Consider the following 72,089-nt stretch of genomic DNA (forward strand, 5'->3'; position numbering starts at 1 on the left):
GGGAGTATGCAGGGGGTGTACGCACCGTATACGTATGACCTTGGGGTACGGAGAGAGAGATACAAGACCTCCTTCATTCTATAACCAAGGTACGGAGCTGATTAGACCCTTAGAGAATTCTTGGATAGATTCTTGGCAGAAACTATTTAACTCAAGCTACGCCTCACTTACTTCTTCCCTTGGTAAACGTATTTTAGATGCACCAGTTGAGTACTTTTAGTCATTATTTATCATTGTATGTATTTTATCTGTTTTAAGTATCTTATGGCTTAGAAACCATATCAATGCTTTTACAGTATTATTTCATAATACTCTTTTTACTGTACGCACTTTACTTCATAGCAAGTATTACGATTGTAGCAATTCACTTCTCCTGCATGAGAAAGAAGACTGCTCAATAAACCTTTTTATTAAAAACACCCGTCTCTCTATTTCTCTGCATAAACCCTGGTGAAATGAGGCATGCACGATTGACTGCGTGAAATAGCCATCTATTGTTTCCGCGACTCTGGAAATATTCCTTATTTCAGGGGGAACAAAGTTGTCATGTTATATGATTGTCAGAGACTAATCCCTTCTTGTGTACTCGAGAAAGTTTCTAGTGACCTCTGAGCTAGCTGGCACACACAATTAAGTCTAACATATTCAATAGAGACCTAGTCAGCCTAAGTCCTACGTCTAAACTATTGTTTATGTTATTCCAATGCGCAGAGCCTATTGGGAATATAGGAACTACACTACAGCGCCACTAGCTATGCTGGGGATGGTAGTCCTGGGGTCCGGCGACATCGGCAATGGAGGCCCCAGCAGGGAAAAACACAATGTTCAGCCCGGTAGGTGCTATGAAAGTATATTGGGGATCCATGTTTTTAGAAATGGGTAGTGGGATTTATAGGGGAATAGGGTGGGAACTAATTTATTTATAATTAATTAATTATTGGTTAATTAATGCTAATTAATTTACTTCAATTTAAATATGGCAATTGTGTAATTAATTTGATGTGTGAGTTGTGGGGGTTTATATTGGTAAATGATGGTAACTATTTGTTATGCAATTTAATTATTGAATTGTGGTTGATTGTTGTTAATTTATTAATCTCAATTTAGTAATGGAAATTGTGTAATTATTTTTAGGTGTGTGTTGTGGTATTTATTGTGGTGGAGGGTTAAAAGTAATTTAGTGATCAATAATTACTTGATCATTAAACTGCATTTCTTTCTTGATAAATAGTTTTGGTAATTGTGTATTTTTAACTTGTTTGTGAATTTTGGTACTATAGGATAACGTTTGGTCAGTACATAAACTTGTATCTGCTTTAATGTGTTTTATAATTAATATTTGCTTAATGATAATCAATTGTGTTGATTAGGGAGGTACACTTTTTTTAATTTAGATGTGTGCTATAAATTGTGTGGTGTCATAGGGTAGGAAAAATATTAAATGTATGTAATAATTAATGTTTTTGATTATAAATAATTTATATTATGTAATATGTATTTATTTGTAAATGTTTTTAAAAAATGTTTTAATTAACCTTTGTATGTAATTTTTAGATTTTTTAACATTATAATATGTGTCTATGTTTTGTAATTTTATAAATATTTATATATGTTTGGTTTTGTTTTTTTAATTATCTTTTGTATTGTAGTTGATATTTTGTTTGTTAAATTTGAATTGTCTTCAGTCGGAATAGTAATTGCTACCCCTCCACTATCCAACACTTTCCCTACTGTTGCATTCGCAGGAGTGGGAAAAGTAATTGATACACCTCCGCTATCCAACACTTTCCCTACTGTTGCACTGGCTGGAGTGGGAATCGTAATTTATACCCCTCTGCTATCCAGCACTTTCCTTACTGTTGCACTCACTGGAGTGGGAATAGTAATGTTCTCACCTCTGCCATCCAACACTTTCCCTACTGCTGCACCCGCTGGAGTGGGAATAGTAATTTTATCCCCTTTGTTATCCAACACTTTCGCTGCTGTTGCACTAGCTGGAGTGGGAATAGTAATTTATACCCCTCCGCTAAACAACACTTTCCCTACTGTTTCACTCGCTGGAGTGGGAATAATAATTTTCACCTATCCGTTATCCAACACTTTTCCTACTGTTGCACTTGCTGGAGTGGGAATAGTCATTTGTACTCCTTCGCTCTAAAATACTTTCTCTACTGTTGCACTCAATGCAGTGCAAAATGTAGGTTAGAAAAATATTAAATATGTTAATATTTTAATTCATAATATACATTTTTTTACATTAATTTTTATTTTACAAGTGTATATATCTATATTTATTTATAAATAAATATTTATCTTTTTATATATTTATAAAATTTTAATTTCAAGTATAATTAATATTTATGCATTTTTTTCAAGTAAATATATATCTATTACATTTTATATATGTATGTTGATTTTTTTTAAATAAAATTTATTTCTTATGATTGTTAAAATTTACAAATAAGTCTAAATAATTGTTTTGAAGTTACATTTATTATTCAATAAATCTGACATTATTTTTTATACATATAAAAAACCTATATTTTGTGCATTGATATTTTTTCCTGTATTTTTTTCCCAATATCTTTGTACTTATAATGTTAAATATAGGAGGCCGATATTTTTGACAATGATATTTATGTCCCGATATTTGTGTATTTCGATATTGTGGTGGTCAATATTTTGTCAATGATCTGTGGCCAGTGTCAGCTGTGGGTCGGGTAATGAGTGGGACCTGCCACTGACCCAATGGTAGATCAGTAGCAACAACTGCAGAGCTTTAGCTGTCTCCTCTGAAATTTGGATACAATCTGAAACATTTCCTGATTTTGTGCCTATTGGAATATTAGGTCTCATTGCATAGCCCACATGAGCCATATGGCATGCAACATTGCCAGGACGCAAGAGGCCAACAATCCCAGCAGCCTCAGTGTCATCTTCACCGGTATCATGGAAAGAGGCTGAAGTATCGAGATCATAGTCTGAATGTCCTGGACCCTCCTATCTGGGGGAAGGGCACATCCCAGAATGACACAAATGAAAGGGAGCATCTGTAAAGGAGTCAGATGTGACTTAGCTAATTTATAGTGAACCTCATTGAAGTGAGGAGGCTCTCCACCACCAGGAGGTGGTTGCAATTGCTGGAGGCTAACCCTCCTTTAGCAGCCAGTCATCAAAATAGGGGAAGACTGATACTTTCGACCTCCGTTCAAGTCCTGTGACCACAGCCATAACTTTTGTGAGCACCTGAGGGGCACTGGTGAGCCCAAAGGGGAGCACTGCAAACTGAAAATGCTCTTTCTCACTATGACCTGCAGGTTGTACCTTTGGGCCTCCTGGACAAGGATGTGGAAAATAAGTGCATGCAGGCCCAATGCTACCATTCAGTATCCAGGGTCCAGGGCAGACAGGACCTGGGCTAGCATGAGCATCTGGAATATGTACTTCCACAGGAAGGCATTGAGAGGGCAAATATCTAAAGTAAGACAAAGGACACCACCCTTCTTCGGCTCAAGGAAGTAGCAGGAGTAACATCCATGTCCTACTTCTAAGGCTGAACTCCTCTCTGTGACTTCTTTGGCCAAAAGGGCCTGCAAATCATGCTTTAAGGTGGTCAGATGGCCCTTTGTCAGCTGCCCTAAGGGTGGTGGAAGTTGCAGGGAGGAAGGAATAAAAATTGAAGGAAATTTGTAGAACCCATTTTTCAATAGTGATGGCCTTCACCACTGTAGGGAATATCAGATCCTTTCTCCAATAGGTTGTCTCTGTGCCAGATAGAGTTGTGGGGGTTGAACTGTATGCTGTCCCCAATGTCCTTGTGGTCCCAGGGAACTGCAGCCTTGGCCACAAAAGGGCTGAATAGCCAGGCATACTGGAGGACCAGCTTCCCGCTGACAAACAGAGAAACCTATATAGTAGAAATGACAAGGTCAAATGTTGGTGGAATTGCCTTGACAGGCACAAGGAATGTGCCATGGATTTACTGTCTTTAAAGCTCTGCAAGGCTGAGTTTGCTTTATCTCCAAAAAGGCAAAATCCATCAAAAGGCATTTTCATTAAAAATGCATGGACATACCCGGAGAAACCTGTGGACGTCACCAAGGTGTGGGGGTGGAGAGCAACAATGGTGTCATGGCATATCCTAAAGAATTATCAGTCATGTCCAGTCCTAAACTAATTACAAATTTCACTGCATTTCAGCCATACTGAATATCTTCTGTGACAGAAGCCTGAAGGTCGTCTGGAACAACCAGTAAAATCTGAGGCACTGTACCGCAAAGCGCATGGGAGTAATGGTCAAGGATACAGCTGGCACTGACTGATCAAAAAGCAAGGCATGTGGCGAAGAAAATTCTTTTACCAAAAGTATTTATTAATTTGAACTCATGGTCATGAAGGTTCATAGGGAAAGCATCATACTGACTCTGCTGGTGGACGCTTAGCCACCCAGGCTCTCCAGAGGATGATGTATGCTAGGAAGGAGAGGCAAGAGACCCAGTTCAATCATGATTGGAAACCTATTTATTGACTGGCATCCCTGAACAGGGCTTGACCAAGATGCCCAAAGGGGTTTCATTGAGAGTCTCGTTAAATGGTATAAAGGGCTCAGTGGGAGCTTGGTTAAGTTGCACGACTTTGGTCAAACCACTAGTATTCACCTCCATAGTTGGCAACTGTAAGTCCAATACTTCAGCAGCCCTTCACATCACTAGAACAAAAGAGGTGCTTTCCTCTGTAGCAAGAGCAGGGAATCAAACAAGACCAGTATCAGGTGAAGTGTCAGGCCCACTGACATCCTGGATCTCTACACACCAGCTGTTCACATCATATTGGGGAACATAATCTTCTCTATCATCATGGTTATTGTTCTCAGAAAATGTGCCAAATAAATGATGTATTTCAGATCCTACGAGGTATCGGAGTCCGAGGGATTGCCAAAAGGGTGCATGCCAGTCAGCACCAGGTGCAACTTCAGTAGAGGCCGTGGTGGATTCTCTTAGGAGTCAGATCGCATTATAGGATGTTTATCCTTATCCGACGTCGATGGTGTCAGCATCAATGTTGATGTGAGTGGGACCAGTACACTTGGAGTACTCCCAAAAGGAGTACAAGAATACTCTGGGGTTATAGAACTGGTGTCTGTCCAAGGACACACAGCGTGTACAGCTCTAAAAATCCACAGCATTACCTCCATGAGGTCTTCTTTTTGCTGCTATGTCGCTGAAAACCCTGGAAAGTCAGGGTGTGACTAGAGGCGGAATCGGCACTGATGGAGATCAGGTATGAGACCAGGAGCACATTGACACCCTGGTGTCTTCTTTGGAGTGCCAGTGTCGGGAAGGGAATGTTTCCCGCTTGTATTTCTTATGTTTCTTTTTCGACTTAACAGAAGACTATGACAGCAAGAATGGGGTGTGGAACTTTTCTTTGAACTTTGACAGTTCACACTGCTGGACTTTCTGTACTTGGTAACATACTCTTTGGTTTTGCATTTACATATAGATTTCAGGTTCAACAAGGCTACAGGCCTTGGAGTCATAGTCTGGCCCCAGGCACCACAAACAAACTTTTTGCGGATCTGTCACAGACATTTGTTTGCAACAATCCCTGCATGGTTTAAACCCTGTGGTTTTAGGGGGCAACATCATGATTGCACACTAGATACATGTTTGGCTAACAATCTGTTCAAAGACTAGAAAGAAGCTCTTGATCCACTTCTGAAGATGCTGAAAGAAATAAACTGACATCAGTGAACATGGGTGGAGTTTAATTGAAGTTCCAGTTGTTGTTTCTGGAGTGGAGCAACTAGACACAGAGCCGCATGACACCTCCTACCAGCACTCAAAGGTACTGCTGATAAGTTTCCCGATCCAGTCTGACACCTAGAGAATATTCACAAGGTGAGGAATCTGCATTTAGAAGTATCCATCAGAGTGTTCTTCAAAGCCCTTGCATGCAACATAGGCTAAACAGTTACAAGGTCACTTGGCATACCACTAACTGGCCAACACAATCTCCTTGAGCACACCACTAGCAATCATTACATCTTGCTTGACCAATCACCCATCCCTTGAGGTTTCTAGACATCCCTTCATCGAATACAGCTGTTATGGTGATGAAAGTCGAGCTGTTAATAGTCGCTAGGATGGCCACATCTGTTTTGTCCTCACTCTGCTCTCCCCTCCAGTGTAGTAATATCAAGGGTGAGTGATGAGATTGCACTATCACTGAGTCCATCTGGCTCCACATAATAAAGCCACATCTCTTTAATCCTCACTCCCTTTATGCAGGAATGTTAGTAATGAGTGTGGCAGCAGCACTATCTTTAGGCTCACTCATAAAAGCACCTATCTTTTCAGCAGTCCACCCACTGCATTCAACCCTTGCCAACAAGCTCAATACTTAGCTCTATTGCCTCGTGCAGCTATTACTCATTCCCCAGTAGCGATCTTCACTTCCACATACCAACATCTCAGTAGCTAATACTTATCTGTCTTTTCTGCTCTCAGCATCTGGCACCCTACCATTGACTGCTCTCCTCTAAGCAATGAACATATTTTTTTTAATCATTCAACACCAAGCTGGTGGCAACTTCTCAACCGCGCACCACTCATCTACTTATACCTTCTCCTAAATCACTCACCTCTCAGTAACTCATATCTCCTCAAAGCACTCACCTGACCTGTTGTCCCCTCTGAACCCCTCAATTCATCTTCTTTGCCCACTACAATATGATTATTCTATATGAATTTTAAATCTGTCCCATCATAAGAGGAAACTATTGACGAGGTTGTACCCCCTCTGGAATGGAAATTATTTATACAATTTCGATATAAGTCATTACCCACCAAACTGTTTTGTAATGAGTGGCGCATAAATGCTTCCTCTGATGACATCTGTCCAACTTGTAATGAAAGTCCTGAATCCCTGGTCCATTTGTTATTGTTTTGTCCCCATTACAAGACCCTGAGGGGCAAGTGGATAATACCCCTGTGTAAGCTAATTAGTCCTTGACACTACCTCCATGTTTTGAGAATTTTATCCACCGATACTCAAAGGGTAATAGTCTTTGGCTTGGCCAAATGCTGGCATGCATTATGGATCAAATGCTCTAAATATATTGTATGAATTATTTAAATGCAATTTTTAACCTGTATATATAAGAATTACCTCCTTTAAACCTTTGTTTTTATCTTTATATCCATCGTAATCTATGCTTTTTTTATGTACGTTTTAAGCTCTCTTTGATCGAAATAAAGATATATGATGAGGATTGTTCTGTACCAGCTATCCATCAGAACCACCCCAACGCAGCTCTAATTTAGAAAAGATTTGAAGACGCACCTCTTTAACCCCTTCCGTGCTTCGAACGTCCAACGGTCGTCGCGTGCACTACCTCGCTGGTGCTGCGCACGACCGTTGGACGTCCGAATCCCGTTAGCGCGATCGAACGTCCGCACTGGGGCGGAATGTTCGACGCGCTAAATGGGTTAAAGAAAACTACATCACAGTCCAGTAAGGGTACTACTCTTCTGCTCACAGGACTCAGCTACCTCTGCTATCACTCGTTGACTTGCCTTTGACTCTGCAGTGCTCTGCTGCCTTTGGCTAGATTTGCACTATACAAATACCGCCTGCAGACATACATACATACATACCAAGCAAAACCCACTTACATTTGTAAGATGCTTGTTATTTGTGTTAATCCGGCCTTGTGTTTCTTGAAATGTCATTTTTTTTTTCAAAGTTCACAGAAGATTTTCAAAACACAACAATCGCGTAAAAATACTATTTTTTATTTTTCTGATTTCGGTTTCAATATAATGATAACACATCAATGTTTTTTTTTAATCATGTTTAACAAAAGGCACTTATAGACAGTAGTGAACTTAACTCATGTTCTTAATTAACACAGTGAACTTGAACAGAACACATTAGCTGAAAATGGAGTCAGATGTTATCTTTAAATAGCCACAGTCAATCAAATCTTAGACCCGGTAAACTTTCACTTTGGATTTCCTAGCTGAGATTCCCGATGGATATGTTTCAGACGTGACATTAATTTAAATATCAGCAGATAATAATGTATTTCACATTTTCATTTTTTCAAGCCATGGAGCTAAAGCATTAAAACATAATCTTTCGGTTCTGCCATGTCCTCACATTGCTTGGGAGATTAAGTGCACTGCATAGCGAAGTATAGAAAATGCCCCAGGATTCATGGAGTGTTTGCAATACTGGGGCATATTGTGAGTGACTCAGCTTCAAGTGTAGCTTCTGCATAGGGTAATATGTAGTAGTTGTATCCTTTAAGAACTCACAGTTAAATATGACTAAACCTAAATTAATGTCATTCTTTTCTAATAAATTAATAGGTTGATAATAATTTGAATGTTTTTCCAGACAAAAGAGAAAAAACACATTACCTACTGTAAAATGTATGCATTATATATGTGCTTCTTTGCAAAATAAATAAATCTACCTACATACGATAATGCTAAACTATATTAGCCCACATGCAGATTGCTGAACCAAACATACAGAAAATGCAAGATATGACGAATTACAGCACAATAGACATAAGTAGAGAAACACGTATAGGCTCTGATGCAGGCTGGATACGAATGATACAGAATGGTACCGTTGTATTTTGCTTAAATACATTTTCTTTGGAGTCTTGACGTAGAAATAAGACATTTTGTGGACCTGGTGGCTACATTACAGAAAATAGCGGCACAGTCCACAGTCTTTGTCAATTGCAGACCAAATGAACCTGCGTTCAACCATTGGCTACATTAAAATATTCGGACATCTTCTTGTTGCGTCTTAGAGGGCAGCAGGGCTTTATGTTGGATGAAAAACTGTGTGTGTGCTGTGTGGGGTCTCTGAAAGGGGCGTGGCCAATGTAATTAAGGGCGTGGCTTAAAATATGTAAGCTAAAAAGCTGTACTTAGCATAGTCTGCCGCCCGACTTGTATTTTGCTGTTTCTGTCATTGCATCCAGATATACAATGCCAGGCGCGCAACACCCATTGGACTCATCGGGCTTCAGCCCCCCCTTCCTACCCCCCCCCCCCCCCCCCCACGTCGTGTGTGGCAGCGCGGGGTGAGACAGATCCCGGGCACACACAGAGCTGCACCCAAACAGATCCTGGGCACACACAGAGCCGCACCCGAACGTTTCACAGGTCTTTAAAAGACAATTTGAATGTTATGTTAATTAGGCCTTGCTGTTGTTTCACCCCTTCTAAGACCCCTGCAGCTCCACTCTGCCTACTAATTAAAGGTTCAGCCCCTTCCCCCGAAATATGGCTCTAGTTGTGCATCTGTATGCAGCAACTATGACTTGTATATAAGAAAAAGCTCCAATTAAAGCCCTGGTGACACCACAACAATGTTACTGCTACTGAGTTTCAAAAATAGAAGGGAAATCCAGCGAGAAAATTACTCTTTAAAGGATTTCCCTTCCCCTGCAACGCTCACGTGGCATGACATCATGATGTAACTTCTCAACTAGTGAGAAGTGTGACTATGCGCACATGATGGGCCTCCTGTCACTGCAGTCCGGAAGAAAACGGACCGCCTGTGCCAGGGCACAAAACAGAGCCCGATAGGGACCCGTTTCGAGGCTCCCTTTAAAAATCTGCCGGTGCTCAGTACCGGTGAGACCCGACCAACTTAAACCCTGGCGGTCTGTCTCTGATTCCTAAGGGGAGCGGGACATTGCATCCCTCAAGAGTGAGTGTAAGTATGTAATATCTATGCAGCATTAAAATAACTGAAAGTCAGTGGACTGTGGTTAATGGCTGTGCGAAAAAAATGGAGGCTCCCAGAACCCCTCCATAGAAAGGTATTGTTATCATCTTTCAGTTTGATCCAGACATCTAGGGACTATTCACAGCTGCTAATATGTGCACTGGTGTCCCAAATACTATGTTAGGCAATGCTCTGGCGCCTCATAATTGGGTACAGCTGAGACTGCATCCCTCTTCTGAGGGAGCATGGGTCCCGTGGAACCCTCTTTGTTCCATTAGGTGTACGTCCATTCTCTGGGGGGCACTAAAAGCTGGCCAGCTCTGGAAGTTTGCAAGACATGTGATTGGCTTGCTCAGGCACATTGCCTGTGATAGGACATGTACTTCGGATATAGGTCATGTGGCGTAGGGAGCACAGATTCCCACATACACATGAGAAACATCTTCATGCAAAAGGGGAACTTCCATCTGTTGATATCCCAAAGGGGGGGTACTTTAGAACTTTTAGGGCTACTAGAGGTGCTTTAGCTCCCTCCTTTCTCAGAAACGTTCTTCTGCAACTCGTACTGCTTCATGGGCCAGGTGCACCTTATATAATATGGCCATGGAGATTATTCACTTGGGCAATGCACTCCATTCAGACGAAATTATATGTTTTTCTAAATCGTGAAGCTGATGAGCAGAATTGAAGGACATTGGAGGTGCTAATGGAACAACCACTAAGGAAACAGGTTGCGGGCAAACCTTCTGCCCCCAATTTGATCAATTCCCACAAGACTGTGTGAACAGTCAAAAATGCCTACAGGAGTCTCGATAACGCAGGGAAATATAGGCTACCTATAGATAAGAAAATATCGAGAATGTGTAAGACATCAAACTCATCCTCAGTTGATATGTTTTAAGGGGTCTCGGTCATTAAGGCGAATATCATGTTTTTACAAACTCAACATGCAAGCAATCAGAATATTTCTAAGTACTTTTGTGCACAAGGAAATTGAGACAAGATAAAACAATGCACAAGGGATTATGCAATGTTATAAAGTTCACACTACAGAATTAAAACGAATGCTGTTATGGCCTTCGGGCAGTTCGGCCATAATACCTTGTGATAATATACTCTCATTATTTGCTGAGTCCATAGAAAGTCTATCAAAATGCATGAGAAAGCACATGATGTGAAGTTAAACTTCCTCTGCCTGAAAGGTGGAAGAGCAAAGGGGACAGGACGAAGGATGATTGACAATAGACATGAAGTAAGAGATACATTGATACATACACAGTTTGGGGACAGCAATAATGATGTGAAAATTAGAAAGACACATTTGGTATGACTAGTATGCATAATAAATTTTCCACTTGCAACCAGAAACACAGAAAAGTGTAAGTGACTGGTGCAGGTGTGATATAAAATCTCAAGATAACTAACTCTGCTACCTAAAAAAAACGTGCAACAGTAAATATTAATACAAATCTGTGTTATATCTGCACAAGGAACCAGATTGACCCTATATTTCTACCATTAGTATATATTTTGTAAATTTGAAAGTTTAGACTCCCTATTGGTTGGTCTGGTGCTATGTTCTGCAGGTGTGTGCATTCAAAGTGCAAACGTGTGCAAGCAGCTGTTTGCTAACTTGGTTCTGGTTGGAAATATAGTTTCACTGGGAGCTATAGGATGAATCCTATTCTGCGATGAAAGTCTAATAGGGCATTTCTTCAGCTGCATGGAAGGCAGATATCTAATAGATGGCTTTTAGGTCAAATGTTTACAAAAAGGCTCCAAATGTTGAATATTTTCGGACAAATGTATATATTTGGCTCGCGGTAGGTTTCCAAATGTTGGCAATAATGTTTACTTCTTTGATAATAAATAATCACAATGAATTTAGAGAGGAAGACAGTTATCTTTAATTGTGTAAGGTACTTAAAAGTAAAGTTTGGACATAATCATATGATCCAAATATCTGTAATTTCTTTTTTTTTAAATATACCGAAAAGGACAATGAAAATATTGGAATAAATAAATGTTCTCGTGTCCTTATTAACCAATTTCTAAACAATTTTGTTTTGATGTTGGTTTTGTAAGGCTATTCATATTTATTGCTTTTTCTTGACATAATTAAAATTTTGAATTGAAGGGCAATACTGAAACTTAAAAAATGTCTTATTGTCTGTGAATAGCCAATTTCCTCACCCCCATCGGAAGGGACATTTACCACCCATAAAGTTTGAGCAAAGCCTTCAATGTATTTAAAAATTATATTTAGCATTATTTTTCTTTATATTACAACACAATCAAAACCATGCCGAACTTTCAAGAGTTACCTTGTTCCAGTAATCGATAAATTGAAGACAGTCCAAAAAGGCAAACTGATTTAAGGATGAAGGATACAAATTGGGAACAGAGGAAAATGTACCTTGAAGTAAGATCATATTTACTATGAGGTACATTTACTTTGTACTGTGCAAAAAATGAACAATTGCATAATCAGCATCGTTCTTAAAAAGAGCATATAGTCCAATTATCCGCAATGAACAAATCCTGCTGGAGAATTTAGCATGATTTTAAGTTGCAATGCTTCCAACTCAATTCTTTCAATTGTCCGGTATCTTAAATCTTGATTCACTCAAAACTTGACTCGGTCAGGAATGTTGAACACCCAGGGAGCCTCTTCAAATTCCTGCTTTGTGAGCATGTCATTACCTTGGTAAAAAAAGTTCAAATATCATTATTTACCCAGCACCAAGACTGTTTCAAAGATTTTGTCAGTGAGCAACAGACAATGTGTAATAAATAGAAAACAGTATTCTATGCTACAAGCAAGTATTACAACTGTGGTCTGGAAAAGCTAATTTGTGAATCAGAGGACAAGAGGAGCATGGGCTATTGACCCCTAATTCATTAGTAGTCAAACTGATTTGAAATATTATACGTTTCCCCTCTGTAGTGTTGCTGACCGCAAACAGCCAATCAGAGCGCTACTGCCATAGTTTAGATGATAACTGATGGAAAAAAAAACATTGTGTGGACAGAAAATCGTGAAAAATGTGGAGGGCTAAAATATTGAGAAGGTAAGTGCAAATAGGTACATCTACATAACTTGAAGATATGTATATTATATACCTTCACGGTATTTTGTCCTCGATATTCTTGACACAATATTTTGTCCCACAGTACTTTTGTTTCCGATATTCTGTCTAAACACCGATCTGTCAATGGAACAATGGCATTACTAGCCCCACTAGTGACTGAACTCTAGGTATAAAACACCAGGATAACCCTAGATCACCTACAAACGGAAACAAAAGTAGAATTGTTTTTCCTGCTTTTGCCTTTGGGGTTACATAACAAAAGGATGATATATGCATGCAATTCTATATTATGCGTCATAACATAATCGGAGATGACTTTGAGAGCCAGAAGCTGCAACTGGGAAGTAGAAAAAAATTATTTATGCCATATCACTCCACTTCTAAAGTTCCCATGAACAACACTGCTGCAGATGGAAAGGGCAGATTTAGCTGGTTCATACGTCCACATCAGACATTAAATATAGTTCCAAAGCATTTAGGCTGAGACCTGGCTTGATTCTCTCATCGACAAAACCGCTTGACCCAGATTTGAGTTTTATGAAACAGGTAACCAGTCATTGACCCGTTGTGTGGCGCGTCGGCCAATGGCCGTCGCGAGCACTACCTCGGTAGTGCTGCGCACGTCTGTTGGCCGACGCAGCCCCGCCCACTTATGAGAACTCCTGCACTGCAGCGAAATTTGCGTCGCAGTTAAGGAGTTAATGTGAGGAACGTGTAGGCCTATACCAAGCATTGAAGACTTTATGACTATCTTTGAGAAATAAGGGCCATATTTATTGCAAAGTCAAGCCACACAGCGTAGCAAGGTTATAACAGGAATAGAATACGGCGCAGTCATGCCTTTGTCCCTATGCTGATGCTGTTTTGGATGCCTAGCGCAATGCAGGCACCCTTTCACTATGGTGTAAAGGGTGCCTGTGTTGTAAAGAGGATTGTTTTCGTGCAGGGACACCTTCCTTCAAAAAAACAACCCCTAAGGCATTTCCCTCTATGTGTGCTGCAGATGTAGCACAAATAGGAAGAGGAAGTAATTATGAGAAATAAAATATTTCTCTTCATTACAGTTCACCGTGGAAGGCGTAGCTTTTTTTCGTCATTCCCAGGTCTACCACTTTTGATAAATCTGGGAATGCGTCAAAATCCATGAATGATGCATGGGAACTCCCATGCAACACCGATGGAACGCCTCCCTGGCGCAGGGTAATGCAACACAGCAATTAAGGCTGCATTGCATTGCTCTGGATTTACGAAACCGTTCAGGGCCACTCAATGTGGGATTGCATGGATACATGAATCGCATTTTGGGCTTGCGTCATGCATGCAACACATTGTATGTAGAGAAGTGGACCTAGATCGCAAAGCCATTTGTACCTAAATTCAACTTAGGTCTGCAAATGCTATTAAGATAGTAGATAAAACATTGGAATTCAAAAAATGGGAATTTACTTTAATAAATTGATTATTCACACATAAAAAGAGCATGAATTTGATTGGTTGAAACGAACATGCTCGCCCTGTTCAGAAAACTAGAATGTGCTTTAGAAGTGAAACATTCCTATTTAAAGCCCTTCCACTTGCACTCAGACATTCGAAGAACAGCAGGACAAGACTTTGTGGACGTTTTTTTCTTGGCAGCATTTTAACACATCTCTGCCAGGGATTAGAGTACATGACAACACCTCGTGTGCTATGTTCTCCTGTTCGAACCAATTTCACATTCTCCTCGAATGTTGTTATCAGTCATGACACCAAGAAGCGGAGGTCAGAGCTACAGCAGTGAGATGTGATAACATTTTGTTAGAGCAGAAATCAGGTTCATTCTTAAATGTAAAAGTGCAGAATTATAACCCTTCTGACTGACGGCTGGTTTGGATCTTTTAACTTCCTTTAGTGTGGGTTATGCTAGGGTATGCGGTTTCTCATTACTCAAAATATTAATTTGTCACTACAGCTCGCTTTCAAGCAAAAGGCATTATCTGAAATATCTGTTGATCATGCAGGCTCTTCAGGTGATAAGATGAATGGCAGAAAGGCACCATTTTGATGTTTTATATAAAGATCAATATTTGGGCAAGTAGATTGCTCCGATGCGCATTACTGATGCTTCATTTCTTAACCCCCCCCCCTTTTCACTTATATGGGCAAATAACTTACCATCTTTGTCAGCATTGTGGAAAGGCAGAGTGGCATCATCACTTTCAGTTTCTGTTATATCTGACAGCTCATTCAATGTAATTGACCCATCTTTGTTCATATCGTAGGTGTTAAATTCTGATGGAAGCTCTAAAAGACACACAGAAAATGACAAATCAATTGCAGAATTTTGCGTGACTGCTTAAAATTATGACTTTTTATAATGTGTACCTTTCATTTAAAGATATGCTGTGGGTGTACCTACTTTACAATCTTTGCTCGCCTATTGCTTTACCTCAACAAAGGGTAGGGGGAGAGTTGGGGTCAAGAAGATATGTCACATCACCTATCAGATCTGACAGTCCTCCTCTGTCTCATACAGTTCATTAGAATCTCCAGTGTTGCTGAGATGTGTGCTGTGGGAACACCTGTGGCATTTACAAGCCCACCTGAAATTATATTTGGTGTAGGGGTTCAACTGCTCCTTGACCCCAATCTGCACCTGGCTGTCTGAGTATAATGTGTCAGCTCTAGTAATGAATTATAATAATTAGGCCCGAACCCCCCAACCCCCAGGGGCAGACAGACCTGTGATAGCTCTCATCTGATGTGGGACTGCCTCTGCAGCTGATGGAGGCAACAGGCCTTGCTTGGCCCCAGTGAACAAGACTAGCAAGACCAAGGCTCCGAAGATGTCATGGTAACCCCCCTCTGGCCTTGGGGAAGGTGGGCAATCTGCCTTCTTTATCTAGTTGTTTGAGTGCCATTTGGGTGACATTAGTGGGACAAGGGGCATCTGTAGGAATTAGAGGCAGGCTGCTGCTCCAAGAAGAGTTAATCAGAGTACATTGGGCAACCAGACTTTTACACCCAGTGGGGGAGGGAGAGGAATGTAGTGATCACAGGGAGCAGTAGAAGCCAGTAGGGGAATTAGAAAGCTATAGCCTTCTCCTCCTTCAGGCTTATCTTGTAGACTTTTGGTTTATTTAGCATTTTTTGTTTATCTTTCTGGCCTTTCCAATAATCCAGAACACATGATGCCAATTGGAGAGACAGACATGCACAGTACTGGGGTAATCATGGGTTGACACCAAGTACTTCACTGGATCACAACCTCTCTTTTGCCGGCTGGGGATGGACCCTGACGGCGGTCACACTGAACGTTTAGGGCCTAAACTTAACAGTGAAGAGGAAATTGTTGCTCTACTAGCTACACAGGAAGACGTAGACTTCCTGCAAGAGACACATCTCTTGGGGGAAATGTAAGGAGGTGCCAATCCAGGTATTTTCCCCAACAGTTTAATTCTAATGCATGCACTAAAACCAAGGGAGTGTCGATCATAGTGGGAATCCCAACCCCCTTGTGGGTAGACACGATCAAAAGAGACTCAGAAGGAAGGGTAATACTTGTCGATGGAACGATAATGAACAGAAACATTACAATAGTGTTTGTGTATGGTCCAAACGAACACAGACAAATTCTACTCTTGGTTAGTCATCTTCCTGTCTACCCATGCAAGCACTAATTCAATAATAGGGGGCGACTTTAATGTAGCCCTATAAGAAATGGTGTTTCTCGTTGGCTAAGGTATGAAACCCAGCCAAGCAGTAGCCACCACTCTAGTCAGGGTAAGCTAGATACACAAAGAAGATAATCTGTGCTCAACCTCTGGTAGCATGACACAGAGCAGGCAGACTTATCAACAGAGACAATGTGTAAAGTAATCCAATGAATACACCACAAAAAGACTCCACACCTGTTTATAAAAATATTTCTTTGTATTGTCAAGGAAACAAGAGCAAAATGATATAAATGCGATCAATATTTTTCAGGATATAAGCATTGAAAATATGCATATTTAATCCTCGCTCATTCCTCCATACCCAGGAAAACTCATCAGAATGCAGTGTCCTGTGTTGTGGCTGTCTAGAGGGAATGCACAAATGTAGCTGTCACTCAGCCCAACCAAAACGTGTATTGGAGACAGGCTGTAAGGCACATAGAGCAGTAAGTGCAGAGAAAAGTCCACTTTCCAAAAGTTCGTAAAAAAAGGGGGAGTTAGGCACATGGGAAAGAGAATAGGCAGAGCCGGTAATGAGTACACAACTGGGGATAAGCCTCTATCTCTAATTGTTGAAAAGCTTAAATAATTTGAGCTTTTTTAGACAAACACTTTCAGCTTATGTTCATCCTGGTTTATTTATTCAAACTTCTTCACTTAATTTTTTTGTATTAATTTTCACATTAATCACATGAAAGAATTAAAACAATGTCCTTCAGTTTTCATATCACAAAAAACATAGCATAAAACATTTACACAAATGAAAACAGTAAATCATTTTTTACAAACAACCTCACATGACATTTTAATTAGACAATTTCTATGACAAACAGTTTCTGAAAAACAAATATACTACAATAAAACAACTACTTCCTGTCTTATTACCCTACTCTTAAATGTCCACAGAGCGTTTCCTTAATTTATCAACTACAATGGAGAATATATTATGGGCATAAAGGGTATTTTATCCCTTAGTTTAGAATGGATTTAAACCATATGCCACAGAACTAGAAGACAATCCCTGATGAGAGTTCTGTGGCATATGGTTTAAATCCATTCTAAACTAAGGGATAAAATACCCTTTATGGCCATAATATATTCACCATTGCAGTTGATAAATTAAGGAAACGCTCTGTGGACATTTAAGAGTAGGTTAATAAGACAGGAAGTAGTTGTTTTATTGTAGTATATTTGTTTTTCAGAAACTGTCGTAGAAATGTCTATTTAAAATGTCATGTGAGGTTGTTTGTAAAAAATAATTTATTGTTTTTATTTGTGTAAATGTTTTTCGCTATGTTTTTTGTGATATGATAACTGAAGGACATTGTTTTCATTCTTTCATGTGATTAATGTGAAAATTCATACTAAAAAATTGAGTGAAGAGGTTTGAATAAATGAACCAGGATAAACATAAGCTGAAAGTGTTTGTCTAAAAAAGCTTGAATATTTTAAGCTTTTCAACAATTAGAGATATAGGCTTATCCCCAGTTGTGTACTCACTTTCTGAAAGTGGCATTTCTAAATTAGTGAATTTAAATTCAACCTCACCAGTACATAGGATTTATCACAACCATTCAAAACATATGAAACAACAAAAAGCTATTCCTCTTTAATCAGAAATGACTACTTAAAAGGGTATAATGGAATTCCCAATGCTAACCTATGAGAGAGGTAGGCCTCTCTGTAGTGAAACACAAAATAGGCTGTTTGTTACTGCCAGCACATGCAAAACATAACTGTACATGCCCTACCTTTTACTTACATAGCAACCTGTTGTTAAGGCTACCTAGGGTAGGGCCCACCTTAGGAGTGACTTATATGTAATAAAATGGGAGTTTATGACTTGGCAAGTAGTTTTAAATGGCAAGTTAAGTGGTTGTAAACTACACACATACATGCACTGCAGTGGCAGGCCTGAGACTGGTTTGAAAAGCTACTTCGGTGGGTGGCACAATCAGTGCTCTAGACCACTAATAGGCCCTGGGCATAGGGTGTACCACTTTACAAGGGACTTACAAGTAAATTAAATATGTCAGCAGGTATGCACCTATTACACACATGTTTAGGGAAGAAGCACATCCACTTTAGCACTGATTAGCACTGCTAAAGTGCTCAGAGTCCTAAGGCCAGCAAAAAGCTACTGCAAAACGTTGAAGGTAGAAGCAAAAAGATTAGGCGAAGACCACCCTGAGGATACCTAATATGACACCTGACCTGTCAAATCTACCACTGATCGATGTCTAGAGGTCCGATCATGAGACATACAAGACTTCATATTTTATTCTCATGTTCATATGTCTCATTACTGGATTGACTACATCTTTGTTACCCCACCAATATGATCCTGAGTGGAATCCTTTGATATAGGGACAGGAGAACTGTCTGATTGTGCCCCAGTTCATGCCACACTTTCATTGACCCCACCAGCCATGCCCCACTTGAAAATTGAAAATAAATTAAATAGTCTCTGGGACCTAGTCATTTGGGATAACATTAAGTAAGGCTTGGAAAATTATTTCAAGGAGAACAAGACGGCTGATGTCGCACAGGCGACTCTGTGGGATGCCGCAAAATCAGTGATCAGAGGAGCAGTCATCATCCACACAACCACATTTCTCAGACTGGCGAGGGCAAAACGCCTATAACTAGAGCCGACAATCCAACAAATGGAACTGGAGTTCAAATGTAAAGGTAGCAGGAAAACTCAATGGGCATTGCCCACAGCCCAGGGAGGTCTGGAAGCCAGTCTGGCCAGAGATGCAGCTAGCAAACTTTTGACCACGAGCAGATGTATTATGAATGGAGAACAAAGCAAATAGGCTACTCGTGAGTAAATTACGTGATAGAACAAATGGAGACCACAGTGACTTTGATTCTCCGTCTCTTACTAGAAGCAAATAAGGAGAGGATTAGGTTGACTAGACTTTTTAATCTAAAACTTTGGACAGAAAAATGTTAGGCCCCAGTTGAAGGCCTATGTCCTAGCTAATTACGCGAGGCCTCCACAAAGGTACATTCTATTCTTTCGCAGTCAATACAGCTGACCCGGGGGACGCGTCAGGGTTGCCATCTCTAGCCTAATATCTTTTCCCTAACTTTGGAAGCTTTGTTCCAACATATAAAAGCCAATACAGCTACCACGGGCCTGGACACAAAAACAGGCCATGTGCAGAAGACATTATTTGTGGATAATATTCTATGCCTTTTGACCAATCCGGCCACCTCCCTTTCCACACAGGTCGAGGAATTATGTTTCCCATTGGATGTCTGGCATTATGCTCAATCTCCACAAATCAAAGTGATGGGAGTGGTGCTGAACCGAAAAGACTGTACAGCAAAAGCCTTGAGATACCATTTGCAGGTTACACCTACTGGAATAGAGTGTTTGGGAGTGATCATCCCTCCCAGCATTGAAGACCTTTATTGAATGCCCCCCGACACTCTGTTCAAAGACCTCTATCGGTGGGGCATTTGGAGATTTCTTGGACAGGCAGAATCAACTGTGTCAACATGAATTTCCTGCCACAACTGTTGAATCTCAGCAGGTGTCTTCCGGTAGAGATTTCCCTGGATGTCTTGAAATCTATACAGTCAAAAACCTGGGCATTTACATGGAATAATAAAATACCCCAAATTGCTAAAACCCTAATAATTAGGAGCCCACTGGGTGAGGGGATGGGTGCTCTGGACTTTGAGAGATACACATCAGCGGCACAGCTCATGCCAGCCCTCACTTGGTGTTCCCCTGTAGCTGAGAAACCCTGTCTGCTGTCTAGAACAGAACCGATCTGGGTTCCCTTTACACCGTCTGCTGTGGTTGCCCTTGCAGGCATGCCATTCCATGAGGCCACTAGCCTGGGTGACAGACATGATGCTGTGACACTGGAACAAAGTGGTCCGGACACAACGAGTTACCACATACCCTTCCCCTCTAATCCCAGTGCTGGGTAACCCAGGCTTTCCCCAGGGATGGCCGATAAGGGCTAGTGAACATGGGAAAGGAGTAACGCCCTGTGTCTTGCCAATTATACTATAATGACATCACCAAGACAAGCGACCAGTGTACAAATGATTTGAAGCTCAGACCAAAGAGACCTTTATCATGTCACCCACCTGCTACACTGGGCGTGAAGCCCCAATGTCAGGGATGGGGAAGCAGGGGAGATGACCTGGGTGAAATATATAATGACAGATGGAGACACAAATAAAGCTCTCCCGTCTATATCACACCCTTGACAGACCTACCCCCCCTGACTAACATGCATAGGACACTGGTCCCAGGGCCGCAACCTTGCATTGACAGAGGCCGGCTGGTTTTTGATCTGGGGAAGGGCTGTCATTTCCTCCCTCTGTCTTCAATATAAGGCTAACGCTTTAAAGTTCATGTTGAGGTGGTACTTGACCCTGGTCCATTTAAAAGCGATATGTAATGAACCTGATGACTGTTGAAGAGGATGTGCCACAAGGAGATCCTAAATACATACGTGGTGGGAATTCCCAAAGGTTCAACTGTTCTGGGTCCACATGTTTGACTCTATGAAGGGAATCACAAACATCACACTACCCATATCGCTCCTGGTCGAGGACCGAGTGTCACTGTACGCAGATGATATTCTTTTGTACCTCACTTCCCCCTGCAAATCCCTTATTGTGGCCTGTGACGTATTGCGACATTTCGGTCGGTACTCCGGCCTAGTTATTAACTGGTCCAAGTCATACTTGTACGTCCTGAAAGGGGGAACGCCTCGCCTTCCGAGGGGTTGTGGCATACAGGTGGCGAACCAGGACTTCAAGTATTTGGGGATCTACATCTCCACTAACTCCAAAGCGCGCTATGAGCACAACTTGCTTCCCCCTCTTCTCCGCCTTCGGCGTGATGTAGAGGGGTGGCGTAAACTCCCGCTCTCCCTGCTTGGGCGCGCGGCGTTGTTTAAAATGATGTACTTGCCCAGGTTTCTCTACGCCCTACAAAATATTCAAGACCCGGTCCCAGCTTGATACTTCGGTGAGATCGAGAGCCTACAACGCGCCCTACTTTGGGATGGCCGCCCTCGCATCGCTATCACGAAGCTCACGCTACCGTGGTACGATGGGGGGATAGCATTGCCTGATGTGCGGCGGTATTACTGGGCCTCCCAGTTAGCGGCTATTAACCATGGTTTATACGGTCCGGCGGACAACCCGGGGTATGCCATGGATCGATGGCTGCTGGGCGGGGGGAAGTATCACAGGGCACTCTACTCGAGGTCTCTCGACAGGCGGATGTCTGGTCCAACAAAAACCGCGGTCCATATTTGGAGGGCGATTACTAAGGCGCAGGGATGGAAGGATAGGCTAACGAGGGCGACCCCACTGTACGATTCGGACATCCTGGGCAAATTATGGCATACCAAGGGCTTTCATAAATGGGACCTAATTGGCATCTCCAGGGTGGAGGACATGTTGCTGCGTGGCGAGGTTAAAACTTTCGCACAGTTACAAGCAGAGTTTCAGCTGGGTGAAACGGAATTCTTCCGGTATGCTCAGCTGAGACATACATTGCTGTCCGCCAAGCCGGAGGGGGAGGTGATTCCCGACAGTTCTCCTTTGGAAGATAGGGTGCTGGACGGCCATATGCCAGACAGTGCCATTTCATTGACGTACAAGAAACTCATCAACATCCGTACAGATCTCCTCCTGGGTGTGAGGGACCAGTGGGTGCGAGATGGGATAGAGATTGATGATGAAGATTGGCAGGGTGCAGTGTCCTCCCCTAAGGAGGTTGCTATCTCCTCCCGTCTTCGGCTGGTGCAGCTCAAAATCTTGCACAGAGTTTATGTCACTGGTCCCAGACTTGTGCACATGGGCTACTCTGTCGATGGCCTTTGTAGGCGCGGCTGTGGCGCCCTTGCCACCTTCATGCACATTCTATGGGAATGTCCTGCAATAACTTCCTACTGGCGGCGTGTGCACTCGATTATGAGCGAGGTGACTGGGGTGGCAGTGCATGCGGAAGCCAGGAGATGCCTTCTAAACATCTGGGGTCCGACAGATCATAACGTGGCCCAGACCCAATGGGTGACCCTTGGTAATATGGTAGCTAAACGGGACATCGCACAGAAGTGGGGAGCTACAACGGCTCCGAAGGTTGTACAGTGGAAGGCCAATATGGATTGGTGCATGTTCCGGGAAAAGACCGTGTATGTTGCCAGGGGTAAACCTAAAAAGTGGCAGAAAATGTGGGGGGCTTGGAATGAATACAGAGGGGACATTTGCGTACCTCCGGAACCCGCACCACAGGAGGAACATTTATCACCGTAGCCTGTGACTCCAACTGTAGAATTTTTATGTTGCCATCCTGTGTTTCCCTCCCTCCCCGTTTCTGGTATTATATTCCGCTGGACATATCTGTGTTCACTGTGCCCTCTTGACCCCCTCACTACGCCTCACTGTACTCTACACTCCATTGCCTCTCTCTTTGCGCCAGTTTCGGCGCTTTCTTTCTCTTTTCTCCCTTTCTTCTACATTACTTATACAAAACTTGAAAATTAACCTTCATTCATCCTGATGTACTGATTCTTGCACTTTGGTTCTTTGGTTCCATTCTGCTGCCTTGCCTCCGGGATGTAAGGCTGAATAGCTGTGTGCATTGTTTTCAAATAAAGGTTTTAAGAAATTAAAAATATATATATATATATCGCTCCTGGCATACATTGATGTGGAAGACTTGCCCTCCTCCTCTCAGGCAGAGGAAACATTGATAATGCCCCTCCTCTTAGTGGCCTGCCTGGTGATAACCCTGAGATGGAGGAATGAAGCACTACTGGCAATAGAACAGTGGTGGGTGAAGATATGCTCATTATTCACAATGGAATGCCCCAGAGACATTCTGAGAGACAAAGTGTATACATTTGAAAACATATGGACAACATTTTAAATCTATGTTAAAAGAAACAGAGACCATGCGCTGCATCCACTATTGATAAGCCTGGCTGAGATTTTAGTGCTGAACATTACCACCGATCAGAAAGCGGATATACACACTGAATAATCTCACTCAAAATAAATACTGTTGTCATACCGTGTTGTTCCACGTTTCCTTAAGTGCATGCTCATGTATGGTTAACCACAATCTCTATACATGTTATACAGGCGATTTAACTGTTTAAACTGTCTAAATAAAGGTGTTAGAAAGGGATGATCTGCTGAACATGTAATAACATATGAGTCTGTGGGGTCCATATATGTTTGAGTATGTATTAAGGTAGCTTAGAGTATAGCAATGCACAGAGAAGAGGTTATGTGAGTGGAAGCACAATGGACATTATTCACAAGAACACCAGTAAAAGTACAGGTGATTTTTATCTCCACCTGAAGGGTTGTTTTTTCCATGTTTGTTCATAATAATGACATTCCCTTAAAGTGTACAGGGAAAGCTGTCATAGACACAGGCTTCCTGACATACTTGAATGTTTTGTGACATACTGTGTGAGATCCCTGGTAAAGGGCATCACAATCCACATTTCCCTCTATGCCCTAGAAGTTCTTCTGGTTAGTATACCTGGGAAACCATCATATCAAAGATGTGGCACCTAACCAAAATAGATCTGCCAACATTCAAGGGGTCTAAGGAAGGAAGGAAAGAAAGACAACTCTCATTAACTTTCATGTACTGCTATCAAATCATGTCTCTCCACACCTCTCACGGTATCACTGTTGTTTGTTTCTTTAACCCTGTCAGTGGTATTTTTCAACTCTAGTCTTATGTAGCATTAGGGATAGGTCCTTTGATGTGGTATGGAAGAGTTTCATCCCATAGCTCTTGATAAAACACTGCGTTCAAGCCTGCTGGAGCCGGACAAGCATAGACACACTAGAAGAACTATTTTCTACAGCACAAAACATAGTCTTATTGAGCCTGAATATGTGTGAGGGGTGGTTTTGCTGCATCAGTGGGATGAGGGGGATGTTCTGAAGGGACAGGGATATTATTTTTAGTACTGCCCTTCTCTCACGGGGTAAAAATTTATTTTGAGAAAACATTGATTTAGGGATTCTTAAATGTTTGTAGTGTTAAGTGGTTCTCTTTAAATACACAGGGGCCAGATGTATCTTGCAGATATTTACAAGTCTCTCCAAATCTAAGAGGGTAAGCAGCAAATGTTCGGCGTTAAATTATTTAAAATTTCACCTGCACCTACAAGTAACTCAGCGACACGGAAAAGCATGAATTACAACTTCTTTGCACAAGGGCTCTGCCATTACCTCTGATGGAACCTGTTACATCTGTACAAAATGAGGGACTTGGTGGTTAGCAATGTTAGCATGTGGTAGCTGTTAACACATGGCTTATGCTGAGAGCATAAAAGATGCATTGATGTGTCTGAAAAAAGTCAACATGATGCTATATCTTTCCACTATAGCTCATTTAATGTTGCCCTGGATATTTCTGTTTCTACCATGGTGTGCTTTGCGAGGCCTACTCAACCCCAGAACTTATGGGCCACATCTTCTCTCAAGTCCACAAATAGTCCTCTGGGCATGTAAAATGGTCCATACTCAGGACTTATTGTGTAAAGGCATGGATGACCTATAAGCAGCAACTTAGACACTATGGATACTACTTTTGTCAGGCCAGACCTGAGGATAGTTGACAACACATTTATAAAGTTGTTCAATTCCTAGAAAGGACTATTTGTAGTTGTTAAGAATGATGTCACTCCACCAAGTGCATCCCCTTCTAGAGGTCTTCGTTGGAAGCTCTATGATGAGCTGATGATGTTCATGTATGCCAGACCTAATGTTACCTATGGAAATATTAAACATGCCGGCCATTAAGAACCTCCTTCTGAGAGTTCCTTCTCCTGCTTCCGTGCCATCTCATAATATTGACTTCCTTGTTTCTGTTGCAGATATGGATGTTTGGGTATCAAGTCTGGGTTTTAGGTCTGGCTCTATATATAACCCCTTCACTGTTCTAGTGCTTGAGACGACACCACCTCTCTTGTAGTACCTGTCATCAAGAATGTACATAAATTGACTGTTCTCTAAAAACCCTGTCATTAAAACAAATATGAGCAATCCTGTGCTAAAACACCCCATTTAGACCATTGTGGCTCTTTTCCCACCTCCTTGATATCTCCAAAACAAGAAAGAAATGCTGGGCTAAATTGCTCTCCTACCATCAAGAGGCATTTGACGGTTTGGAATTTACTTAGGCTGGATTAGGCCCAGGAAGTGGGAGGAGTTGCCCTAGGAGTTTGTAATGAACTCAGACTTATCAGGACCTTGAAGAGTATACTGGTCTGTTTCTTTTTGGCCTTTCTGCGGCCTTTGATTTTTGGGATCAATACATTTTGAGCCACCCTATGCTGAACCAGACATTAGAGGAACTGCCTTGTCAGCGTTCTCCTTCTTCTTATAGATCAAGCAGAATTCTAATTGCTTCTGCTTTATCGATGAAAGGAGTATCCTACGCCTTGCAGACTCTCACAGGGCTCCTCACTTTTGCATATTTTTCTCAATATCTGTTTGCAGCCTCTTCCATCTTCTATCAGAGGTTTTTGCCCCTATGCTATTATACCAATGACATGCTGCTGATTCTGTGTTTTGACTCTTCCATTCCCAACTCTGATTCAGTCTCTTCACTCTTGTTTGACTTCTGTTCGCTTGATGGGAAATATCTTTCTTGGAATTTTACTTGGCGCCTATCATTCCAGAAGGCTCTTTAGACATTTTTGTCAACTTTCTTCTGTCAATTTTCTGTTGTTTTGGTTTTCTTACCTCACATATTGAGTGCCTTTCCCATGACGTTTTGTGACTGTGTGCCTTACAAATTCCTCTTTTGATTTAATGTAATTTCTCATTGCCTTTCACTTAGCCAACAACTGTGGAGAGTTGGCTGACAAATTGTACTCCTAGAGAAATCCTGATAAATAACTTGAAGCATTCTGTTACATGATATATCAAGTCAGTACTGGCATTACTATTTTCCTGGTGGTTGTCTTCATATGCTGTAAGAATATAACAAATATTAGATACTTTTGTATTTATGTGACTAGAGGCATATGATTTTGTGTGAATTATGTATTCTTGTGTGGGCTGGCAGGCCAATGCAAATAAAGCTACATTGTTTGACTCAGTCCATAGGATGTTACATTACAATTGCATATATGTATGAAATATTGACATATTGCAGGTAACTGCAGTACTGAACGAAAAGAGTTTCAGGGATCCTAAGCAGTCTTCAATGAAAGCATACATGTTGTGTAATATTTCATTTCTATGTGTACAAACAATTTAAAGATGCTCTTAGGAGGTACTGATGTTTCCTTTAACAAAATATCCTTTTATGCATGTCTGTCTGTTCCAAACATCTGAACTGTAATTGGCACTCACCGACAATCTGGAACTGTAAAGAATCCTCTGGGTTAACAGTAGATTCTTGAAGCGCATAACCTATTTCTTGATCTTCTAGAATTGGCACAGGGGAGGCATCAGACATCTGGGCTAGTGACAAGATGACAAACAGCATGGTACCCTTCATAGTGAACCTGAATACAGGAAATAAGATGAGCATTTATTAGATTGCTTGTGTGGTGTTTAAACAGTGGATTAATTGTGTAAATCTCAGAAACACTTATTGGATATTTGTTCGATTTTCCTACCATGCAGCTAAGGTCTGGGGTCAGAATAGATTGTCCAGACGTCCATGAGTGTAAGGATTCAGGTGACAACTTTTTCCCCCTATTGTGTTTACGCATATGTTCAAATTGTCTGATGAAGTCTCTGAAGTGGATGCTGGAAAGTGTTGTGTGATATGAAACAGAGGGCCATATGTACGACGAAGTGGCAGAGCGTGGCATTAGCCTCCTGGGCTTAACGACATGCTCAGCCACTTTGGAAACGCAAGGCTGCACCGTATTTACAAGAATGTGGTGCAGCCTTGCGTTTCCCCCTGCGATGGCACTAAGTTTCACAACTTAGCGCCAATGCAGGCAACCTTGCGCAAGGGTGTCTGTGTGCAGGGGAGATTTGTTTATGTACAGGAAGGTGCCCCTTCCTGCACATAAATAATCCTAAAATGCCATTTTGTAACTTTCATGTGTGCTGCTTCGTGCAGCACACATGAAAGTTACAACATGGGATTTTTTAAAATGTTTGTTCATGTACAGGAAGGGACACCTTCCTGTACATAAACCATCAAGGCATTTTGCTTTTTCCATGTGTGCTGTACAAGATAGCACACATGGAAAAAGCAAAAAAGAGGAGAAATAATGCATTTCTCCTCTTTTAGCCATCTTAAGACCAGGATTTTCCTGGTCTTAATTTTGGTGCTGCCTCCTAAGTACGCCATCCTTGTAAATAGGGGCAGCGTCAAATACAATGGGTGTTGCGGTGGAATGCCCACCACAACACCCAAAGCTCGCCCCTTTCACGCTGAGCATAGCGTAAAAGGGGCCTTATCTACAAGGCAGCGTTAAGCCACGTTAAGTGGCTTAACGCTGCCTTGTACATAAGGCGCAGCCCCTATCGCCACGGGAATGTCACAAAAAGTGACGTTTCCTTGGCGATAGGGGCTTGTACATATGCCCCTGAGTCTGTCAGTGTGGGTGTGCAATACTAAAGTAAAGTTACATTTCCACATTCCTCTCTTTCTCCGACAAGAAAAGTAATGTTACTTCGCCAATGTGATTGAAAGGTTATTTTTCTAGGACATTACAAGTTGGTATTTTTTTAGTTTTTGCTGAATATCCTTTTTTTACACGCATTAGAAAAGTGCACTCGAATATGAAATCATCCCTGTGTCATTCTGGACATATATGATACACACATTTGCCATACATAATTATAATAATACACATAAATGGCGGCACTAGTTTGTGATATCTGCACAATAGACTGCCCTACTAGCGCCACAATATACTTGACAACCTTGCCAGAGAATACCTCTCAACAGGGATAAAGAATCACTTTAAGTCCACCTCCTTTGCCTCTCTGAACCAACAATTGCATCATTCAGTTATGTCTAAGATGTTCATTAGGAATCGTCCAGCAAATTGTTAACTGATGGAGCGGTAAAACATCTATCAGAAATTACTTGTAGTCACTATTATTAACTTGGGGAACAGAATACTAAAAAACATCTAAGAAGTGAAAATACATCACAGTTTTGGTTCTTATCCAAACTGTCTCAATGCATGGGTTCCATGTTAGCCAAGAGGGAGTTTGCCATGGAAAACGAGGCATGCACTTTTACCAGACATCTTATGGGGATTTCTTTCACTCATCCCTTTGTGGCACGCTAGTGGATGTACTTAATGAGTATTTGAATAAAGATCTCTTAGACTCTAAAATGGTTGCAGAGGAAAGAGGACACCACTATTGTATTGGATGACGGGTGATTTGTTTAGGACACTGTGGGCTTGGTTTCTAGGCCCATGTTCCAACAGTTGCAAAAGTCACTATTTTTAAATGTGATTATGCCACAACTATGTAAATTGTATTGTTCTAAGAAGCTGTGATGTTTGACGGTAGAAACTGAATTCCAGCCCCTTAGTTTCAGGCTAAAATAACAAATTTCCAGTACCAATAACCAATGTCCTTCACTGGATGGGAGATATGGGTAAGGTGTCATCCACTCTTATGCATATCCCCTGCATCTTGGAAATATGGTGGGTGGAGTTGTGAGAGCCTGGTACACAGCAGTACACAGAAGAATTTCTCAGAGCAAATTTGTTGTCAAAATGTCTGCTGCTACCCACTGCTCGGATAACAAGGAAGCATGGAAAAGAGGTAATGGTTGGAAGGGGAGGCTGAGGTACAAATCAAATGGGAGGTGGCTTTTGATTTTTGGAAGAAGTTTGGGAGTAGCAAAAAAAATGTATGCCCAATATTAACATATTAGTTTCTGAGCTGCACTAGCTCACAATTACAGGGCTCGTTTTCTTGTCTGAAGTACGACATGCATGTATATTTCTTGCAGGGGTAGTAAGGGGACATGCCACAGCAAACAGAGAATATACAATTCTTAGTAGCTAAGAATTCACAACCAAAAGCCATGTCTACGACCTTGGGACCTCCAGAGAGTTCAGGCACCAATCTTCCCTCTTATTTTCTAAGACTTTACTGGGAATGGGCTACAATTTTGTGCAAATCTGACATGAAGTTTCTAATACATCTTTCCCACAAATCTATCTTTCTTCAAGTGATTATCAAAAGGTAAAAACAGTAGGATGAAACAAACTCTCAAGAGTGTGCTGCCATTATTAATGTGCAACTTCGTCCAATGGTCATAAATGTGTTTATTAAATCCCCTCTTGTTTTTTTAAGTCATGCTAAATGGGATTTTCTGTAATGGCATTCCTCGGTGACCTACTGAATGCATAAAATGTACTTTGTTCTTTTCTTAGTTGATATGGTTTGAAAATATAAGGGCTCATTTGTGAGCCCTTGCGTCACTTTTACGCTGCCGGTGCCTCACTTTTTGTGACGCACCAGAGGAGTAAAAATGTGTCTTATTACACCATATTTGCAAAGTGACGCATCTAGGTAGATGCGTCACTTTGTAAACCCCTGCGCCACATTATACCTACCCCAGGTATAATGTATGCAAGGGGGGCGTTTTGACGCAAGAAAGAGTCACAGAAGTGACGCAGTGAAATCTATAAGATTTCACTGCGCCATTTCTTGGACGCTAATGCGTCAAAATCTTACGCCTGCCTCATGGCAGGCGTAAGACTGACGCAGGCACAAACAACATGGGACTTGCCCATGTGAAAGTACACATTGCTGGAGTTGCGTCACTTTTGTGACACACTCCAGCAATGCGTCACTTTGCGCCTACATATATGTCAGAAATACTGATGTATCTGTAGCTCCTTGCGACATGTGATGCGTCATACTGTAAATATGACGCATCGTTAATGTCGCAGGGAGAGCGCAGTGAAAAGTGACGCATCGCTGTTTACACGCAGCGATGCATCACTTTTCATAAATGAGGCCTATAGTTTTTAAGTTATGCGCATGGCTGGGAGGTCACAGTATTGTGGTACAAATATTGATGTCCACCATAATGCATCTACATTATCGACTACAGCTACATCATCAAGGTAAGAAGATGTGGAGTTAAGTAGAGTACATCTGAACTTTCCTACCTTGATGATACAGTAGGACTCAATAATGAAATTGTATGTATGTATGTATGAATATGGTATTTCTACAAGGTGAACTCAGCCAAAATGCAGCAGAGTGAAGTACATGGTCAAAGACACCTAGAGTCGACACGTAGGAGGAAACTTGGTTGTGGACGGTTGTGAAGATCCAAGATTTTGCAGGTCGACAAATCCACTTCCATACTGTTAACTGCATTCTTATGTTTTGATAATTAACGATGTTCCTACACAATTTCTGTAATAACAAATATGACAATTCTTGAACTTGGCTAGTGATACACATGTGACGATGAAAGAATGGTACCTGCTTTGTGGATATCGGCTAAATAATGCAAACAATAACACTCTCTTTCAATCTCTCTCTCTCCTCATCACTTCGACTCAATTTATGGCCAAAGACTCACCAATGTCCATGCAATGCAATGCTGTGCAGAAACTGTAGTGTTATTTGTGTGAAAGACAAAAAATAGTGTTTTGCTGTATTTACATCTTATCATAGACAGATGGTGTACACAGTTGATGTCATCAGCCACATTTGCACAATAAATGCAGCTTTTGCATGCGTCTAAGCACAAACCTGAGCAAGAGGTGTATTGCGTGAGATACCCTTTTGCCCACTGTTCTGCCTATTTTCCTTTGGCGCAGGTACGCTAGTATTCCACAAAAAGTCAGGCACAGCCAATTAGAGTGACTTTAGTTAATCTCGTTTTCAATGGATCCCTGTGTGTTTTACGCTGCTCCTGCCTTTACCACCTCCTTTGCATTAAGGATTGGGAATGTGGAGCTATGTGATGCAACGCCATTTTGCATTGTGACTATGTCAACTTTCTATACAGAAACCATGTTTTGCGGACGAAAGTTGGTCAACGCTGTAGTTTAAACGGCTTCACGTTGCGTACCACTGCTTTACATCATAGAGCGCCCTCGCTAAACATTAATACATCTAGGTCTATCTTTCTATGTCTGTCTCACTGCCTAATCGTTTCTTTCCACATCTCAGTAGCTGAACATATGGCCATTTGCTGTACTTTAAATGGGAAAATATAAATGCAGGTACTCATTAGAATGAGCTAGAGGTGTAGTGAGGGGGTGGGGCTAGGGGCGGGCAAAGGGCAAGACATGATGATACTTAACAACTTCTATATTACTTGCAGCACATACCAAAACACATGAGTAATGTGTTTATGTAAACAAAGCAGGTTAACTCATTACACAAAATGAAAGAGAAATGGGATAATATGGTAACATTTCCTTTTTTTGCAATAGTTGCACCTTCTGAATGTCATACTGTTAATTGCTGTTTGGCACAATACTATATATTTTTGAGCACGCCAGTAGGAAGAAACTAAAAATACCCCCATGTCAAACCAAAGCTCCTATGGCACCAAGCAAATGAAGCAACTCATGACCCTCCCAAGAAGATATCTCTCCCATCGATCTATCCATTCATCCTTTCATCCGACCATTTACTGCTGATGTCCACCATTTAACCTTTAAATTCTAGTGTCTATTCAGTCTTTCATTAATCATTCAGTTTCTCACTGTTCCGTCTATCCACCCTTCATATCCAAACCTATTAATCCATCCATCCATCTCCAAACCTATCCATTCATCTTTTTACTCATCCATCTCTTTATCCACCCTTTCCCTCATCCATCAATCCTTTCACTCATCCATCCATCAACCCTTTCACTCCTTTATTCCATTCACCCTTTCACTCAATCTCTCCTTTCACTCATCCTTCATCCACCCTTTCATCCACCCTCCGTACCTTTCATTCATCCATCCAATCTTTCACTTATCCACCCATCATCCGCCCTTTTATCCAATCATCCACCCTCTTTCACCCATGCATGCTTTCACTACTTCACCCATCTATTCATCCATCCATCCATCCATCTATACATCCACCCTTGCTCACTCATCCATCCACTCACTCACCCACCCTCCCTTTTACGGTATTTATGAATATTGGTGCAGAGAAGACATGTACAGACAAAGTGCCACCCAATTTCTTTAAAATACCTACTGAGCGTGTCTGGATTCTCGCTCTCCCACTATTTTACTTGCAAAAACATGCATACACACAAGCATAGCAGACACACAAAAGACTAAGGTAGATGAAAGCCATCTTTTCTCTTCACCTACCATGGCTTTTTTAATTGCCACCCGGGCCGGACTGGCCGTAGCCTGATTGCCACTGCCAGGGCACTGATATGATTCCTGTGCTTGCAGGAATGCACAGGATAGTGTGAATGTGATTGACAGCAGGGGGGCCTGAATGGACCCTTCTCTGTCAAGCACAGCGTGATGCTTAGCACCCCGACATTATTCAAATGAGTCCTGCTGAAGAGCTCAGCTGGGGCTCAGGAGGGGGGGGGGGGGGGGGGCTGCAAAAGCGGCCTCTTGGCTTCCAGAGACAAGCCTCACTCGTGCTAACCAGCACAGGCAATGAGCCTACTACCTCTCATGAGTACCTCCTATCTCCACGGCAGTAGAGAAGTGCCGGTACTCAGAGTTATAAATCTATGAATTGCCAGTAAAATCTATGAAGTGCCAGTACTCAGTACCGGCCAATTTAAAGCACTGGCCATTTCTCATTTTACCTTTGCTTACATGTATCCTGTAATTTCGCTTGTTCCGTTAGTTTGTCAGCCTTACAGTCTGTATTTGTGTGCCTCTCTTTTCTCATCTACCAAGCGCCTAAAATCCTGCACTGCGTTCCTCCCTTCTGACTCCGGGCCCTTACCACAGCCAGGCCTCAGGTATACTGCACGTCATTTACATTTGTCCAGGGGAAGACGTGCGTTTGCACACACTTGAGCACTATGCTCCTGAAAGAGCATTACTGTGCTGCCGATCAAAAGACCCTTTAATAGCGCTTCTCGTTCAATCTCCGATACCGAGAGCGCTGCCTCACCACGCTGATGTATGCCTCCATTGTCCTGAGCAAACCTGCCCCACACAGCATCTCTTTTACTGCCAGTCCTCAGTCCCAAAAAAAGTCATCTGGCCGAACACATTTCACGAGGTAATTGAGGCATGACGAGAATAACTCTCTGAGAGGGGGACAAGCGTGCTGTTATCCTGAGGGTGGGTGAAGCCGAGCTCTGTGGGCGCGAGGGCCGCTGCAGCGCGTGGCGTCATTTCCCCCCGGTGAGCAATGGGCGCCTCTGTTGAGGGTCACCCACACAGGTCACTGGCAGCGCGCGGGCAGCAACACACCGGATGCTGCTGGTTCCACAACGCCTAAGTGCCCACCCAAATTATCATAAACGCGATATGGAACTCAGAAGTTTGGTAAGATTAAAAAAGTGAACCATGTTTATTTTTACTAGTTTAGATGTATCTTGTAAAATATAACAAAATGATAGTGACTGAAACAAAACAAAAAAACCACCTTTCACGTTTAAAAAGTTGGTGAAATGTATTTTGTCGTTTGCATTTTATGTAAAACAGTATAAAATTAAGTTTCTTCATGATTTGACTTAATGAAAACTGAGAGCTAGTTCTATTTCCTCAAATCCCTATTACACAAGCAATAAAATGGGACATAAGTACTTGGAACCAAATTACAAACAGGTCAAGCTTCAAAGTAAGAGAGTCTATGATAAAAAAAAAATAAAGAAATAAAGAAAGGATAAAAAAATAAAGAAATAAAGAAAGAAGAGGTATGCAGAACCCACTGATGATTTTAGAAATCATTCATTTTTCAGAGATAAACGTGTCTACTCTTATACCTTTTATTTAAATTGTGGTCTGCACATTAACTCGCTGAATTCCTTTGCTTCGAGTAGCGAGTTACACGTACACTGGAAACCCCACTGTTGTCTCTTCGTTGTCACGAACCTCAAACAAACCAAACCTCGCTGCTCTGAAACGAAGCTGTCTTTCGATTTTCTTCCTTCCCAGGCTTGTCTCTTTCTCTCTCTCTCCATCCCGCTTTCTGTCGGACTGCCCTCTTCTTTCACTCTCTCCCCCTCTACACGACTTACTGTTGGTGTTGAACTTGGATCCGAGCTGCTTCTCCTGTTTTCTGCTTCTCTCTCCTGGATGAACAGTTCCAAAGAGTTGTGCCGACTCCGGAGCAGGTCTTTGTGAGCGGTGGGAGGGGCTTCCTCCTGACCCTGTGTGGTAGCGAGCTGGACTCTCTCCCCGCTGCCCTGTCCCCTGGGAGGAGAAGGCGGGGTGGGGGGCCGTCTTTGGCTTTGAGCCACGAAATTCTTTCCTGCACAGACCAACGGAACTCTCAGCCGACCCTCATTAGGTTCAACTGAACTTCCAGCCTTGACTACAGATTATCTCCCAATTAATGACGTGTCAGGCAGGGCCCATAATGTTCCTTAATGAGCATTTATTTGTTACATAGACACCGCTGTATTGTTTCCATCCTTATCTGTGTGCACCGTGGTTGTCCCACCCCCCCTCCAGTGCTTAGTCAAGGTAAACATGAAGGAAGGTTATATTGATAAATAAGTGGCTTTGCTACCAGGGCTGGACTGGGAACCCAAAGCAGCCCTGGCACATTTAGTCAGACCAGTCCACCCGAAAAACCCACCCCCGCCCACCATGTGGTGCATAGAGATGGAGCGCACTGAGCAAGCCTGCCCACTACAAGGGGGCTTGGGGTGTTTTTTTTTTTAGAAAAAATGGCAAAAAGGTGCATTCTACAACACATTTTTCATTATATTTTTAATTGTATTTGTTTTGAAAGCATAGTAAACAATGAACTTACAGTTCACCAGTATAGGACAATCTTTATTGGGGCTCATCACTGATTCCCTTGCTATCACCCTCCAATAGCGCCTCTCATTTCTTCATAGCCCCTCTCACTCATTGTTTTATAGCGCTGCTAACACAAGAGTAGGATGTTAGAATATCTTACATCATAAACACACACACAGACAATGAATCACACACGTGTAAATCAGTGTATAGACAATTTTACATTAAACAAAGAGGACTACAAGGTGTAGCAATCACATGGCATCAATTCTGGTAGGCATTTTTTTATGAGTGCTTGGTCTGGGGAAGCACACATTCTGTATTCAGAACATAACACAGTAGTTAGGGTTGACTTTACTAATAAGAATGTATTTGTATGTATGTATGTATTGGCATTTATATAGCGCACTACTTACCCGTAGGGTCCCAAGGCGCTTCGACCGCTGCGAAACCCTTCCTGGCTTCCCTGAGAGATGGTCCCTATTGGGTATCTCCAGGGTGAGACCAGGCATCCCCGGCGGTCTGGTGGGGCTGTTAGTGAGGATGAGGCAAGCTAATGCCCAGAGTTGCCGAGTGTGATCGCTGATCAGAGTGGGCACCGAGGCGAGAGAATTATCGAGTTCGTTGACCCTAGTCCAGAAACCTGCCGCGCCGGGAATCGAACCCTGGTTCTGGGCCGTCCTCTGCTCTCGGGTCTGCCGCCTCTAACCAGTGAGCCACACTACTTCACTATTTCTACCCAAACAACCATTTTTTAAATCAAAAATAGGATAATGAATGACTGGGCCTCCAAAAATAACTTTCTGACCTAGATTATGATTGAAATTAAGGAACTGCACAGCAACAAAAGATTCTGTGCCAAAAACAGTTACCTCATGCACATACAAATATGTTCTGTGATCTGCATAGTACACACTGTTCGCAGCAGGCATATTAACCCTCTGGCTACCTTAGATGAGTCAACACGGACACAATTATTTTTCCAGCAGGTACATTAATCACCAGAGTTATCTTAGCACTTTTGATGTTCCATGAAAACTATTGGATATACTAGGAATACGGCCAGTCCGGCCGTGTTTGCCACAAATCAATGGAGCATGTAATATAAAATCACTTATTGTTATTCCGTGTTGAAAACTGAGCTAAAATTCGAACATAAATGAAGGGAAATGCAATACAGTTTACAACTGGCAATGTTAAAAACTGAAACAACTCCTCACCCCCTCCTGCTGTGTAATGTAGAGTCTTGTGGGCCCGAGGCCCTCATGCTAATAAAGACTGCGACATGGACACACTGGAGGTATGGTGCAACTGGCCCAGAGCACGTGGGCTCGGCCTCTTTTATTAATGCTGTGTCACATGACCGGTGACATCAGTGGTGGGTGGGTGTTAAGTGTGAATACATGATCAGCACTAGAATGCTGACTTGTGCTGGGGCACTACATCCCTCCCCAAATTGGTTTAAAATTAACCTAAACAGAAAAAAAGTCCAAAAACCTGTGGGGGAAAGAAAACATAGAAAATAACATTGGACTTGCGCTTTCAAAACCAGTCTCTTTGGCTGCTTGCAAGCCGCAGGCAGTATAGTTCTTACGTTCAGGATTAATAGTTCTTGGTGGCACGGTTCGCAGTTGTTCTGCTGGTTCATTCTTTGTCGGTGCTGTCTGTCCGCTGTTCTCAGCCCTGCCTTTGCTTCGCTCCGTTGGTGATGAGAGATAGATGGATGACACAGGTGTCAACAGTCTTCTGGTTTTGTTCTCTCTTCCAATATCGCTGTTACCTTTCTTTGGCAAAGTGTTGGAGCTTCTTATCAACAACCGACTGACGGCCTATATAGAGGCGTGTGGTGCTTTTGACCCTTCTCAGTCCTGTTTTCGGACCGCCCATAGTACTGAGACGGCTGTCGTTGAGATAGTGGACAACATCAGACTTGCGGTGGATGGGGGCGATTCGGCCATCCTCATCCTCCTGGATCTCTCCACGGCCTTTGACACCATTTCCCACGGCATTTTGAAACAACGGCTGTGGGAGATAGGTGTCAGAGGGGGGGCCATGGGGTGGATTGAGGACTACCTTACCGCTCGCCTCACCACCGTTCGAGTCGATTCCCTGGTCTCCGGCAGTCGCCCTGTGACTGTGGGGGTGCCCCAAGGGTCGATTTTGAGCCCGCTGCTCTTCAACCTATACCTGACTCCTCTGGCTAAAATCATTAAATCATTTGGCTTTAAAACCGTGTCATATGCTGATGACACCCAGCTGCTGATCACGTGCGGTGCAGATTCAAAAGACACCTGCACTCGCTTTAAAAACTGCATGTGTGAGATCAGCAGCTGGATGCGAGATAACAAACTTCAACTAAACGTTGATAAGACAGAAATCATCCTGTTTGGCAAGGCTGAGAAGTGCTGGACCCAGGAATGGTGGCCCGCCGAATTGGGGATATGTCCCACCCCCAAGACGGCTGTCCGCAACCTGGGAATAATTATTGACAGCACTCTGATGGGCACCTGCTATGGAATAATGTGTCGCCTCAGGAAAATCTTTAGGTGGCTCCCATCGAGGCAAGAAAACCTTTGGTGCAGGGCCTTATCATTAGTCGTCTTGACTATGGTAATGCCCTGTACCATGGCCTGAATGGGGATTTACTGGCAAAGCTGCAAATTCTGCAGAATACTGCCGCCAGACTAGTGTTGGACATGCCACCTAGGACGGTGTCTTCAACGTGTCTGGAAAAATTGCACTGGCTCCCTGTCAAGCAAAGAAGCCAATTTAAGATCTTGAGCTTGGCCCACAACGCACTATACAGTAAAGGGCCTCGCTACCTTAAAAAAAGACTTACTTGGTATGTTCCGAATAGACCTTTAAGGTCTAGCGATAAGTTCCTGCTGACACTACCCCGTGTGCGTTCTTCCAGGTACGGCCAACGCTCGTTCTCCTACCTTGCCCCCACACTCTGGAACAAACTGCCTACTCACCTACTTTCCATCGTGGAGCACCAGAAATTTCGCAAAGCACTGAAAACCTGGCTTTTCCCAAGTAGGACCTCCTGTGCTGTCTAATCCCTTTTTTTTTTCTTTTCTTCTGTCTGTCATCTTCTTTCCGGTTCCTTATACTGCAAGCGCCTTGAGACCTCACGATGATAAGCTGTGCTATATAAGAAACTCTGACATTTAAGAAACTCTGACATTCTGGCTTCGTGATGTTTCCGGGCAGGCTTTAGTGTTGACTCTTGGCAGGTGAATAGAGTAGGTGCAAACATCCCTCTCACTAGGATGCCCCTCTCGCCGGTTTTCTTCTGCCACAAGATGTCCAGGAGGACCTTTTAGCCAGGTTTCCACTGGACTGGTGTTTTCGGTTGTGTTTCTCTACCATAGCCTTCGGGCCGTGAGCAGGGCGCTCCACGAGCCTCACCGTCGTGTCCTAGTTCCACCTGAAGGTTGAGTTGTCGACTCTCTTCATTGCTCGCGAGGCTTTCATCCCCTTGGGTCCTGCAGACGTGCTTCTGTAGATCTGTCTCCCGTGCGGGACTTGCTGCCACCAGAGTCCCTTGAGGCCTCTGCTTCTTGGGTTGCCACGGGTCGGTGTGGAGTGGTCAGTTCATCAGCTGGATGTGTGAGCACTCTCGCCATCCAATCTTCCGCTCAACCCCAGAGGTAGATGTCGCCAACAGTCTAGCTTGCTCTCTTCTGTGATCGCCATATGGATGGATGGCTCGTAGGTGGTTGTCTTTGGTCTGCACTGCCGGTGCTCTTACCAGGCTTGTCTTCCATTGCACTCAGGTGTTGCAGTTCCTATCACCTTCCTTCTTTCGGCAGGGGCGGCTTCTTCTTGCAGTGGCAGCGTGCCATTCCGACTTCTCCTTTCTTCCTTTCTTAGTGGCGTTGGCCACTCTGTTCTTTCTTCCATCTCCTTCTTCTCACGACGTACCCTGGCCCAATCTTCTTCATCTTCTCTGACCAGGCTTCCCCATGCAGCGCGCGCACTCTGCACATGTCTTCCTGGTCTTGTCCTAGTCCTAGGACACTGTCTTCTTGTCACTCACTTCCAGGGTTAGCGTCGCGACCTTCACATCTTCTTTCTGTCGCTTCCGTTAATTTGTGTGGTTGAAGGTCGTGGGTCCAGGTCCTCGGACCGCGCCTTGTCTGAACTTCATGGACCTCGTGCTGGTCCCTTCTGCTGATGTCCGGCAGGTAGGCTTCATGGTGCGACCATCTGGCTGGTCGGGTTCGTGCTTTGTAACCAGGCTGAGTGGTCAGGTTGCTTCTGTGTTGAATCTTCAATGCTGCGGGTTGACTGCAAAGCCATTTTCTTTGCATCGCAGTTCAGCTTGCATTGCTGCGCATCTGGGTGCGCTCTCCGGGTGTTCCTTGTGACTTGCTGCTTTGGACTAGTGCTGCCTGCACTGCGGTGCATTCGTGCCATGCGGCTTTGCATTTCCTGATGCTGGGATCCAGAACCATCGTCGGTTCGTGAGGGGGTTGCTCCTACTTTCGCCATACTGCTGCAGCGATGACCACTAGGAATCGCTGCGTTCTCTTCCAGCGCGGCGTAGGTGCTTCTGGAATGTTGCTTCTGGAGGGTTACATCACCACCCCCTTGGCCTTCTTTTGGTCTTGCTTCTTTGCGTTGGTGATTGCGGTCCTTTGTAGTGTCCTGCGTGGAGTTGCTGCACTCCTGACGCGCTTCTGGGGCTTCATGCGCGTTTCTTCGGTTCTGGCGCGTTCTTGTGCTTCTGGCGCGCTCCTGTGCCGTCGCATTTTTCTTTTCAGGCTGTGTGATGAGCTTGGTGGCGTTCCGGTGTGACAGTGTTCTTGCGCACTCTTCACGCGCTCACCGTTGTCTTTCTTTCCTTTTCCCTGGCGGTAATCGTCCTTTCTATCACGATGCTGTGGTAGTGTTGCCTTTCTTTTGTTCTCTTTTCCTTGGGAGTAGCCACCTGCCAGCAGGTGGTTCTCTCTCAGTCTCTGGGCATCACTTGTGGGGGCTCTTGTGCTGGCTTGGCTATGAGCTTTCTTTACTTGTCATAGGCTTGTTGTTTTCTTATTCCCCGCAGGACTGGAGAACAGCCGCTAGATGGCGCTACTGCCTTGCTCCAGATCGTTTCACTGTCCTCGGCTGTTGTCCTCCATGGTGCTCGTTTTCCTGGCTTCAGTGGCTCTTTATATGCTGCAGTGTTAGTTTTTCCAGGCTCGGCTCTCGCTGGGGTCGTTAGAGTAAGGGACCCGGAGTGCGGCCTGAAGCAGTCACCGTTGGATGGCTCACCGGAAGGCTCCCCTTCAGTAAGGTGAGTTGCTCTGCTTGTTTCCAGGCGCTTTCTGCTCTTCACTGCGGGTATTGCGCTCTACTGACTGCGGAGGGGGTGGGGGGGGCTGCATGGACGGAGTCCGCTCTTTGCTTCTCTTGGCTTTCACTGAGGCCCTCTCGCTGTGCAGCCGCACCGCTTCTGTCTCTGGTCTGCTGGGGGGGTGTCCGCGCTGATCTCTGGGCTGTGTTCCTCACCTTCAGCGCTCCGATTGGCCTCGTCCGACTTGCCGACGCTGTGGGTCTTCCTGCTCCTATGTCCTCTTTCTCCTATTGCAGCAGAGTCTAGTCTCGCCATAGTTTGACAATAGGGGCGCTTCAGTGCCTGTTGGTCGCCCTGTAATCATACAGCGCTGCAGGGCTTTTCATACTCTCTTCTCCGCCCTCCGCCGCTGCGACAGCCACACACTGTTCATTGAGCTGCCCGCGGGGGAAGGGGGTCGCTGGTGGCAAACCGCGGATGGGCTCCGCTTGCTTCTCTCAGGGTCCGGCAGCTTTCCTTACGCTGCGGGGGTTCTACGGGAGAGTTTTTCACCCCGCCTCCGCACTTCACACACGCGGCGGGGGACGCCGCTGGTGGGCTCCACGAGCCTTGCTTCATTAACGGGCCAATAGCAGCCGACGCCGCGTCGCTGCAGGCAGGCCGTGGGTCTCGCTTGATTAAGTGCACATAGCTGGCGCCGCTCTGACTTAAGGGGGCACAGTCAGTGTTTATGTATTATAGCGGGTGGGCTCCGCTTTTTGGTGCTTTACAGTCCGGGCTCACCTTCGGCCGACGGGCCTGTTCTCATGCGGGTGGGCACCGCGATGGCTCCTGCACAGGTGGGCACAGTCACGGCCGACGCGGGTGGGCTCCGGTCGGTCCGCTGTTTCTCGGTAGTGCCCTTTTGTTGCGGACGAGGCGGGTGGGCACCGCTCGTCTTGCTCTTCACCCCGCAGGAGGCACTTCACGCATCAGGCAGGCCCGGGGCTTAGCTCACGCCTCATGGGCCTCTCGGCGGCTGGCACGCTTCAAAGGGGGTGTGCTGTCGATGCAGGCAGCTCTCCTCTTCCCTTTTCCTCCATGTTGTTTTTTCTTGGTTGGCACGCGCAGGCATAGCGTTATATCCTCGTCGCCATTGTAGAGTCTTGTGGGCCCGAGGCCCTCATGCTAATAAAGACTGCGACACGGACACACTGGAGGTATGGTGCAACTGGCCCAGAGCACGTGCGCTCAGCCTCTTTTATTAATGCTGTGTCGCCTGACCGGTGACATCAGTGGTGGGTGGGTGTTAAGTGTGAATACATGATCAGCACTAGAATGCTGACTTGTGCTGGGGCACTACATGTAACAAGGGTACAGTGGGCTCCAATGCAAGCAAAGAGATGTGCCCTAAAACCCTAATTGGGTTGCAATTTGCATGCATATAGCTTTTACTACCCCCGATGAGGAGTTGAACAGCCATCTTTGATTTCACATCTCACCCTTAGACCCCAATGCCTTTGCACCTATGCTCTATTAGTAGCTACGCTCATGTACAACACAATTCCAAAACGGCATACATCTCCAAACAGAGGAGATTTAAAAGTCAGTCTAAATTATGGTAACAAACTCCGAAAGATAAAGTGTGCAATATTAATGAGAATGGAGACTAATGGATGAATTATGGGTGATGAGGCTCTCAGTGCATACTTTCAGGCAGTTCCCGTGCTGATAATTACTTATGTCTATTTGCATACAAGCCCAATACTCCTCACAGTGTTCTGTAAATCAGGGTCGAAAGAGTCTAGGTGAAGAGTTACATCCAACCCTAATGTGAGAAATATATTTTTCTTTGCTTAGTCCTCCACCATTTTTTCCTTAATTTTATTGCTTGTTTTTCGATTTGGACACTCCCACACACACCCCCAGTCCTCATAGGCCATGATTAGTGTGGCAAAGACATGTGCCCTGACACATTGCATTTAGGTCTGTTTGCAGTAAAGTAAACATGAGCCACTGCAAAAGTGGTTAAGTCAGGACCTGCGAACCTTTACTCTCCTAGGCAGAGAGGAACGAGGAGAGTTTTTGGGTGTCCTCCACCCATAGGCAGTAGAAAAAAAAACAAAGCTGGACCCTCACACAGCCTTTCTCAGAACACTGCTGGACTTGCTAAAGGATACAAGGTGGACTAAATCTGCTCTCTTGGCTTCTGTGACCTGTGAAAAGGACCTGATGAGGTTGGTCCCCTTTCACTTGAAATCCAAGGGTAGAAAGATGTTCTAGTATCATAAGGTTGATCCCCTGGGAGGCTCTAGCAACTTACAAAAAAGTTGTGGAGGGCTTTCCTGTGAAGAATCACAGTTGACCACTGGCAACCAGACCTGGAGTGGATTTTGCTATTGCTCTCTATCTAACACCCAGAACATATCTAAATGTCCCCTAAGGTCATGGGGACCATAGAAGTGTACTTCTGTGGGTGTCTGGTCACCAAAAGAAGTTTGGGAACTTTTTCCAAACTATTACTCCAGAGCTTCAAGGAGACCCACTCTGTAAAGTATTCGATCAGCAGTTCCACGACATCAGACTGAATCTTCAGGTTTATCCCACACAGAGAAGAGTTTTCCTCAGAAAACAGTGCAGCGCGCATGCACTGCTTAGGAAAAGAACTTTAGCTATCACTTCAGCTTTGCTGCCAAAAACCTTGCATTGAATGCTACGCCTGCACGTTTGGCGATTCCTTTGAGGGAGCGAGCTTTCAAACCATGTGTTAATTACAAGCATATGGTTCCTGCTCGCTCCCACAAGGGAAACAGGCACAGGCCCCCTCCTCTCTCCCTCCCCTGCTACCTCCTCATCTCCTCGTCTTTTTTTCCCCGTAAGCGCAAGGCACGGGCTTGTTCTTTTTTGGATCCATTTCACAGGGAAGCAACTAAATGAAAGAAGGAAAGAGAGGTTGTGAATCATTTCTTCAAGTCATGGTTTTCAGAATGTGAGGAGCAAGACAGAAAGAGAGGGAATAATAGGAAGAGGATGGGGGGGCAGCTGCCAGCACAAAAAAGAAGAGGACATTGTCCGTGTTTTCACTGGGTAGTAAGGAAGAGACAGAGTCCTTTATCGCACTTATCCTCCTAACTCGTCATCCTCATGTGTTATCTCACTTAATTGCTGCTCTTTCATCACTGTTAATGAATGTCCCTCTTCACTTAGTAGGGTGTTAAAATATCGATTACAAAAATATAGCTGACATAAATATAGTTGTAAAAATATTGTTTACAAAAATATCGACACCCTATACTTAAACAGGTAAGTACATAAATATCTACTCAAAAATATCGTTGTAATTAATATAGATGTAAAAAATATCGACTTTTTAAATTAATTAAAATTACATAAAATAATAAATAAATATAAGTACTATTAACCAAATACATTACATTACTTTTATTTTTTAACTATTTAAAACAAATTAACTACACTTTTTCATTATAAACTTAATAAATGTGTACATATACATATATTTTACACATTACTTTATATAACAACAATAATACATACATATAATTAAAATATACAATATATTATTAGTTAAAACATTTGATAGCTTAGGTGTAAAAATTACTATTCCCACTCCAGAGGGTGCAACAGTAGGGAAAGCGTTGGATAGCGTAGGGGTAAAAATTACTATTCCCACTCCAGAGGGTGCAACAGTAGGGAAAGCGTTGGATAGCGTAGAGGTAAAAATTACTATTCCCACTCCAGGGGGTGCAATAGTAGGGAAAGCGTTGGATAGCGTAGGAGTAAAAATTACTATTCCCACTCCAGAGGGTGCAACAGTAGGGAAAGCGTTGGATAGCGTAGGGGTAAAAATTACTATTCCCACTCAAGAGGGTGCAACAGTAGGGAAAGCGTTGGATAGCGTAGAGGTAAAAATTACTATTCCCACTCCAGGGGGTGCAATAGTAGGGAAAGCATTGGATAGCGTAGGAGTAAAAATTACTATTCCCACTCCAGAGGGTGCAACAGTAGGGAAAGCGTTGAATAGCGTAGGGGTAAAAATTACTATTCCCACTCCAAGGGGTGCAACAGTAGGGAAAGCGTTGGATAGCGTAGGAGTAAAAATTACTATTCCCACTCCAGAGGGTGCAACAGTAGGGAAAACGTTGGATAGCGTAGGGGTAAAAATTACTATTCCCACTCCAGAGGGTGCAACAGTAGGGAAAGCGTTGGATAGCGTAGGGGTAAAAATTACTATTCCCACTCCAGGGGATGCAACAGTAGGGAAAGCGTTGGATAGCGTAGGAGTAAAAATTACTATTCCCACTCCAGGGGATGCAACAGTAGGGAAAGCGTTGGATAACGTAGGGGTAAAAATTACTAAATGTATTTAGTCATTTATAAAATAACAAATATTTATTTTTATTTATTTAATCATTAATTAAATAATTAATCAATTAAAATGTAATTAATTTACTACATTTTCACTAAAACATTCCAGTACACACACCTAAAATTAATTAAAAAACTTAACATAATGAATTACATTATTATTAATCAATTAACTAATTGAAATTAATTAACTATTATTTATTACACTATTTATATTCATTTAAAACATTAATTAATCTATTATTTTATTATATTTAAATTACTTCCCACCCTACTCCCCTATAAACCCACAACCCGCTACGGAACTATTAATACTAAATTCAACATAAAATACATTATTAACTAATAAAATACTACAAAATATACTACTTTGACTACAAATACTCATTAAAAACACTACATTACTTATAATTATTTAAAAAACAATATTTTTGTAAACTATGTTTTTGTAAACGATATTTATTACAACTATATTAATGTAATCAATATTACTTACCTGTCTGTCGATATTCTGGTCAGACTATATTTTTGTCATCGATATTTCTTCCTGTAGATATTTTTGCTGCGATATTTAGGTAAGTCGATATTTTTGCAACAATATTCCCGTTCTGTACCCTTCACTTCACCTCTTCACTTTACCTACCTCCCTACCATTGCAGTTCACTTTTCCCCCTGAACATACCTCTCCTCCTCAGCTCTTCAAAAACAAGCTAACACGAAAGAACAATTGTTAGACCTGGCTTCTTTGGCGTGGTTTCCCCCTATCTTTTTACCTCTACCTCCTGTATTTTTGTTGCTGTGCTGGATTTCGTTTTTGCTGGTTTAGATGCTTTGGACACTCTGCCACTGCTGATCAGTGCCAGAGTGTAAGTGCTCCCTATGTAAATTGTTATCATTATTGGATATACATGATTGGCATATTTGTATCACCCCGAAGTCCCTAGTAAAGTGCACTGGGTGTGTCAGGGCTGGTGATGACAAATGCTACTAGCGGGCTTGCAGCACTGATTGTGCCACCCACACGAGTAGCCCTAAAATGGTGTCTCGGGCCTGCCACTGCAGTGCCTGTGTGCAGTCTAGGAACTGCCGTGTCCTCCTGGTCAGTGTCCCCACTGACCAGGCCTAACCCTTCCCTTTTTGTGCACATTAGTCACCCATATGGAAGGCCCAATGTACCCCCCTGGGCAGGGTGCAGTGTATGTGAAAGGTAGAGCATGTGCTGGTGCAGGTGACATGCTCTGGTAGTGAAAGGCAGCCATTTTCGTTTTTCACTTTTGTAAGGCTATCTTGCTCCATAGCTTTGTTGTATTTCTATCTAGAACCCTAATTAGATATTCCCGATTCATGCCCTTATGTGGTTATAACAAATAATATCCTTATAAAGGCATAAGAATCATATCCATATTTAGTAATAGCCCTTGCTGTCCAAAACACGGCAAGGCTACTCCCATAGACTCCTAGAAAGCACAACGCGTTCTTTAAACAAACCAAGCCTCCAGCAGCCCGGGAATTCCCCCTGCTTTTGTTTTGATTTGCACAAGAACTCCTGGAGTCCAGAAAGAACTGTCAGTTCTTAGTGACGTCTTATGTCCAACCTTACGTCAAACCCCAGGTTTAATATACCAACGTTGCCTTAAGCAAACACACAGTGGTGGGGAGCAGAGCGACGTTCTACTTGCCCGGGAGCTCAGCTGTTGCTAGAGCCGAAGGAAAACGCCCCTCCCTTTGACTCACTGAGAGAGACGCTGTCTTTTTCTCCATCCGAGGAAATCCAGCTCCGGTGCTCCCAAGTCACCCTCGCGGGTTGCTGGGAGATCGAGTCCTGAGAAACAAGATACAAGACCTCCTTCATTCTATAACCAAGGTACGGAGCTGATTAAAACCTTAGAGAGAATTCTTGATTCCGATACTTGGCAAAAACCTAACTTAACTTAAAACTTACTTACTCCTTCCCACGTGTTAGGCTTAAGTCAGGTACACCGGGGTAGGCGTATCTTAGAAGCACCAGTTGAGTTCGTTAGTCAATGTTTTTATGTATGTATATATTTTATCCATTTTAAAGTATCATATGGCTAAGAAACCATATCAATGCTTTTACAGTATTATTTCATAATACTACTTTTACTGTACGCACTTTACTTTATAATAAGTATTGCAATTGTGGCAATTCATTTCTCTTGCATGAGAAAGAAGACTGCTCAATAAATTAACACCTTTTATTGAAAACGCCCGTCTCTCTATTTCTCTGCACTCAGGTGAAATTAAGCATGCACGATTGACTGAGTGAAATAGCTGTCTATTGTTTTCACACTACTCTAGAGATACCCTCTTTATTCTGAGGGAGCAAAGTTGTCATGTTTATGCGGTTGTCAGAAACTAATCCCTTCTTGTCTAAATCAGGACGGTTAACCCTTTCCTGAACATTCGAGAAAGTTTCTAGTGACCTCTGAGCCAGCTGGCAAAACTAATTAAGTCTAACATAGTCAGTAGAGACCTAGATGACCTCAGTCTTACGTCTATACTGCTGTTTGTGTTATTCCTATGACCAGAGCCTATTGGGAATATAGGAACTACACTACAGCTTAACATGGGGAATGCTGGCTACAGTGGCTACCAGCATTTCTTCCCATAAGAACAAGATAGGACCTAAGAGTCTAGTATCCCTGAACTCAGAATTTAATACCACATCTTTTAGGAAAGGTGGTTTTTAAATCCTGTGTTTGAGAACAGCACTTTTAGAAAGTTGCTGTTCTCTTGTCTGACCCTTCTGTGTGCCTTGGCCTGTTTGTGTATTGACTGTCTGGTTTGAGAGTGACAGGGGGCTGGGGATTCCCCAGGAGGCTGGCTGAGTCAGCCCTAGGCTGAATGACTGCATTTGCAACCTGAGTGGTGGGAGGAGTTAGCACCAGGGCCTGAATAGGGCTGTGTCTGCCTGCCACAATGCTGGCTCCACCTCCTGTTGGTCGGCTGACGACCCTGCCCCTCACTCTGAAAGGGAAGGAGAAGCCAGGCAAACAAAGTGCTCAAGCAACACCCAGAACTGGTTCAGACTGGGCTCAGGGCCCACATGCACAAGGAGAACAAAGACTTTTAGGGGTATAAGTACAGGACCCCTGACAACAGAAAATTAGATCATCCTGGAATCAAGAAGGAACCTCTGCCAAGGAGAAAGCTGAAGAAGGAAGACTGTCCTGCTCTTGCTCTGCTGGTCTGACTTGTTGCTTTGCTGCCAAGGAGAGGGGAAGGACTTTGCTGTTGTACTGTGTCCCGTGTCTTGAAGGAATCTCCAAAGGCCTGAGAAGAGCTGGCTCCCTGTTCGGAAGTCCCAGGAACAAAAGGACTTCACACCCAACATCCCTGAACTCGGCTGAGAGAGTTCGGTCCATCCTAGAGTGCTTGATCCAGTTGTGGGGCCTCTGGAAGTTCTACCTGTGCTGGGAAGCTTGAAACTAAGCTTGAGAGACTTTTGCAATTGAAGAGTATCGCCTCGCTCGCTGCGGTGCGCATCCCCGACAGTGTGAGGAAATTCCCGCCGCTACGAAGGCCGAGATCGTCGCAGCGCCTGTTGCCGCTGCCAGAGCCATCGCATCCTCCGTTTGTGGGACGTACCAGACCGGTGCGGGAAAGTCTAACATTGCTGCGAGTGTCGTCGCAGAGCCTGTCATCGCTGGGTGAGATCGCCACACTGCTTGCTTGCGGACCGCATCACGTCGCTGTGAGTGTCGTCGCAGAAACCATTGCGTCGAGGAGCTGCGAGAGAGAAGATCACCGCTGGTCCGCGCATCATCGCCCCGGATATTGTCGCATCTCCAAAGATCTTCGCATCGTGCCTTTGCGAGAACAAACTTCCTACGGAACCTCCGCACCGGAATCCATACAAGTGGATTTCCTCCCCATACAGACCGGATTCGTCGCAACACGCCTGCTGCTGCAGCGGGGCTGTCGCAAACGCCTCCCCAGGGTCTCAGGAGCAAAGCATCGCAGGTTTTCCACCGCACCAGCTTCTGCTTTTGGAACCTTGTCGCAACTAAAAGGTACTGTGAGTAAACGTGACGCAACTGTGAACTTTTCCCTCATTTTTGGATTATTTTATCGCAACCTAAAGAACTTACATTACAACCTTAAGAACTCTTTTGAAACCATATTCTTGAACTGTGTATGTTGGATTTTTGTCGTTTTGGTCTTGTGTAGTTTAGATTAAATACCTTTATTTTTCTAAACTGTTGTGGAGTCAGTTTGTGGTGTTTTCACTGTGTTACTGTGAGTGTTGGTACAAATACTTTACACATTGCCTCTGGTTAGCCTAGACTGCTCGTGCCAAGCTACCTAGAGGGTGAGCAGGGGTTATCTCAGAGGGTTTCCTCCTTACCCTGACTAGAATCAATGGTCCCTATTTGGACAGTGGTACCTACCCCTGCCAACTAGAGACCCCCAGTTCTAACATTGGTGGTCAGAGGTGCGGATTTGAACTTGTATTTGTACGAGACCCACAGTGATTGGTGTACATCACTAGTGAGTGCAGACCACTACGCCACCGCATACTACTGGTTTTTGATTTTTGATTCTATTTTTGAGTAACTCTTCCAAGCATCATGTCTGTGAATGGGAAGGCACCCAGTAAGGAGGTAGAAGTTGAGTTGCAATTTGTCATTGGAGATTTGTATTCATACAAAGTTGAGCCTCTTAGGAAATTCTGCCACTAGTTTGAGTGCCCGATAAAAACCTCCTACAGGAAGGAGGAGCTGCAGAGAATCTTGAAGGCCCATTTGGAGGCACAAGAGGGAAATGATGATGTGGATGCAGAGAATGGTTTTCAAGTCACAGATCTGCCAGTGGGCCGAGTAGGCTCAAGAGCTGGCAGCAACCATTCCAGCAGGGGCCTCACCCCAGAAGAGTTACAAGAAAATTAGAGAGTAAGAGAATATGAGTTGGAAGTCCTGAAAATGAAAATGAAGCAATTGGAAATGGATAAAGAGAGAGAAAAGGCGATGGAGGAGACCAAAAGTGCCCGCGTCTTGGAGGAAAAGAAATTGCTTTTGGCTCATGAGTTGAGCATGAGAGTACTGGATCTTAAACCAAGGAGGTGGATGCCAGTTCCAATGGTGGCAGCGCACAGCAAGTGCAGGGGGTTAAAGTATATAGTCCCAAAGACCTGGTTCAGAATTACCATAGGAGTGAGGATATTTATGCCTGGTTCACGTCGTATGAAATTGCATTGAAAATGAATGGTGTGCCTGATCAGCATTGGGGGGCGGGCCTGTGGAAACATTTTGAGGCTTCTGGGAGAAGTGCTCTAGAGCCCTTAGAAATGGCAGGTGCCATGACCTTCCCCAATATGAAGAAGGACTTATGCCTCAGGTATGTACTCCAGAGCAGTATCGGCTGCAGTTTAGAAACTCCAAGAAGAGAGAGTCTGAGACTTGGATGGAATGTGTGAATCAGTACTCATGTGCACTGGAAGGTTGGATGAAGGGCAGCAAAGTAACTGATTTTAAGGGGTTGTTGCATTTAATCAGTTGGGAGCACTTGAGTAGTCTTTCTGTTCCTTAGCTGCGCCAGCATCTTTTAGACAGCAAGCTGACAGACCCCATTGAGCTTGCTAAGGAGACGGACCGCTGGACCAGTACCAGGGTCCACAGAGGAATTGTGGGTAGGGTCCCCAGCAGAAGAGTGGGAGGGACAAGGGTAACCAAAGGTAGTTCTCACAAGGGCCCCAAAATAGTTCACAGGGAAAGGAATCCCAATCCCCCAAACCTAGACAGCCATGGCACCCTAAGGGAAGGCGGGACAATAGAGACAGAAGAGATAGCCAAGGTCCCCCTACCTGCCATCATTGCAATGAGGTGGGCCACATTGCTCCAAAATGTCCCAAGAAGAAGCCAGCACCCACTAGTGCTCCTGCCCTAGCGTTAGCAAGTGTAGCTTTGGGAGGGACTTTGGTTTCTAGTGACTGGGGGGAGCTAGCAGTTATGACCCTTGTCTCTTTAGGAGACAGAGAGATGGTCCAGGAAACCCTACTGCCCTCTAACACTAAAAAGTATGGGCAGAAGGTGACCATCAATGGGAGGAAGGTTGAGGCTCTGAGAGACACAGGAGCCAGCGTGACATCCGCTCAGTGCGCCTCTGCAAGCTGGCGTGTGTTCACTTTGAATGGGGGGAGTCTCTGGTCTTTTGGAAGTAGTTGTCAGTGATGCCTTGCCTGTAGACTGTCTGTTAGGTAACGACCTGGAGAGTTCTCTATGGAAGGATGTAGAACACAGAACTCATTTGGAGATGTTGGGTTTGCCTGCCTGGATCTGTGTGACCACGCATGCTATGGCAGCCAGTAAGGGTGATTCAGCTGAGCTGGAGCCTGAAACAGTGGCCCAGAGACCTGCCAGGAGAGGAAGAGGCAAGGGCTGCGGGAAACCCGCTCCAGCAGTTCCCACGGACAAGGAAGGAGCAGAACCCGAGGGGGATGCCCTGGAACCTGAAGGGGAACAGGTGGCCGAACTGGGAGACCTACCTGAGCTGACCCATTGGCAGCAAGATGGTGGTCCCTCCAGGGAGGAATTCTACTGGGCCCAGAAAGAATGCCCTTTCCTCATTGGTCTGCGGCAACAGGCGGCCGTCCAGGCAGCAGGTGGAGCGTCCAGAGATCACTTTATCTACTGGGAAGATGACCTGCTATATAGCGAGCCTACGTTTGCTGAGCCCGGTGCAGCCTGTGTGCTGGTGGTACCCGAGCGCTTCAGAAACTTCCTAATAGGTCTGGCTCATGACGTGCCTCTTGCAGGACATCTGGGACAAGACAAGACCCTGAACCGGCTTGTCACCCACTTCCACTGGCCCCAGATGAGAAAGCACATTGGTTGCTTTTGCAGATCTTGCCAAACCTGTCAAGCCAGTGGCAAGACTGGAATGAAGTTGAAGGCACCCCTTCAACCCTTTCCAGTGGTGAGCACCCCTTTCGAGCGGGTGGGCATAGACATAGTAGGGCCGCTAGATCCAAGACAGGCTTAGGCAACAGGTTCATCCTGGTCCTGGTGGACCATGCCACCCGGTACCCGGAAGCAGTCCCTCTCAGGACAATCACAGCACCCATGGTGGGCCGTGCATTGATGGGGATCTTTTCCCGTGTGGGGTTCCCCAGAGAGGTGGTCTCCGACCGGGGTACCAACTTGATCTCTAAGTACATGAAGTATCTGTGGGTGGAGTGTGGGGTAACTTATAAGTTCACCACTCCTTACCACCCTCAAGGAAAAGGGTTGGTTGAAAGGTTCAACCGGACCCTAAAAGGTATGATTATGGGCCTAGCGGAGCCCATGAGACGAAAGTGGGTCGTCTTGTTACCATACCTGTTGTTTGCCTACAGGGAGGTGCCTCAGAAGTCCTTAGGGTTCAGTCCCTTTGAGCTCCTGCATAGCCACCCTGTTAGAGGACCTCTCACACTGGTGAAGGAGGGGTGGGAGAAATCCAGTGGGAAAACCCCCCAGGATGTGTTCAGCTATGTGCTGGCCATTCGCAACCAGACACAACGCTTCAGGAAGCTCGCTCGGGAGAACCAGGAAGCTAGCCAGGAAGAAATGAAAAGATGGTACGACCAGAATACCACTCTGGTCGAAGTTCAACCTGGGCAGAAAGTGTGGGTGATGGCGCCAGTGGAGCCTCGTGCGCTCCAAGACAAGTGGACTGGGCCATATGAGGTGGTGGAAAGGTAAAGTGAGGTAACCTACCTGGTTAACCTGAGAGTCTTGCATGTGAACCGCCTCAAACCACACTTTGAGAGGTCTGAAGTGACAATGCTCATGGCTACAGATGCAGGAAGGGAAGAGGATAGTGATCCTCTCCCTGACCTCCTGGCAGTTAAGGAGCAAGATGGGTTAGTGGATGGTATGGTCCTCTCGCCCACCCTGACCCCAGAACAGCAAAGGGACTGTCGCCAGGTGTTGGGTCAGTTCTCTTCTCTGTTCTCCCTGACCCCAGGCAACCCCCGAGAGTCTTGCATGTGAACCGCCTCAAACCACACTTTGAGAGGTCTGAAGTGACAATGCTCATGGCTACAGATGCAGGAAGGGAAGAGGATAGTGATCCTCTCCCTGACCTCCTGGCAGTAAAGGAGCAAGATGAGTTAGTGGATGGTATGGTCCTCTCGCCCACCCTGACCCCAGAACAGCAAAGGGACTGTCGCCAGGTGTTGGGTCAGTTCTCTTCTCTGTTCTCCCTGACCCCAGGTGTCACCAATTGGTGTGTCCATGATGTGGACACTGGAGATAGTCTGCCTGTGAAACAGAAATTTTACAGGGTAGCTGACAAGGTCAGGGCCAGCATCAAGGAAGAGGTTTCCAAGATGTTGGCGCTAGGGGTGATTGAGCCCTCCAGCAGCCCCTGGGCTAGCCCAGTGGTCTTGGTACCCAAAGCTGCCACTCCAGAACTCCAATTTTGTGTGGACTACCGTGGGCTCAATGCCGTCACGAAGACTGACGCACACCCCATCCCCAGAGCTGATGAGCTCATGGATTGGTTGGGAGCTGCCCAGTACCTCAGTACCTTTGATTTGATCTCTGGGTACTGGCAGATTGCCTTAACTGATGGGGCCAAAGAGAGGTCTGCAGTCTCAACGCAATGAGGGGCAATTACAGTTCCGAGTCATGCCCTTTGAGTTGAAGAATGCCCCTGCCACCTTCCAGAGACTGGTTAACCAGGTACTGTCCGGGCTGGAGGAATTCAGCGCCGCATACCTGGATGACATTGCTGTGTTCAGCTCCATGTGGGAGGAACACTTGCAACACCTCTGTGAAGTGTTGAAGGCTCTGAAAAGGGCAGGCCTCACTATCAAGGCCAGCAAGTGCCAGATAGGGCAGGGATCTGTGGTGTAGTTTGGGACACCAGGTGGGGAGCGGCACATTCTGTTTTTTTGCCCGCATACCAAGCAATAAGGAAATGCTGGTTGATTCCACTATGTAGGAACCTAGGATTTAGACACTGTGTTCATGCGTGTAGGGTCTTAAGGTATGATACTCACCCCCCTATTGTTTTCGCTGTATCACGGTTCCTATTTGGAATGTGGTGCAGACGGAAAAGTTTTGTATAATAACTGTGTTTATTAATGTATTTTATACTATTTGCTTTGATAACCATCTAGTGTAATCAGCTTTTAGGTCTAATATATGACTGGATCGTTATTTATTGTTTTATTCTTCCGTGCCACTGTGTATGTTTTTATGGTCTGTTGACCGAAATAAAGTTATCAAATGAATGAATGAATATTTCCTTAAACCCAAGATGTGTTGTGGCTTGTTGGATGTCCTTCAGGGGCTTACAAACACTAAGATTCTATCCTATTTTTGTATTTCTATATATATTGTGATTGCTCACGTAATGTGCACAGATAAGGGGATATTACTCCAGGAGGTTTTCAGGAGGAACACTAAGTGTTTTTAAAAACACTAAGGGCCCGATTCACAGAATGAACTTAGGACTCAATCAGAATGCACTTACTACTTTTGGTATTCACAGAATGCACTTACTACTTTTGGCATTCACAGAATGAACTTAAGACTCAATCCTAAACTTACTACTATTTTGGTATTCACAGAATGAATTTACTACTTTTGGTATTCACAGAACTTAGGATTTTGTCTTAAGTTTGTCTTAAGACAAACTTAAGACAAAATCCTAACTTCTGTGAATACCAAAAGTAGTAAGTTCATTCTGTGAATGCCAAAATTAGTAAGTGCATTCTGTGAATACCAAAATAGTAGTAAGTGTACGATTGAGTCTTAAGTTCATTCTGTGAACCGGGCCCATAGTGTTCCTCCTGGTAACCTCCTGGAGTAACATCCCCTTATCTGTGCACATTACTTGAGCAATCACAATATATATAGAAATACAAAAATAGGATAGAATCTTTGTGTTTGTAAACTTTGTACATGGAGGCGGATTCTATCCATTACCTTTAAACCCCCTATTTTGTTGTTTTAGTTGTCCTTCAGGGGTGCCAGTGTGGGGTCTGGGAGGTCATGGGTCAGAGCAATACCACAATCCAGATGTGAGAGTAGCTTCAACAGCAGTTCTGAAGTGACTTCTAGAAGTAACTATTTCCCTTTCTTTAGCAAAGAGTGCTGCTACCAGGCTGTTTTTTGGACAGTATTTCCCTTGAAATGAGATTAGTGTCCAGGGAGAATCCAAGTGACTTGACATTTAGTGAAAGTTAGGGTTTAAAACCGTCAAGTGTCATATAATTGAGTCAGATTTGTACTGTTTCGTATTTGTTCTTCTTGACTTGTCACTTATGGAAACTTGGAAGTGACACACTGCTGTCTCTTTACACTTGAACCCACAGTCCCCACTTCATGACACCCTGTGATGTCACAACTCCACAGACATAGTGGCTCCTCCATTCTTGTGGTCTCGCTCCAATGAACCTTCACTAGAAAGGAATATTAACACCTAATGTGTGTTATCGAAGAGAAAGAAGCAATGAAATTATTTACACAGGGCACTGACGGTGTGCACAGAACAATGCTCCACCCTCACTCTCCCCTTCCAGGAGCCAGTTCAACTATAAGAAAAGTCATATACATTGCTCTGCTCTGAACTCCTCGCTCTGTCATCACATTTTGTACATAGCCAACTCCGCTCTCTAGTGCCAGTGAGGGACGAAAGACCTGCACTCACCTATTCTACTTAGCTGCCATGTCATCCTGACTGCTAGGTAACAAACTCGAATAACCGCATATGACTCTAACATGCTCTGTATTACATTCTTTCTGTGCAGGAGACACTGATGAGAGTTTTGAGAATTGGTGCTGGAGGTGAGTGAGGTATGAGGAAGTACTGTGCCTGCACCCTGTGATTATGTATCCGTGGGGTTTTCCACACTTCCTGGTAACAGACCTTAACATAAATACATGTGTAGACATTGACAAAAGCTGCTCATGTTTGCCTGGCAGAGATCCAGTCCTCTATTTTATTCAGAGTAGTCAGCAGGGCAGGTTTGTCTATTGAGGGTGGTCTTGGATTTCTGCAACAACTCATCCCTACATGAAACAGACTGAAGCTCAATAGTTTGCAAGATGCACTTCAGTAGCATCCCTTTTGCACGGCACAGCACAGCAGTGCCATTTCTACCAAAGACTGCACAACAACATCAATTTCACAAAAGACACAGGAAAGCTAAACCCCTTTCTTAACGAACACTGCTCACTAGCACCACTTTCACATAAAGGCAAAACTCTGCACCACCTCTTTCATTACAACCTGCACGGGAACACCCCTTTCCTGCAGAAATCATCAGAGGTACCCCGTTCAGTGGATGGAGTTGGACAGCAGCACCCCTGGACAGCCACACTCCTGTGTACAGAAACGGCATATTATCCCTCTTTCCTAAACAAGGACATGTCTGTTCAAATAAGCACATCTTACTTGCTTGGTATGATAGAGAAACAGGCCCCTGAAGCCCGACTCCTCTACAGTGGCACACCGAAATGAAGCTTAAAAGTTGGACTCGCACATGCAGTACAAGGGTTGTAACAAGATACTCCCTTCAATGGGCCTAATACTTCACACAGCAGCTGGTCCGTGGATCTTCTTCATTAGAGGCGTGTCAGAGTTCACATTAGGAGTTGCAATCAGGTGAGATAATCTTTCCAATGTGGCACTGGGTGCTCCCTAATAATTTACTTTCTTCTGGCTGATATGTATTTTTTTAATAGGCAGATTTTTCTGCATAGGGTCTTGCCTCGTTTCACTAGGCGCTTCCTATGAACGGTTGGTGACTGCAGTTGGGTGCTGGGTGCTTCCCACAAAGTGTTTGGGGTGTTAAAAGATCCAGACATGGTGTTGGATACTTCCTGTGGGGTTCTGCATGATTCGGACATCTGATGTGCCTGAAGGGTCGTAAATATTCTTTAGAGTAATAGACCCTTCCTGCATAAGTCTAGCTGCTGCACGCGGAGTGCTGGGTTCCTGCCAAGTGCTCTCGAGGGCTTTCTCTTGTGGTATGTGGTGCTATGAAACAGACAAGTGAGTGCAAGGTGGAGAGTAGAGAAAACAACGAAGCCAGGTCACAATTGAGCAGAAGGGATAGAAGGGCAGCCCATGCAGAGGTAGGCCCTCGATGAGGTATTTGAGGCCTGAATATTGCCAACATATTCCCATAATTAATTCATTCTAAACGGTAGGCAAATCAAATAATTAAACAGGCACCTACAGGCAGACTCATCGAATAATTATACCCAGATAGGCTTTATTTAAAGATCCTGGCACAAGAACCTAACCGCCCATATATCTGCTCTACTTTAAGTCTTTTCTGCAGCACATAGCACATACTAATTGAACATTTTCAATTGATTTCAGCAAATTACTTGCTCAAATTTAGCATCAGGTTTTACCTGGCAGCAAAGGGAGTGCACATTTAAAACTATCAAATGCTGTTTACACTCAATTTACAAAAGATAAATACAACATAGGCATGCAAGAAGTATGGACAAAGTCGATAGGTATGACCTAATTTTAGTTGTGTATGTTTGCTGGCAGTGCTGCGTGGCAGAGGCTTCACTGACTCAGCATAATGCAATAGCGCATGCACACAGAGAGTAGACACAGTAAGAGGCGTCACTGACCGATCCCAATGAAGTAATACATAGCCCTTAGAAACAGTGTCCCCACACTGTCCTAGGAAACATATTCCAAGAAGGGATGTGGTGTTATTGTAGTTATCAAGCGTGGTTTAATGTCCAAGAGAAGGACTTAGGTAATGTGAAGTAGGCTGTCACTTTAAGCACATGGATGCTTGTTTATTGTAGACAAAACATTCGAAATAAAAAATGAATTTGTAGAAGAATTTTGAAGAAACTGACCTATAGAACAGTGAAAGAGGATAATTGAGGGGAAACATCCTTTACAACGCAACTATTAACACACAGTGCCTTTACGACGCAACTTTTACAACGCAAACCATTACAACGCATTGCGCTGGAGGGCGCTCTAGGATAGGGAATACGTTTAATTTACTATCCAACACCTTCCCTAGTGTCCACGGGGACTGGAGTTGGAATAGTAAATTAAACTATTCACTATCCAGCACCCCAAAACGCTATGCGTTGTAAAGGTTTTCGTTGTAAAAACCGCGTTGTAAAGGCATGCGTGGTAAAAGCATGCGTTGTAATGTCATACATCCATAATTGAGTCTTTCATTCATCCGAAAAACGTGCAGCAAACATAAACAGGGCAAATTATGTCAACGAAATGGCAACGATTAGAAATGATTGTAAGGGAAGGCCATTTAAGTGCTGCAATTAAACCGGGCTGGTGAAGCTTAGTGCAACAATCGTTTTTTGGCCCCTTCACCCACATATTACCTCCTCCATGAATTCCCTCACTACAACTCTCCAATAGTGCCCCTCATCTCTCCATAGCCCCTCTCTCACATACATTTAATTTGTTTTAAAGCGCTTGCTGGGGTTGGGTGTACTAATAAGAATGTTTATCCTCCCAAATAAACCCTTTTTAGCAACATTAGGAATAGATAATGAAAGACTTGGGGAAAAACATAACATCTTAAACTGTATCAAGCAAGTTCTGTTCAAGCTCTTGGATTTCAGTTCATAAGTCACTGTTCTATATTAGAAGTGTAATGTACGAACTGCTATAACAAAAGGATCTCTGGGACAAAAGCAGTAATCCCCTGAGATATCCACATAAAATACAGTTCTGTCATCTGCTTTGAAACTAGACAAAACTCTGATCTCTCTCCAGCAGGAACTTTATTCACTAGAGTTATCTTGGCATTTTTATTGCTGCATAAAAACTGCTTGAGTCACAAGGAACTCTGCATCTGGTGATTCTAAAATCATAAGTTATTTCTAAACACAACGCTATGGAGGTCAGTCCCAGGCATGGCTGCACTTGTCACACCGCCCTAAAGCTGGTCCTGAATTAAACATATAGCAAAGGTAGGTACCCCTATTGGCTATCAAACAGTGTTGTTTTTCAAACTATGGCAACATATTGAATACACACACCTACATTGTTATTTATGTAGTTATTGTACATAGTTCCTAAGGAAAGCACATCTGCTAATTCTCAAGTTTACACTCTTATGATCAGCAATACGAGTCATACTTAAACACACATTTTGAACATTCTAGTCTTAAGTGAATAAATAGTATTTGTGAAATCCCTCTACCACAACTTTTATACAATCAGGTAGAATTACTTAACAATGCATTTGAAAGTTTTGTAAATAAGTATTGTTGGACTTGGCCATTTTGTCAGGTTTATCCAGAGACTTTTTAGCTCCTATTTTTCTGATCTACTTTTTGTTGGCTTTAGGACCCTGGGCACTTTATAACTGCTAAACAGTGCTAAAGAGCATATGCTTTATGTGTAAATTGTAATAGTGATTGGTTATCCGTGATTGGCATATTTGATTTACAGGTAAATCCCAAGTAAAGTGCACTGTTTGTGCCAGGGGCCTGTAAATCAAATGGTACTAGTTGGCCTGCTCAACTAGAGAGGGTTTTGGCCCTTAATCAGTAAGACTAGGCCAAATTTAACCAGCTCACAGCAACACACATGCCAATACTGATGTCAGTTAGTCATCACTCCGCATGATCACACATGACACTTGATGTGACCTTAAATCATGATTCTATTCATTTTTTCTTTCACTTTTTCCATTTGTTTGTGAAAATATGTTTAATAAATTTTGTATTCAAATCCCCATCGGATTTGCTAAAGTAAAAAATCAACATACAAAGATTCACAGAAGAATCACAACATTAATATGGATCAACTTTCGAAATACTCAGCGCCACAAACTACATTGTTGTTATGTTATGTTAAAAGCATTTATTAAGCGCACGTACACCACACGGTTTCACGGCACGCGGGTAACGGTCGAGGCTGTGGCAGAGAAATGGCTTAGTCATCATATGCTTGGGCGAACAACCAGGTCTGAAGCTGTTTTCTAAACTGTGCAAGAGAGGTCAGAGACCTCATCTCAACCGGGAGGGAGTTCCAGAATTGTGGGGCCAAGACTGCAAACCTTAGACCACCATACTTCTTACGTTTAGACAAGGTAGTTGCCAACAAGTTCAGGTGGGAGGACCTAAGGTCTCGAGAAGGAGTGTAGCGTTGAAGTCTAGCTGAAATAAAAGCCGGACTGTTGCCATGAAGGGCTTTAAAATGGTGCATCCCAGCTTAAGAGCACAGCGCTTGATAACTGGAAGCCAGTGAAGGCTTTTCATAAGAGGACTAGCATGATGCACTTTGGTTGATGAAAAATCAACCTAGCAGCTTGGTTCTGAACCAATTGGAGACGTCTCAGTGAGTTGGCATAGTCCAGTCGGGCGATTGCCAAGACTAAAGTGACTAGAATCATGGCTTCCCTACTCAAGAATCTACTAATCTTCTTTATTCTTCGCAGTTGAAAGAAACCAGCAGAGACAACTGAACTGATCTGGGCTTTCATGGACAAATCATTACTGATAATTATCCCCAGGCTTTTGGAGGAAGCAGATGGCATGGGGGGAAAAAGACACAGACACAACATAGACAACAAATTCAACATTACAAAAACAAATATGATAAGCTCGAGTTCTGTATTTCATAAGCAAGTTCCTTTACATTAAGAGACAGATAAACAAACCCCTGCAGGTTGAAATAGGATATTATTTTAACAAAAACAAAAATAAACTTAGTCAGGGACTCAAGCAGACAGTGAATTATTCGGGCTCACAACTGATGGAGCAAGGTCTCGGAGAAAAGAGACTTGCTCGTAAGCAATCCGCTCGTTTAACTCAACAAGTTATTAATAAAGTTTTGTGGAAACTAATACGTATTTACACGAAAACTTTTGGGATAGCGAAGCTTGCATATGGATGTACTAACGCAGATAACATTGAAGAAGGACTAATACAGCTTTAAATTGGAAATCTGTTTTGTGAATGAGTCAACTACATCTACGTAGTATGACAAGTTAATGCTTGGAGGGAAATTCTGGCGCATGAGCAGAAGCTATTAACATGGCGGCTTAAAGACTTGCTTGCATGGTCCCTGCTTATTTGAAATTTTGCTAATCATAACACAGAAATAAGTCTAATAAATAAAATGGGATAGAGTAGAGGTGGGTGGTATACAGTGCAAACACTTATTTTGAGAAATTAACATCTGTCTTTCAACTTTTATCATTAGTGCGTATTTGGGCCTTTCTAGCATAACTGAATGAGCTGAATGACGTGAAGTCTGCGGATGCACACTGAATGAAGCCATGACACAGAATTTGAAAGAGAGCCAAGATCGAGTGCTACCTCATGGGAATGGATGGTGCAGAGTTCAACAGTGAAATGTTCTATTCCACATAATGTTTTAATGTTTCCATATTGATACACATATATTTGGGACTACAATTCATGAATAAAATGTAAGGGGTTGGGTTTACGAACAATGGTTTGACTGAATTTAGTGACTTGTAAGCATGGTGTGACGAAGAGCCCCCTTTGCTGGACCAAATTAAATTTAATATTTTACCGATATTGAAACATTAATGGGTGGAACATGCAGAATGAAAGGTATAATTAAGATAGCTTTAGTTAGTTACAGAAAGCAGATTAGAGATGCAGATGGATACTTGCTGAATGCTGGGGAGAGAAGCTGATGCTGTGGGATGCTGAATTGCTGATGAAGAGCTGATTGCAGAGCCTGATGCAGAAATTTCTATCCTGATTTAATTGGGTTAGATTTGAAGATTGCGTAAGAATCTAGAGTAGGAAGAGAGTGTCAGAGAGGGGTGCGACGCAACTGTCGCTATTTCAGAGAGGGTAATTATCCTGTCCTGATTCCTGTTCTGATTTCTTTGTCCCCTGAATCTATCTCAGGGGACTCCCACCTGCCCTTCGGCCAGGGGGTTGGTCTTCCACACCATCCTTGGTAAATATAATTTCTTGCTATTTGCTAATGTTTTTGATCTTTTCTCTCTGTTCCCTCCCTTTCCGGCATCAGTTATTAGGTGAGTCAGAGATAAATGCATTGTGTTTATTAATTGAATTTTCTCTCCTGTGAATGATGGTGACTGCACTGTATTGAGATTTTTCACATGCATCAAAAAATGTAGATAAAGATTTGAAAACTTCTTGAGTCTGTGGTGATTTACTTAAAGTACAGAAAAATTAGTTTTTATTAATTTATCGCATCAACTAGATTTAACTAATAATGGTCCCTCGACCTGAGGAAAAAACTTGTTGATCTGTGAAGGGTTAGTTAAAATTTGAACAGAAGTATTGAAAAAACTAATCCTAAACAGTTTGTGAATATATATAAAACTTGACCCCCCCACTAGCAGTTTAACCACTATGAGTTTTTTGTGCCCAGGTGAGTATGTGGTAGTGGAGTACCTGTTGTTTCTGAACTGCTGGATCACAGCCATATGATAATTTTGTGTAGTTATTTAACAACGTTTTCCAAAGTGAGCCAGCGTAGTCTATTTTTGAAGCATACTTGCGTCGTTAGGTGATATTCGATGTATTTCGAACCCAAAGGTATAATTTGACTGGGTTATACTCAGGACTCAGAACTCTTTGAGGGCTGAAAGTATAAGAAAAAGACACACTCATAGTTGCTACTCATGTCTCTGCATCTACACTACCGGATTCATTCCATACCTTCCACACATTAAAAATACCTCTCTTTGAGATCAACCGATCTCCTCTGTTAGATTTCTCCTTGGTCAAGTTTAGCCATGATAAATAATTATATTCCAATACTAGAAAAGAAAGGATGAAGCAAGCCAAGATTTTAATATTTTACCAAAAACGGACATCTGAAATGGTCCTGGTGTATGACTAATTAATAGACAGTACAATTGTGAGATAAGTGTGAGAGAGAAACATTCTCTTAATCTGAGAAAACATGCACCTGTGTCAAAACGGACAATTGTATAAGCCTGAGAGCGAAACTGAAAGATTAACGTTTCAACCGTAAGAAAAACTCGGGGGAAAGGCACTCACTTTGTTTTGTGAAAACAAGTCCGCATATGTGTGCAGTCCTTTGTATTGTTGATTATATAACTAAGGGGAATTATTCGTTTAAGGAGAACAGAGGCTAGAATCCAAAAATAATTTCAATAAAACATAATACCTCTGACACCATCAATCACACAAAAGTTTTTGTATCACAGACGTCCCTTTTATTGACTCTGTGTTTGTATTGTTATTTTTTTCTTACTTGATATACTTTTTTACATTTAAGTATTCCTTCACCTTATATACAACTAAATTTTATTTGAGTTTGTGAATAGACTTAACATTTATACAAAAAACATGTAAAAACAATACACCAGACTAGGTTTGCCGCAGAGGACTCCACACAACCAAATAATACTCGGCAGAACCTCTCCCCGTGCCCCGATTTTCTGGACTAGAACCCCTAGCGAAGATTTTTCTCGCTTTCCAGCAGTATATGTAAGTTAAACAACTGCTTTTTCACCTTTTTCCACACACCTTAGCGCGTGTGTAGGATATTAACCACACGTGGCACTACTTTTTGCCACTCACTACCTGATCCTGACGAAAGTCCTGCATACTTTTTCCTGGGACTGAAACATGTAGACCGCCAATACTTAAGCCAACTAAGTAGTCATAATTTTTCTACTTGTAGTTGCATCACATACTTTTATCTCACACCCTGGGCCGCCACAAATAAAACATTGGGCAAGGATCCCCAGAGGTGTATTTTATTACTCACCTTCATCCCCATCACACTACTGCACCACACCCGTTCCGCTGTAGTCAGGCGTTGAAGCACAACCAGGTGGTATTAGGCTGCCTGGTTGGACCCCAATGATGAAGCATGACACCAACCAGGTTGGTGTGTGAGGGGTTTATAAACAAATTCATTGTGCCCAGCGCAGAAGCTCATGCTACAAGTGACCTGGAATATTAATCAGTATTCCACTACTTCCACACAGTGGGCCAGTCCAAGTTGTTTTCATTATCATATATTCGGGGATGGGACTTGCCCCCTAAACCCTTGCTCTCTCCAGTGATTATCTCATTCAACAACAATACACATAGATACATTCAAATATTTGAGATTCATAAATATTGCATCATAGTTCTTTTACTAATCTCTATCGTACTGGGACTGTGAACAATTTAGTCCTCTGCACTTGTCTGATCTTCAGGTCCTGTTAAGTGGTCAGAAGGTTTTTTGGGAATTTTTAAGGTGAGTTTGTATTAGTCCAATTCTACCAACTGAAAGAAGCAGCACTTTCTATTTTGCTAAATATGTCTAAACCACTAAATTGTGCCGGCGCGTTTCGACCTTGCAGCTGTGGGACCAGCAAACTTTGTTTACATCAAGGTCTTCATCAGTGCTGGCTTTAGTTGTGGTAGGACAACTTTGGGCTCGTCACTTGTAGCTAAAGTGAGTTACTGTGTCTCCTCTACCCTTTCTCCTGTGATTGTGCTGGAGAATGGTCGGAGTTAATCTTGATTTCCCTTTTAAAAAAATATTGTTAAGCTTCTATCGTGCTCAGCTCTGTGCGGCGACGGGTGACTGTTTTCCCGTTCACTGTTCTCACTGGCGAACTACAAGTGCTCGAAGAAATCAGTCGCTCTGGACGGACTGATGACCTGTATTCATCAAATTTTGTTGTTTATAAGGTGAAGGAATACTTAAATGTAAAAAGTATATCAAGTAAGAAAAAATAACAATACAAACACAGGGTCCTTTGTATTGTTGGCACACAGGGGTCCACTATGTTCTCTTGTTCTGAGTGAAGTGTTCAAATAGAGGAAGATTGATTTTAGGTAGACTAAGCACGGAGCTAGTGGGCCTGCAGCACTGATTGTGCCATCCACATGAGTAGCCTTGCAAACATGCCTCAGGCCTGCCACTTCAAGTGCAGTATTAAACTGTCATGTCGACCTGTCAAGTGCACCCACTTGCAAGGCCCAAACCTTCCCTTTTATTACATGTAAGGCAACCAAAAGTTAGGCCCAAACTAAGTAATCCCATGGGCAGGGTCCAATGTATGTGAATGGTAGGACATGGACTGGTGTATTTTGCGTGTCAAGATTGTGAAATACTGCCAATTTCATTTTCCACTATTGCAAGGACTGTCTCTCCCATAGGTTATCATTGGAGCTGCCTTGTAAAATCTTACAAGTGTAGATTTCAACGGGGAAGAGCTGGTGATTTGGAATTTGGGCTCCCTGAGCTCAGAATTTAAAAGTACATCTTTTAGTGAAGATGGTTTTAAAATTGTGTGTTTGAAAATGCCATTTATTCTTGCTTTTCCGTCTGTATCTTCTTTCCTTTTCTTTTTCTTTCATTATCTCTCTATCAAATAGTAGAGGTTAGTAATATTAGTGGTATAATGGTGTCAAAACTCATTTTTTGTTTTATATTTGTGAATTGTTTGCTTTATACGTATACGCCATGCATATGTTATTTATCTTTTTGGAGTGTTCACCTCTTTTTATGAAAATGTCAATAAAGTATTGGAAATAAAAAAAGAAAAAAGAAAAAAAAAGTAGATGTTTTCTTGCTTTATCATCCTATGCCTCTCCCTTCCAGTGGAATCAACGTTGGGTTTGGACTGACAGCCAGTTTGTTTGTGCATTCGCTCTAGACAGTCACAAAAAGGGAGCTGAGGTGTACCTTGCATATCCTGATGGCCCATCACCAGGCTGATTGGCCTTCCTGAGCTTGAGTGGTGGGAGGAGTTGTCACTGATATCTGAATAGGACTGTGCTTGGCCTCTCACAATGCTATTTCCACCCCCCTGTAGTATGTCTGGAGCCAAGGCACGATATTGTGGACAACAAAGACATTCCTTTGAAGTATGCCTATTCCAAAGGCCAACAGGGGTATACGTATTGAACCTATCACCCCACATCTTTAGAACACTTCTGGATCAAGAGAAGACTCTCCCAAGAGGAAGGGCTGGAGAGCTGTTAGGAGAAGTATTGTCCCTTTGCTGTGTTGCTTTGCTGAGTTGGCCTGCAGTGGCTACTTTTGTCTTGGAGAGACTAAGGAGTGGACTTTGCTTGATATCCTGTTTGAGAAGATTCTCCAAGGGCTTGTGTGTGCTTGCCTCCTGTTACAAAGTCTCAGGGCCATCAAAGACTTCATCTACAGCCCCTGAACTCCTCTGCTGGGAGTTCTGACCTGCCAAGTGGTGCCAATTCTTGCTCTGGGCCTGTGGAGGTGACTTCTGCTTCAAGAAAAGCTGAAAATCCACGCATCGCCCTTTAGTGCCATTTTTTCCACCAGAAGCTTGCCATGCTGTTGAAAAACGAACGCATCGCCGGTTCAGCAAAAATTATCGCGCAGTGCCTGTTCGTGGCCTGAAGAACCCTCCCAGCCCATGTCCAGAACTCCGACTCTGACCTCTGAGACACCCGCACTAACTCTGACCTCAGAGACACCCGCTAGATCTACGGCACGTGGCTATAGAAATCGATGCATCACCTGCTCGTGGCTTGAAGAAACGATGTAGCGCCTGTTTTGCAGCTGCCACATCAACTCCAGCATGTCCGGATTTTCCATGCATCGCACCTGAGGACCAAGTCGACATCGACGCTGGGCTTCATTAAGAACCCGAAGCCACATGTCAGCAGTATCTGTGCACTCCCTCCATTAACAGAAGGAAACCGATGCAACATATTCCCTCGCGGAAGGAAGTCGACGCATCACCTCCTCTCTCAGTAAGAAACTGACACATCACCTCCTCTGCATAGCAGTAAGGAACGTATGCATCACCTCTCTTGGAGCAAGCAACCAACGCTTCGCCTTCCCTGCAAGTAAGGAACCAACACATTACCTTCCCTGTGTGTAAGGAACCATTGCATTGCTTTGCTTTCTGGCACCTCGCCTACCCTGCACCTGTTTTCATCTTGTAATTTTGACGCATCCTAGGTACTTTAAACAAAAAGGTGACACATCCATACTTTTATATGAACTGCTTTAACCCTTTTAAAGTATTATATTTATCTATATATGTTGGATTTTTGTTGTTTTGGTCTTGTTTGGTTTAGATAAAGCTTGGTTATTTTTCTAAACTTGTGTGGTGTCCATTTGTAGTGTTTTCACTGTGTTACTGCATGTTTATGTACAAATTCTTTACACATTGCCTCTGAGATAAGCCTGGCTGCTCGTACCAAGAAACCAAGGGGGTGAGCAGGGGTTATCTTAGCTGTGTAATCTGCTTACCCTGACTAGAAGGAAGGGTACCTACTTGGACAGGGTGAAAGTCACTGACAACTAGACACCCCCATTTCTAACAAGCATAAGGACAAATCAACATCTTAGGCAAAATTGGCTAAGACCATTTGTTTTTTGGTGTGGTTCAGTGGTTGAAAAGAAGATTCATTTGGTTCCATTGAAAGTTGTAAAGCTCAATAATTAATGAACCCATCCCGATGCTTCGTATAGTGTAAAATTCAATTTGCTTTGAAAAATATGTTGATTTCTCAGAAAGTAGTTGTGAATTATTAGACTAACTAGCAGCCCGCCCGACCTTGTCCGGGTGCTTTCAGGCTTCCCGCCTGCCCCGACATTGCCCAGCAGCCCGTGCCCCCGCCCGCCCCGTCCCCCGCCTGCCACCTGGCCTGACCCTCGCCTGGAGGTGTTAGTCCCCGTCCCCCTCCTGCCCCGACCCCCGCCTGCCCCGACATTGCCTTTAGTAACTCCCCGTCCCCCGCCTGGGCCCACACCCGCCTGCTTACCTCATTCTCCGCTCCTCAGTGCAGGTCCTCGCCGCTCTGCTCCTCACCGCCTGTCCACCGCCGCTCCTCCCCAGCGCCATGTCCGCCTCTCCGCTGGTCTCTCTCCGCCGCTGGCCTGTCCGCTGCAGCTCACGTGACCGCTCCTCCCCCGCGCCATGTCCACCGGTCCTCTGACGCCGCTCTGACGCCGCTCCTCGATGTGAGCACGCACGTCGCGGCCGGCGCTACTTTGGGGGGACTACTTTTTTTTTAAATTAATTTTTTTAAATAAGGTGTTTTTTTTAAAGTTTATATAGCCTATAACCATCTACACACCCTGCCGATTTCTACGGTGTATTGGGTGTGCAGATTGGCGCAGTGGTTCCCGCGTTTACTTGCCTCAAAGCCTGCAAGTTTCTCCTTCGTTATAGTAGTATAGATATAAAAAGGGACTTAAATAGAAGAATTATCAGATTGTGATCCTTGTACTGCTGTTAAACTAAACAACTTGTTTGGCAACTTTGGCCCTGATTCACAAATGTAACTTACTCTTTTGAGTAATTTACACTTTTGGGCAAGTTTACTACTTTTGACTATTCACAAAATCTGAGTATGAATTTACTTCAACAGTTTAAACTCAATTCAAATTGAATGAATAGCCAAAAAGTATTTATTAGACATTTCAGACTTGGGGTGGTCTTTCCCCCAAAATGTTTGCCTTTCTCCTCTATTTTTTCTGACCTTATTTTTGCTGGACTTAGGACCCCGAGCACTTTACCACTGCTAACCAGTGCTAAAGTGCATGTGCTCTCTCCTCTAAGCATGGTATCATTGGCTCCTACCCATTTGCCATATTAAATTTACTTATAAGTCCCTAGTAAAGTGCACTACATGTATAACTTAAATGCTACTAGTGGGTCTGCAGCACAGATTGTGCCACTCACTTAAGTAGCCCTTTAAACATTTCTCAAGCCTGCCATTGCAGAACATGTTTAAACTGTCATTTTGACCTACCAAAATACACCTTTTCCTGGGATCAGACCTTCCTCTGTAATACATATAAGTCACCCCAAGGGTAGAACATGGACAACCTAGAGGGAAGGGTGCAGTGTCTTTAAAAAGCAAGACTTGTGCTTTTAAGTTTTACATGTCCTGGTAGTGAAAAAACCTTAAATTAGTTTTCACTGCTGCAAGGCCTATATGTCCCATAGGATAACATTGGGATTACCTTTTTACATTATATAAGCTTAATTTCCAACTGTGAAGATATAACTGATTAAAGATTGGTGTCTCTGGTATCCTAATTTAAAATCCTAACTTAAGTTGAAGTAGGATTTTAAATTTTCATTCCGGACATGGCACATTTAGAAAGATGTTTTTTTTCTTGCCTTATCCATTTGGTGCCTGCAGCCTGTCTCTGGTCACCTTACTGGGTGTAGTTGACAGTTGAGCTTTGTGTATTCACACTAGACAGCCACAAACAATGGAGCTTAGGTGTAACTGATTAGGCCATCACAGGCAGGACGAGTGAGAGGAGCTGGGCACTGCCTCACTGACATCTAAATAGGCTATGTCCTGCCCCACACAACTGACTGCATACACCCAAGCAGACTTGTGGTGGACACATGTAAATTACATTTGTAGGGCAATAATGGATAATTTGGTAATCTGATAATTGGAATATTCTTCTAGTCAACTTCTAATGAGGGCTGTGTTTCCCTTGTACCCACAACCCTTATAAACACCCTTTGAGAAGTTTATATGGATACAAATGAATAAACAACCCTCTTTTATCTTTCATACTTACTAAGATACATTAGTTCTGCAAGTGTTTATTTGCCTTTTTGTACTCTCATCCCAAAACATGCCCTTCCCTTCTTCTCTGTTATCATGATGGACTACTAGCTACAGCAGTTTTTAAGCAGTTTACCTTTTATAGGATAACATTAATTTGACCGAATGCTAATAAAATGCTAATAAAGTAAAGTAAAGTTACTTATTCCCAAATGGGATATGGGTTAAAATGAAATAATGTAATTTAATCTAATTTAAATAGTGCACCTTTCAGCTCCGACTGGCTATACTGCGCATATTTTGTTTTGTTAGAACTTTGATATAAAAGTTGCAGATGTAAATATTAAATCATTTTTACACATTGGCAAGATATCCTACAACAAGCTTTTAGGGGAATTTTGTCAACCAACATCAAATGTAATGTTTTTGGAAATATTTTCCTTACCTACAACATATATATTTGAAAAAGTAGGGTCCCAGCACACAGGCATGTGTGTTTTCAGAGTGAGTAACCCCTGCTACATTAAGCCCTCTACAAATGAAATAATGAACGGCCTAATGTACAAAGCCATGCTGCACTTGCAAAGCCTATAACTTTAAAAACGCAGTGTTTGTACTACAAAATAACTATTTTAAATCTACTTAATAAGTTTTGTGATTCTGTAACTTGCTACCAAATTACAAAATAGGTGTAGAAAGGCATGCCGTATCTCTAACTGGAAGGGGTGTGTTCAGGGTGTACTTCAATGGTATGTCTCAATGTTACCGTAATTTGGTTGTAAAACATAAAAAAGTTGCAGACTCCCGAGTTCACACAAAAAGGTTTGTTTTCAACAGTAGTCAGTGGCTTTATGGGCCACTGTCAACTCTAAAAAACACTTTAACAAATAATAAACTTTCCTTTTTACACACAACATTTTTCCTCCCAGGAAAAAGACCTGCATTTAAAAACAAAACGTTAATTTTATTTGCAATATGATCACAGACTTGATGGTCTGCTGGCACCAGCAGGCCCCCACCCGTGTGCTGGCATCCAAACATACAGGGTCATTAGGATGACGGGTGGACTTAGTCCGCCCGCCATCCTATCGGGACTAGGGACCGCCCGCCATAAGGGCGGGGGTCCCGTGCATGGAATTAGGATGCGGCCGCCACAGTGGTGGCCGCATCCTGCATTTATAACATTACGGCGGGCGGTGCTCTCTGCACAGCCCGCCACAATGCCATAAATGCATGTATGCATTTGCATACACAATGCGGCAGGCCCCGCGCGGTGCCTACAGCATTTTATATGGAAATGCAGGGGGTACCACAGGCACCCCCGTGTGCACCCCTACCCCTCCTCCACTTTGGGGGCCTGCAAGCGGCCCCCAAAGTGAAGACCGCATGCCTTTTTCTGTGGCGGCATCGACGCCACGGAAAGGCACCTGCCCAGGCCCATCGTAATATGGCTGGCGGTTTCTAATAGACACCGCCACCATATTATTCCTTTTCTGCCCCGGCCGCAAGGCGACTGGGGTGGAAAAGCGACGGGCGGTCTTGCCATCCGCCGAGGTCCTCCCCGCCATACTAATATGGCGGGGGGGGAAACGAGCATGGATGTCAGGTGGATTGCCCCAACCGGGCTGGCGGTAGCCACCGCCAGCCTGCCGGGGGCATTTCGCCCGACATCATAATGGGGCCCTTAGTGAGGTGCAATTTTGGGCCTACCTTTTAAATACTGATGATGTAGGTCGATTTGTGACCCAGTGCGATTCAGAATTTTATGAAAGGACCTATAAGCACATATGCTAAAATTCTATTATATTTGTAAATTTCCGACCACTTATTGTGAATCGAAATCTTTTACATCAGACCTGAAAGTCTAAACTGGACAGTTGGTAAAATCATTGCAAAACAACACAAGCACATAACATTATTTAAATATTGTGAAAACACAGTCAGATATTCCTATGTATTTCAATATTATTGTGAAGAAAGTGATTTATTATCGTCTTATAGCCCACCGTAGTGGGCTATACCGGCTATAACAAGGGAGCGGGACTTTAATAGCTGGTATAGCCCAGCTTCGAAGGGCTATAAGGCTATTAGAACATTCTGCCAATAGAGGGCACAATGTTCTAACAAAATTAAACTAAGGCCTCTCGGAGCCCGAGGGGATGGAATTCCCCTCGGGCTCCGAGAGGCCTTTGTTTAAACAACATTGGAATGTTGTTCTGCGGGCCTTTACCAGCCCGTAGAAGCACGGAGCACTCCATTGTCTGAGATTCCAATGTTCTAATATAGCCTTATAGCCCGCCGTAGAGGGCTATACCGGCTATTAAAGACCCTCTCCAGCGTTAAAGGCCCCGAGCCAAAGACGAGGGCCTTTAACAAGGGAGAGGGACTTTAATAGCGGTATAGCCCATCTACGAAGGGCTATAAGGCTATTAGAACAATCTGTCACTAGAGAACAGAATATTCTAACAAAAAAAACAAAGCCTTTTGGGAACGTGAGGGGATTGGAATCCTCTCAGGCTGCCTGAACCCTT

The 72,089-nt window shown here is 43.4% G+C and overlaps 1 protein-coding gene across 1 annotated transcript; it reads right to left on the minus strand.

Moving 5' to 3' along the window:
- Positions 1–7,775: 7,775 nt before the first annotated feature.
- On the minus strand, positions 7,776–34,840 carry LOC147692753 (uncharacterized). Its single transcript, XM_086938950.1, has 4 exons — positions 34,692–34,840; positions 26,921–27,075; positions 15,003–15,131; positions 7,776–12,459 (listed from the first exon to the last, which is right to left on the minus strand). The coding sequence occupies exons 2-4, from the start codon at positions 27,066–27,068 to the stop codon at positions 12,383–12,385; spliced, it is 354 nt and encodes a 117-aa protein (XP_086795076.1). The 5' UTR covers positions 27,069–27,075; positions 34,692–34,840; the 3' UTR covers positions 7,776–12,382.
- Between the last annotated feature and the right edge of the window lie 37,249 nt (positions 34,841–72,089).

Source organism: Lissotriton vulgaris, chromosome 9 (genome assembly GCF_964263255.1).
Source record: "Lissotriton vulgaris chromosome 9, aLisVul1.2, whole genome shotgun sequence".
NCBI lineage: Eukaryota > Metazoa > Chordata > Amphibia > Caudata > Salamandridae > Lissotriton > Lissotriton vulgaris.

Excerpts from the sequence above, each read along its gene's own strand:
- LOC147692753 (XM_086938950.1), bottom strand. The coding sequence starts at position 27,068 with ATGAAGGGTACCATGCTGTTTGTCATCTTGTCACTAGCCCAGATGTCT. Across the intron at positions 15,132-26,920 it reads TTTACAGTTCCAGATTGTCG|AGCTTCCATCAGAATTTAAC; the intron begins GTGAGTGCCAAT and ends TGTGTCTTTTAG. Across the intron at positions 12,460-15,002 it reads CCACAATGCTGACAAAGATG|GTAATGACATGCTCACAAAG; the intron begins GTAAGTTATTTG and ends TTTTTTACCAAG.